The sequence below is a fragment of the Schistocerca nitens genome, chromosome 1 (assembly GCF_023898315.1).
Source record: "Schistocerca nitens isolate TAMUIC-IGC-003100 chromosome 1, iqSchNite1.1, whole genome shotgun sequence".
Classification (NCBI taxonomy): Eukaryota; Metazoa; Arthropoda; class Insecta; order Orthoptera; family Acrididae; genus Schistocerca; species Schistocerca nitens.
Genome location: NC_064614.1, coordinates 131,446,021 through 131,518,109, shown reverse-complemented (window position 1 = coordinate 131,518,109; position 72,089 = coordinate 131,446,021). Strand labels below are relative to the sequence as shown.

Below are 72,089 nucleotides of genomic sequence, written 5' to 3'. Positions count from 1 at the left end.
CGTGGTGGATTTTTTTTTTTTTTCACTATGGGACTCAACTTCTGAGGTCATTAGTCCCCTAGGACTTAGAACTAGTTAAACCTAACTAACCGAAGGACATCACAAACATCCATGCCCGAGGCAGGATTCGAACCTGCGACCGTAGCGGTCTTGCGGTTCCAGACTGCAGCGCCTTTAACCGCACAGCCACTTCGGCCGGCCCGTGGTGGATTCACTAGATGGCAAACGGAACTGGAGCACCTGCAGACTGTATTTCTGAAGAATGGGTATTCGTCCCAGCAAGTTGAGGGAGCGCTGCAGATCTGTAAACGACAGAACAAAGAAGAGGAAGAGGCCTTTAAACCGACTGCATATTTACCATATATTGGTAATATTTCAGCGCAAATAGGCAGAATACTAAGAAAAAATAAAGTGAAAGCAATATTTTGACCCCTGCAAAAATTTCGTCGCTGTTGGTATCTGTCAAAGACGACCTAGAGCTGCGCAAGGCAGGTGTTTTCAGGATTCCGTGTGAATGCGGCAAATCGTGTATAGGGCAAACGACACCTACTGCACAGGATCGCATTGTAGAACATCAGTGGCATACTCGCTTCTTCAGCCTTGTAAATCTGCCATCGTCGAACACTGTACGAGGTGCATTCAAGTTCTAAGGCCTCCAATTTTTTTTCTCCGGGCTGGAACGAGACAGAAATATGCGCATTGTTTTAAAATGAGGCCGCGTTCACTGTCAACACGTCCCAGAGATGGCAGCACCGTACGGCGGATGGAATTTTACTGCCAGCGGCGAGAATGCGAACTGTTTTAAATACTTAAAATGGCGACGCTTTCCTTACTTGAACAGCGTGCAATCATTCGTTTTCTGAATTTGCGTGGTGTGAAACCAATTGAAATTCATCGACAGTTGAAGGAGACATGTGGTGATGGAGTTATGGATGCGTCAAAAGTGCGTTCGTGGGTGCGACAGTTTAATGAAGGCAGAACATCGTGTGACAACAAACCGATACAACCTCGGGCTCGCACAAGCCGGTCTGACGACATGATCGAGAAAGTCGAGGGAATTGTTTTGGGGGATCGCCGAATGACTGTTGAACAGATCGCCTCCAGAGTTGGCATTTCTGTGGGTTCTGTGCACACAATCCTGCATGACGACCTGAAAAAGCGAAAAGTGTCATCCAGGTGGGTGCGACGAATGCTGACAGACGACCACATGGCTGCCCGTGTGGCATGTTGCCAAGCAATGTTGACGCGCAACGACAGCATGAATGGGAATTTCTTTTCGTCGGTTGTGACAATGGATGAGACGTGGATGCCATTTTTCAATCCAGAAACAAAGCAGCAGTCAGCTCAATGGAAGCACACAGATTCACCGCCACCAAAAAAATTTTGGGTAACCGCCAGTGCTGAAAAAATGATGGTGTCCATGTTCTGGGACAGCGAGGGCGTAATTCTTACCCATTGCGTTCCTAAGGGCACTACGGTAACAGGTGCATCATACGAAAATGTTTTGAAGAACAAATTCCTTCCTGCACTGCAACAAAAACGGTAGGGAAGGGCTGCGCATGTGCTGTTTCAACAACACAACGCACCTGTACATGGAGCTAACGTTACGCAACAGTTTCTTCGTGATAACAACTTTGAAGTTATTCCTCATGCTCCCCACTCCCCTGACCTGGCTCCTAGTGACTTTTGGCTTTTTCCAACAATGAAAGACGCTCTCCATGGCCGCACATTCACCAGCCGTGCTGCTATTGCCTCAGCGATTTTCCAGTGGTCAAAACAGACTCCTAAAGAAGCCTTCGCCGCTGCCCTGGAATCATGGCGTCAGCGTTGTGAAAATGTGTACGTCTGCAGGGCGATTACATCGAGAAGTAACGCCAGTTTCATCGATTTCGGGTGAGTAGTTAATTAGAAAAAAAATCGGAGGCCTTAGAACTTGAATGCACCTCGTATTTCCACTGGTCATGCCATGAATTGTAATGAGACAAAAATTGTGGTCCATAAGTTTAACTTTTGGAGATCTATTATTAATGAATCCGTGGAAATGCGTTTGTCTGACAGTGAGTCTCTTATTAATCGTGACGGCGGTTACCAACTGAATTCGGCATGGAATCCTCCGTAGCCGGTGTTGTTCTGTGATGGAACCGCGGGAAGACAATCGAATTGATATCGATGCGGCGAGTTTTCACCACGGAGAGCGCGCGGCGCAGCAGAATCGAAATCCATGTTTAACAGATTCAACTTAATTCCATCGTAGGTACGACGTCTGTTCAAAAAATTCTGGACATGGTGTGATGGACATCCCTGCACACGCGTATGTATCTGCCGGAAGTTTCATTGTTCTACGTCTGTTAGTTATTTTTCGATACTGTATTCGGCAGAACGTTTGCGAATTTTGAGATGGCAGAGATAGGGGAGCAACGCGTCTGTATTAGATTTTGTGTGAAACTCAAGAAAACTCTTACAGAGACACATCTGAGCCGTGGCGCAACCCTCGGGCGCAAGACGCTATCGATTACTCCTCTGGTTGAGGTTGGCACTATGTGCGATCGCGAGCGCCTCCTAACGAGGGAGTGAGTGCGAGTACGGGAGTCTGGGGCGGACAGCAGGGGAGAACGGACATTGCGGCCGCACTCTGAGGCGACAAGAGAAGAGTTGTTGTGTACGGCCGAGAAGGGAGCATTGAGAAAGGCGGCAGTCAGCATCGCTTTCCGGGGACAGAGAGTTGCGGCAGTCCAGCGAGCAGACACCATCTCCGGGAGCAGTGCTCCGGTTTGTGGACGTGACGTGGGTCGTATTTTGGCGGAGTATAGTTTGCTTGATACGCATCTGCTGCTCCCTTTATGCCCACTTGTGTTGTTCTGTCCGTATGTGCATTGAAAAGGTTACGCTCCGGCTGGAACAGTGGCTTGTGCTTTACGTTCATGCATCCTGACTCATTTGTGTTGCTGCAGGCAGCTGTAATTTTAGAGATTTTTTTTCGTCGCGATTGTCTTAGCCCGGTGGTGCCTGGTATCCGAGAACAAGACAGCTAACGTGTGACCTGTTGTTTTGGGTTTTGGAGTCCTGTTTGGGCAACCTAGTTATCACGCACACAAATGTATTGCTGCCGAGTGAGGTTAGTCCTAATCTTGTGGAACTGAGCTTTCAGTGACTGGCTCGTCTGCAAATTAATTAATCTAACCATTGTGGTGTGTTGTTTTTTTGCTTTCAATCGTGAATTTCTTGTCATTCATTTGTTTATGTTTCGCCGTTAATGATAACTGTGAGTAAGATAGTCTTGAAGGGCTTGCGTATCGTAACTGTATTTTTGGCAACTGTTTAATTTGATTTCTTGTTTATCGGTCTGGTGAAAACTTATGCCAAGTTTACTAATTTCCGCCTGTTGTCCGGAAGTTTGTTTGAAGGTAAATCCGTTGGTAAATCTTTATTGGACCTAACTGTTAACTTATCTTGAGTTGAACTAATGCCATTATTAAATCGTTTATTGTGTGCTATAAATTGTATTACCATAGACAAGGAGACAGGGCACATTCTGTGGTCGAGGGGTAGGCACGGTTGCTGCTTTGCGCGTGGCGTCTTGTCGCTCGCTATCATTTCCCGCGTTAATACGGGCGGCGTGAGATTTGTTTGCTCGCAGTTGTATGGCCGCTAGTCAGTTGTGCCTGCTCCCGCTTCAGGGTGTGCCGTGTTTCGTAAGGCGTACGCCGACTTTCAGTCACTGTTACTCCTGTGTTGCTGGCGGTCGCTTACCGAAACGTTAGTCTGTTTTAGCACGGTGGCCACTGGGCCGTGACGATGTCGGTTGATGACTAGCGTTGGGGCGGTCGTCCGCTCTGAGTGGCTTCGGTCGCTTGGACTTGGCAGTTACCTTCTGGTTAAACAGATCAAACTTGTTTACTTGCTGTTAATTCCTAAGTAGTTTGTGAGAAAAGTTGTAACCCAGCTTTTCATGATTTTGCACAATTCATTTTGGTAAGGCATTTTCCTATCTTATGTTTTATTTAAATGAGAATTCTTTATTGGGGTTATTCACCTGTTGAAGCTTAACATAAAATTTGTAACTTAGCTTTCATGATTTTACCTAATTTAAGTATTCTTGTAAAGCAGTCCTTTATCTACGTTTTATCGATTGGTAATTCTTTATTGGGGTTATTCACTGGTTGAAGGTTAACATATGTTTGTAACCAAGTTTATGTTCTTGCTTAATTGAGATTAGTTAAGAGCCTTTATTGCTGGAAGATCATTAAAGCTTGGTTGCTTGTAATTGTGAATACTGTTATCTGTCTATGTCGTGGGCTACCCTTCCACTTCCACAGCCAAGCTGTCCTATCTACCAGTACGACATCAAATGATGCACTCGGTGTTACGAAAGATTCACACGGTTTAAAAAGGGCTGGATAGATGTTAAAGATGACACTCGTAGAGGACGCCTTTCAACGTCTACAGGCGACGCTTATGTCAAGAACGTCAACGAAATTGTGCGTGCCAATCGAAGATTGACTGTCCGAGAGACTGCAGAAGAATGCAACATTTCAATTGGATCTGTGAAGAGCTTTTGGATCGTGCAAATGAGAATGAGTTGTTCCTTGAGAGAATCATAACGTCGTGAAACTTGGGCCTACGGTTACGATGCTGAGACCAAGATTCAGTCTTCACGATGGGCCGGGAAAGTTTCTTCAAGACGAAAAAAAGCTCGTCATGTGATGTCACGTGTCAAAGCCATGCTGCTAGTTTTCTTTGACGTTAAATGATTAATTCATCATGAATTCGTGCCACAGGCACAAACTGCTAATGTTTGGTACTGCCGGGACGTGTTCCGGCGCGTGCGAGAAAATGTGAGAAAGAAACGGCCTCAAATGATGGTGCTTGACTATCGTACAAAAAACGAATTCACTGTGCTGCCTCAACCTCCGTACTCTCCAGATCTGGCCACTGCAGACTTTTTTTATTTCCAAAGTTGGAAACCCCGTTGGAAGGACGAAGATTTCCCATGATAGACGAGATAAGAGAGAATTCAGAGATGGTGCTTCACGCGATCTCGCAAGAGGTGCACGAAGACTATTTTCGGAAGTGGAAACGGCGTTGGGAGCGGTGTATCAATTGTGGAGCAGAGTATTTCGAAAAAAACCACGCACAATAAGTAAAAGGTAAGTGCAGAGCAACTTTTTGAACAAAGTTTCGGAATTTTTTGAACAGACCTCGTATTAATGTTATAGGGGTGTCGGCAATCACAAGCACCACAATCGAAGTCGGTTTTGTGAAACAGCTACAAGGAAATTCCTGTCAAAATCGAAAGACATTTAAATACGGGAGAGTTGTGCCCTATCGGCCGGCTTACATTACTGAACACTAGTTTGATTTCCCTTACTGCCTCCAAATGACAGAAGTGTTCAGTAAACAGAAACAAGCTTGTGTATCCACTTGCACTGGGGTCGGATATCTTCTTCCTCTCTTCAGTGCTTTGTCTGCTCTGAGTGCTTGATGGTGTTTCTGTAACTGTTAGCGCACGTAAGATATTTTGAGGTATGTGGTACCCGTTTCTAAGGTAACTCATTTATTTCGTAGCTATATTTCGGTTATCTATGTTGTTTAAGGAATGGCGTCTGACAAAGATTTCATGATAATTTCTATAAAAGAAGATAAAATAAGACCGAAATCTCAGTGGACGTCCCAGGACATGACAGCAACTTAACAGGTGGGAGGAAGGTGCGGGCTGACTTTACGAAAAAGCCATTTGTTGCTTCAGAATCCATTACTTAACACTTAAAAACGAGCCGACGCGACACAGTGACTAGTTCTTAATGTGTGTTTGACTACAGTACCAGCATCTACATTTACACTACATCTTCATAGATACTCCACCAGCCACCGTAGAGGGTGCGTGACAGAAGGTACCCTATACCACTACTAGTCATTTCATTCCCGGTTCCACACGCAAGGAGAGCGAGGGAAAACGACCATCTATATGCCTGCTTATGATCCCTAACTTCTCTTACCTTCGTGATACTTATGCATGATATACACTCCTGGAAATGGAAAAAAGAACACATTGACACCGGTGTGTCAGACCCACCATACTTGCTCCGGACACTGCGAGAGGGCTGTACAAGCAATGATCACACGCACGGCACAGCGGACACACCAGGAACCGCGGTGTTGGCCGTCGAATGGCGCTAGCTGCGCAGCATTTGTGCACCGCCGCCGTCAGTGTCAGCCAGTTTGCCGTGGCATACGGAGCTCCATCGCAGTCTGTAACACTGGTAGCATGCCGCGACAGCGTGGACGTGAACCGTATGTGCAGTTGACGGACTTTGAGCGAGGGCGTATAGTGGGCATGCGGGAGGCCGGGTGGACGTACCGCCGAATTGCTCAACACGTGGGGCGTGAGGTCTCCACAGTACATCGATGTTGTCGCCAGTGGTCGGCGGAAGGTGCACGTGCGCGTCGACCTGGGACCGGACCGCAGCGACGCACGGATGCACGCCAAGACCGTAGGATCCTACGCAGTGCCGTAGGGGACCGCACCGCCACTCCCCAGCAAATTAGGGACACTGTTGCTCCTGGGGTATCGGCGAGGACCATTCGCAACCGTCTCCATGAAGCTGGGCTACGGTCCCGCACACCGTTAGGCCGTCTTCCGCTCACGCCCCAACATCGTGCAGCCCGCCTCCAGTGGTGTCGTGACAGGCGTGAATGGAGGGACGAATGGAGACGTGTCGTCTTCAGCGATGAGAGTCGCTTCTGCCTTGGTGCCAATGATGGTCGTATGCGTGTTTGGCGCCGTGCAGGTGAGCGCCACAATCAGGACTGCATACGACCGAGGCACACAGGGCCAACACCCGGCATCATGGTGTGGGGAGCGATCTCCTACACTGGCCGCACACCACTGGTGATCGTCGAGGGGACACTGAATAGTGCACGGTACATCCAAACCGTCATCGAACCCATCGTTCTACCATTCCTAGACCGGCAAGGGAACTTGCTGTTCCAACAGGACAATGCACGTCCGCATGTATCCCGTGCCACCCAACGTGCTCTAGAAGGTGTAAGTCAACTACCCTGGCCAGCAAGATCTCCGGATCTGTCCCCCATTGAGCATGTTTGGGACTGGATGAAGCGTCGTCTCACGCGGTCTGCACGTCCAGCACGAACGCTGGTCCAACTGAGGCTCCAGGTGGAAATGGCATGGCAAGCCGTTCCACAGGACTACATCCAGCATCTCTACGATCGTCTCCATGGGAGAATAGCAGCCTGCATTGCTGCGAAATGTGGATATACACTGTACTAGTGCCGACATTGTGCATGCTCTGTTGCCTGTGTCTATGTGCCTGTAGTTCTGTCAGTGTGATCATGTGATGTATCTGACCCCAGGAATGTGTCAATAAAGTTTCCCCTTCCTGGGACAATGAATTCACGGTGTTCTTATTTCAATTTCCGGGAGTGTATGTTTACTCCAATAGAATGGTTCGGCATCAGATTAAAATGGCGGATGTATAAATTTTTCCAATAGTTCTTCTCAAAAAGAATGTCGCCTTCCTTCCAGGGAGTCCCATTTGCCTTCCCAAAGCGTCTCCCTAACAATTAGGTGTTGTTCGAGTCTCGGTAACAAATCCAGGAGCTTGCCTCTGAAATTCTTCGATGTCGTCCTTCAATCTGAACTGGTAAGGATCCCAAATACTCGAGCAGTACTCAAGACTAGGTCGCACCTGCGTTCTATTTGCTGTCTCCTTCTCAGGGGAACCACTCTTTCCTAAAATTCTCCCAATAAACCGACGTCGACCACTCGCCTTCCCATACACAGTTCTCTCACGCTCGTTCCACGTCATATCGCTTTGCAACGTTACGCCCAGATATTGAAACGAAACTTCCTGACAGATTAAAACTGGAAGTTTCATATCAGCGCACACTCCGCTGTAGAGTGAAAATTTCATTCTAGAAACATCTCCCATGCTGTGGCTAAGCCTTGTCTCCGCAATATCCTTTCTTTCAGGAGTGCTAGTTCTGCAAGGTTCGCAGGAGAGCTTCTGTAAAGTTTGGAAGGCGGGAGACGCGGTACTGGCAGAAGTAAAGCTGTGAGGACGGGGCGTGAGTCGTGCTTGGGTAGCTCAGCTGGTAGAGCACTTGCCCGCGAAAGGCAAAGGTCCCGAGTTCGAGTCTCGGTCCGGCATACAGTTTTAATCTGCCAGGAAGTTTCATATCAGCGCACACTCCGCTGCAGAGTGAAAATCTCATTCTAGAAACATCTCCTAGGCTGTGGCTAAGCCTTGTCTCCGCAATATCCTTTCTTTCAGGAGTGCTAGTTCTGCAAGGTTCGCAGGAGAGCTTCTGTAAAGTTTGGAAGGCAGGAGACGCGGTACTGGCAGAAGTAAAGCTGTGAGGACAGGGCGTGAGTCGTGCTTGGGTAGCTCAGCTGGTAGAGCACTTGCCCGCGAAAGGCAAAGGTCCCGAGTTCGAGTCTCGGTCCGGCATACAGTTTTAATCTGCCAGGAAGTTTCATATCAGCGCACACTCCGCTGTAGAGTGAAAATTTCATTCTAGATATTGAAATGTCTTGACTGTGTCAAGCAGGACACTAATAATACTGTATCCAAACTATACAGGTTTGATCTTCCTATTCGTCCGCATTAACTTACATTTTTCAACATTTATGGCTAGCTCCCATTCATCAGAACAAATCGAAATTTTGTCTGTCTTCGAACTTCTTACAGTCTTTCAGCTTTGACGCCTTACAGTATAACATAGCATCGTCAGCAAACAACCGCAGACTGCCGTCTACCCTGTCCGCCAAATCATTTATGTATACAGAGAACAACAGCGGTCCTACCACACTTCCCTGAGGCACTCCTGACGATACCCCTGTCTCTGATGAACACTCACCGTCGAGAACAACATACTGGGTTCTATGGCTTAATAAGTCTTCGAGCCTCTCGCATACCTGTGAACTTATTCCATATGGTTATATCTTGATTAACACACTGAAATGGAACACCATATCGAATGCTTTCCGGAAATCTCGAAGTATGGAATTTGGCTGTTGCCCTTGGTACATTGTTCGCAGTTTATCATATGAGAGAAGGGTACACTGTGTCGCACGAGCGATGCTTTCAAAAACCATGCTAATTCGTTGACGTAAGCTTCTCAATCTCAAGAAAGTTTATTATACTCGAGAATATGTTCAAGGATTCCGCAGCAAACTTAGGAATGTTGGTATGTAGTTTTGTGGGTACGTTCTTTACCCTTCATATATAGTGTAGTCACCCGCGCTTTTTTCCAATTTCTTGGGACTTTGTGCTGGGCGACAGATTCACGATAAATGCAGGCGAGGTAAGGCGATTGTCCTGTGTGAACGTGTTGTGTCGATTCCCTAAGGTCTCGACACAATGAGTGGCTAGGTGCACGCGAAACTAACGCAGACGGGCGTAAATTCTGAAACAGGAGACTGGATGAAAACTATAAAGAAAAGAAGAGAGATTTTAATATACTTAACTTTAATGTAGTCTTGTTCTTGTTGAAATACATCTCTTGCATAGTAGTAAGCAATTAGCAATGATACACATGGCGCCTTGCTAGGTAGTAGCGATGGACTAGCTGAAGGCTATTTAATCTGTCTCTCGGCAAATGAGAGGAATACTTGGTAGGTCTAGTCGCAAGCTATGTCGTCCGTACAACTGGGGCGAGGTCATGTCCGTGTCTTGTGACCTGCCCTGTGGTGGCGCTACGTTTGCGAATACACAGTGGCGACACGCGGGTCCGACATGTACTACAGGACCGCGGCCGATTTAAGTTACCACCTAGCAAGTGTGGTGTCTAGCGGTGACACCACAGAACGATTTCTTGAACGAGACATTTTAAACTTCGGCTATCGTCTTGCTGTCTACACCTGCAGACTGGTCAACAACGGACTCATTGCAAGCCTTAGAGTCACTTAGCGATTTTACATATGACTAGACACACGAATCTCTGCAATCCTTCGCTTGTCGTCATTTATGCGAGCCTCTGCTTCCTCACCATTCTCCGAATTTCGTTATAAAACCATGGTGGGTCTTTTCCATTCTTTATTCATTTACTACTCACATAACTCTTCAGACTACGATTTACAACCTGCTTTAACTTTTCCCATAATTCTTCTACATCCATCTTACTGGAACTAACTGACGCCAGTTCACTAAGTGAGATGCTAGTAAGTGCCTATCTGCTCTCTCTCTCTCTCTCTCTCTCTCTCTCTCTAACAGACTCACAGACTTGACTGATCTATTAATTTTCGTGATAGTAGTTGCTATAATCACATAATGATCGCTAAACCCCGTTTCTATACTGACAGTGTCGGTAAGACCAGGCCTTCTTGTAGTTACAAAGTCCAAGATATTTCCATTGCGTGTAGGCTGCCGAGCTAGCAGCTAAAGTCAGTGTTCAGAAAACGTATTCAAAAGTATTTCATATGACTGTCTGTCCCCTCCGCAATGAATCCATAGACATATCAGTTTATACTCGGTAGGTTAAAGTCGCCTCCACCTAGTATTGCATGATCTGAGTATTTAGGCGCTACTGACCATAGACTTTCTTTGAATGACTCCAGAACAGTCAGAGCAGAATAGCGTGGCCACTGAAAACATGCAGCAGTTAACTTGGTTTCAACTAAAACTGTTATGCGCTAGCAGAGCAGATGCTAAATATCTCAAAGCTTTCCACTTCGGGTTTCTGCCCGCTGTCGGTCCCGAGAGTTATTTGAGAGCGAGAACCTTCCTCGAACGCAATAAATTCGAGACCTTTACTACAAATACTTTGACAGTTTAGTGATAAAATTATGACAGTCTAAGTGTGTTTATTCTGAACACCATTTGACTTACACTGCTGCATATCGACTGACGACTGTTCGTCAGAGCACCTCAGACTACCGGCTAGCCTAAAATACTCTCATGTGAACTCCACAAGTACTCTGCTACCCGATTACATGCTTTCTATGTGTAGTGTACCCCTGACCAATCAGGGGGAGTCCTACAAATGCCCACACGATAACGAAGGTCTAGAAATATGCAGACAAGACCGTCCCAGAGTCGGCGAAGTCTTTGGTTGAGACCGTCCACTCGGCTCCGAACTAAAGGACCCCGATCAACTCTGGGAACGATGGTTGAAATTGCGAGCTCTGCTTGCACCCTGCACGCGAGGTCAGCAGTCCTCACCACCTCCGCCAGCCACCTGTACGAAATGACGATCGCCTCTTAACCTATGCGACACGTGTCTCTGGTGCCGACTTTCTTTCCAGCCCTGAACGCTATCTGCCCAAGGAACCCCATAACGCGCCTAACATTGGAGCTCCCGATAATTCGTAAACCCCTCCCTTCGTGTGCCTGCTCTGAACCTGCTGAAGGAGCAGCCACCTGTCTACTCACAGGGTGAATGGGTGAGGGCAGGCGGCCAGTCTTCTCATAGGCCCTGCGCCTCGAGCTACGCGACCCTGCTGCTAGAGCGGATGTACTGTGTCGTGTGCATTAGGAGGTGCCTCGTAAGCAGAGAGCGTTGGCAAACCAAGTGACACCTGAGGTGTCCCACGGGAAGCGCCTGATTCTCCGCCACCGGTACACCCCGAGGCAGCGCATGAAGGTGACTGACCGTAGCCAAAAGAGCATTCGGCTGTTCGCGACCTGCGGCCAGCTCCTCCTGCATCCGCACACGTCATGCACACATACTAGTCATCCCGAATAAGTAAACTATAAGAGGAGACAGAATCATAGATATGCAACTTGCTCCCCTCCTGTCGGGTCACCAATGCACGCTGGTGCGTCGGTGAGCTATGAAGCTAGTTGTGCAGTGAGCAACTACTGCACTACAGACTCAATGAATTTACACTTATAAGAACGAGAAATTAAAACTCTTAAACATTCAAAATGAAATAAATATACTACGAGGAATACACAAAAGAAGATAAACACTTAACTTGCCGCTCTGTAGTTGTGTAACAGCGAAGACCTGGAGTCTGATAGACTGGCTTACTAACGAAAGGACGGTTGCTATCAAACCTAAGCAAATCAGCAACTACTGTGATACACACAGAATGAATTTACTCTTAAGAAACAGAAAAACACGCCCGAAATTGAATAAATATGCTACGAGGAAAACATAGAACAGATAAACACTTAACTTGCTGCTCTGTAGACGTGTATCAGCCGAGAGCTGGAGCCTGACTGTCTTTCAGTACCGGCTAGAAGAAATTTCAATTAGTAAATTAGATTTCTTCTTCTTACTTCTTTTCAACTGAAATGGTGGGAAATGTGAAAAATGGGAAAACAAAATGGAATGAAGGATGCTTGAGAATGGCTGTGAGCAAGGTTATGTCTAACAAACTGACTGTGAATTAGGCGTAAAGGTTTTCAACAAACAGGAAAGAGAAACATCGCCATCGAAGAGAAGAGAATGAAAGTAGAAAAAAGTAAATTTAGAAAGAGAGTTAATGAACGCTGAATTTAAGTCGGGCTTCCAAAATAAAATAAACACGCAAAGGGTGGCAGTGGGAGTTCAATTACAAAGCGTCGAAGGTGACTGAAATGTACTGGAAATAATGGACCAATAGAAGAGACTGAAACGTGCATTATGTGTTTGGAGTCATGAAGAGACTGAAACGTGCTTTATATGGCTGTAGTCATTTGATGAAGACTGAGTGCTGTATACCAATTGTAGACGCTGGGCACATAGTGGATTTCCTATTTAATTTGCGATCTCTGGAGAACAGTGAGGTAAACATTGGTTAACTGAACTGAAATAGTAATTTACGTGTTGTATTACTATTCAATATATATCAGCGCATTATACCATTAGCAACCGATGTTGCCACAGAAAACATAATGCCCAACACAGCAAGAGACTTTTCACTTTCCATGGAATTAAGTGCTGTAAATAAAAAATGAAAATCATTACACAGTGCTATCTGTAGAACATATCTTGAGGTACGAGACAGTAAGACACTTTCTACAAGCTTTGTAATTGTGGATCTTTTACTTTCGACGTAATTAAGTGCTATAAATAAAAAAATAAAAATCATTACACAGTGCTCTTTATACAACGTCTCTTCAGGGAGGACAACCGTATGTCAATATCTCGATTAACCACCACAGTTACACAGTAAATCAAAAAACCCAAGCCGACCGATACTGCATAAGTCTCCCCTATTGCACGAAAAGTTCTGTAATGGTAACCGGACAGCTCACCAGTCTCAGGAAATCGGCACCAAGAAACTGTTCAGGTGCGAACTCAGCAAGAATATCACGTAAAATCGACTGCTCCACATATTTTCTCTCTGCTGTCTATAGCGCAGAACCAATATCTTCTTGGGAAGAGCACTGAGAGAATAGAACAATTACTGTTGAGACAAGGAAAAGAGCGAGTTCAAGGAAGAACGATGGATTTATTCAAAAGACAGAGGCACACACACTGGAGGGCGAGATGAAATTGTTTGGATTACGGCTTTGCCATATGTACAGCCACAACAGTGCAGTCTTTTTTTAAAAGGGGAAGTGGTACGCCTGAGGCCTACTTATGTTTATGCATCCACTACATGTAGCGTACTGCCATTAAGCGCGTTTCGAATTGTGGTGGTGGTTGTTGGTGCAAGGGACGGCTACGTCGTTGTCATCACGGCAGAGAGGCTCTCGGTGTAATTAAACTGGCAGAGCCGCCTTAAGCACCAGGTGCCGGCTGGCTGTTAGCAGGGGCTTAGTCAGCATGGCCTGCGATTATCTCGCTGTTACTGCCGTAAAGAGAGGCAGGGTTCGTGCGCAAACGGAGAGCCCCCAACTTCAACCGTTCACTTCATTAATCTAATTAAAGGAACTCTTCAGCGTATCGTCTTCGGCCTATTACGTTTCTCTAGTCACGTACGGACCCTGTGCTTTCATTGTTGTAAGCAACCGATGGACTAAATAGAACTAATTTAGCAAATGAATTTACTTATTTATTCAAACAAATGTCTTTCCATCTCTTCGCAGAGATTGCTTCCCGTTTTCTGTCCACATTTGTTTTGGTTCAGTGGTACATTTAATTACAAATAAATAGCTATTTACTAGTGCTTAGAACACTAATTTTTTCCCAATCAACGTTCTTAAACTTGATTAATCAGGTTTCTGCCTTTTATTCACGTCTTTCCTGCACGATATTTCAAGTGCGTCAGTCGCAGTCTTCATCAGGTGCTGTCCGATACTGATTGCACTGTGGAACGAGTCCGGTGTTTATACCTATGTTGTGCTAGGCGTTCCCTCTGCGGTCCGCGCCGTGTCTGGAGCTCTGTCTGTGGTGTGCGCCGACCAATAGCAACGGCTGTAGTGTTTTCTTCTAGCCGCGGTTGTTCCTAACGCTGTGTACGAACTTTGTGGTTATTATCCGTTGTCAGTGTAGCTGAATTAAGTTGTGAATGGCGTCCAAGCTGTGCTAGACGTTTTATCTTCCGATTATCGTCATTTGAGTCCTTCCGTGAATTAAGACGTTCTGTTACCGTGCTGTGTCGTGTTAGGCGTTCCGTCCGGAGTTCTTGCCCGCCAGGTGCGGCTGCAGTGTTATTTTCAGCCCGATTGTGTTCATTGTCGCTGTAGACTCGGAAGAGGGTCCTCAGATACTTTATCTGTTGTATGAGGTCCTATTTCACGTACGTCCTTAGTTACATGTACTGGGCTGTTATCTCTAATTCCATCTTCATACTTGTGTTCCTTGGGGACTCGATGTTGCCTACGTTGCATCTTCAGGAGATCGAGTGCTAGGTTCCAAGCTGAACTCAGCTGGAAACCGATGTCCCGGTTAATGAGATTCTCCTCAACCTTAATCTCAATAGATTCTTTGATGACTCTGTCCCAGTACCTCGATGTTTGTGCTAAAATCTTGGCGTCATTATACTTCATAGAATGATTGAGTTGTGAAAAATGCTCGGCAATCGCTGACTTGGTTGCCTGTCTCAGTCTTGTGTGTCTTTGGTGCTCTTTTCACCTGATGTCAACTGTCCTGGTCGTCTGGTCGATGAATGCCATACCACATTCACGTGGTACGTAGTAAACGCCCGGTTTCTGTAGACGCAGGTCATTCTTCACACTCCCTAGCAGAGTCATAATCTTGGTGGCTGCATGGAACACGCTTTTAACGTTATGTTTGCGGAGAATTATGCTGATTTTGGCAGAAATCGGTCCAACGTATGGCAAATGTGCAACCTTTTGCGTTTCTTCTTGTATCTCTTCAGGAACCTCTCGTGGGGAAACAGGGCGCAGCGCCTTTTGTAGATCTCGAAACTCGTTACTCTTCTCGGCAGAAACTCGATTAATCAAGATGATAACGCCTCGCCGGGAAAGCTTGAAGAATTCTAACGCTCTTGACCTGCGTTCCGAGTGTATCAAGAAATACTGTGGTGCTGCTAAGACTGGTATGAAAGTTGCATTTCCGTAGTATCTTCTTGCAGGTGTAATTGTTCCACATTACTTACGCAATTAACGTTATTTTGTTTTATTTTACATCCCAGAGACTTTCATGTAGCTCAAGAGGATGAGAATTTCCATGTCTTATCATGCTCTGAGGCTGGATGGGACAGGACAAACTTTCGACTTTCATCATAAATGTGATTTATTTAATTAAGTGTAATCTTCAGAGTGACGATTACTACCAGTAAACACTGATGAGCCAGAACGGTATGACCACCGACCTACTATCCACACAAACACGTCTAGGCGATATCAGCGTCACGTGGCGAGGAATGACAGCTAGTCAGACAGCTAGTCAGACACACGTAGCATCAGTGAGCGTGCTGCCCGTGTGTTGCATGGGGAAGGTGGGCAATCTGTCCGAGTTTGACTGAGAGCACATGGTGATGGCTCGACGATTCCGGAAACTGCACAACTTCGCAAGAGTTCGAGGAGTGCTGTGCTGAGTGTCTTGGATACGCGGCGAAACCCAAGTGAATCCACTTCCAGACGTCGTGGGGTCGGGCGGTCACCCTTCATCGCAATGTCGGACGTCGTAGGCCGACAGATCGTTAAAACAGGACAGTCGGCGAACTGTGGCAGAACTAACATCAGACTTTAATGCTGAGCAGAGCACAAGTTTGTGAACACGGAGTGCATCCAACACTCCTAGCGATGGGCCTCCGCAGCCGATGACCCACGTTTTTGCTTATCTTATATATATATATATATATATATATATATATATATATATATATATATATATATATATATATATATAACAAACCACACATGTTTGTAGTATTTATGCGAAATGTTCCTCTCCAGGCTTAAACAAGCCCTAGCACTGTATTTACATATCTCAGGATGATGACTTCCGTTTCCCTGTGCGCTTTGTTTCATTTTAAAAAGAAATTTCCCCTTTCTGAATCTGCGCTATTTATATACACGGTGTAACAGGTGCAAACGTACACATTTATATTCCTGAATGAGGACGGTTTATTGGACAACACTACATAATTATCGCTAGTAAAAGTAGTTTGTGTTTAGGTTGGTTAATACGTCCAAGTATATGTGGTGAGTGCAAGATATTAATGTATTTTTTCCCTCTGGACAGCCGGTCGGGCGTGGAGCGTGGACTGGTCGACGCAAAGCGTAGTCCACTTACTGGTGGAGTTAAGACTGTGCAGGAAACAACAGGTCGTAAAGTTTGTGACGTGTTTGTGGGAATATTGTTCAGTGTGGAGAAAAAACAACCATCACACTTATATGTAAACACATTAAGATACCACCTACAAACATGTATCCACTTGCACGCATTACACCCTGCATGTATGTGGTGAACCAGAACTCATTGGCAAATTGCCAGAGGTCGTTTAGGGACAGTCTTACGTTTTGAGTATTTTCTTATGAGAGACAGATGGTCTGCTGTGGCTCGTTATGGTATAAATGTATGTACCAAAAAGAAAAAGATAATAAGAAGAAAGGTAGGATGCTATGAATACCCACTTGGGTATGCGTAGATTCGAGGATTGCCTAAGCACACACGTATCAGTGTGGGTGATGTAGAATAGTGTAGCAACAATATGTTTAGATGTAGATGCAGTTGTAGTTAGTCGGTAAACCAAGAGCTGTTCTGAGGCTGCCAGTGACATATCTCGTAATTTAATATGGATGTAATCACTTAGAACTTGAGTTAATTCCTTTTATTTTATATTGTTATTACTGCTTTGTCTGCCCCCGGTAGCTGAGTGGTCAGCGTGACAGAATGCGAGTCCTAAGGGCCTGGGTTCGATTTCCGGCTGTGTCTGAGATTTTCTCTGCTCAGAGACTAGGTGTTGTGTTGTCCTATTCATCATTACTTCAACTTCATCGACGCGCAAGTCGCCTAAGTGGAGTCAAATCGAAAGACTTGCACCCGGCGTACGGTCTGCCTGACGGGAGGCCCTAGTCACACGACATTCGCGTTACTTCTTTTCTGTGCGATCCATATTTTTCAACTGTTCTGTTTTATTTCCAGATTAATATTGCCAATGATTGCTGTTAACATGATTGACTACCACATACGTAATAAAAAACATTGTATGTCACCATGATAAACACGTATGTACGACCTGTTTAGAGTTTCCAGATAACAGGTCTAAAATTCGTAGAAGTAAATAAATTGAACTGAAGAAAAAAAGATAGGTTTACCAAATGTAACGGAATAGCGGTACAGCGGCGCTACGCTGAGATGTTCCCAGACCGACGGCACCCACAATACAGTGCTTCTACACCTGTACATGGGCGTCTGCGAGGAAATGGGTTCTTCACTGCTACAATGGAAGTTACTACCTATGTGGGATACGCCAAAACCTGATGTGGAAGAGAATGTGTTACACGAGATTGATGACAGCCGGCCGTGGTGGCCGAGCGGTTCTGGGCGCTTCAGTCAGGAACCGCGTGACTGCTACGGTCGCAGGTTCGAATCCTGCCTCGGGCATGGATGTGTGTGATGTCCTTAGGTTAGTTAGGTTTAAGTAGTTCTAAGTTCTAGGGGACTGATGACCTCCGATGTTAAGTCCCATACTGCCCAGAGCCATTTGAACCATTTTTTGATTGATGACAATACCGTGTCTCGTATTAGGAGGGTTGTGCGAACTCTGAACCCAACCCAGTCAGCTGTTTCGAGAGCCTTACATGAAATGAAATAACACCTGTATTATCCAAAGAAGGTGTAATCATTGCAGCCAGCGGACTTCCCATTTCTAGTGCCACCTGCAAAAGGTCCCTACAGCACTGTAAAGGAAACCCCCGTTTTCCTGCTTTCGTGTTGTTTATAGGAGAGTCCATGTTTAGAAGAGAGGGTAAGTTCAACCATAGGAATAGTCATGCACGATATGATGGAAATCCACACGCACTGCTGTGTCGATCCTATCAACAGATGTTTGCTGTGAATCTTTGGTCTATTATTATCAACGATTTAGTGATTGGATCTCGCCTACTTCCTGGTACAATGAACGGAGTCATGTGCAAAGCGTTCCTCCAGCAAATCCTCTGATATTTCGTAGACGATGTGACGCTGGGAATTCATCAGATTTCAGCATCACTGGGCGCAGGCACACTTTTCAATCCACGTTACATATAACAGTGAAGTACAGTTTGGATGACAATGGATAGGTCACGGTGTTCCATGACAATTTAAGTCACGAGACATGACAGCAATGGACGTGTTCTTCTCAGGGTATGTGAAGATCCTCCTGCTTTACGAGACCGAGGCTGATACTCAAACGGAAGGATCATCGCATCCGCGGAAGTAGCGAACGAGGCTTCTAGGATTATTGAGCTTGTAATACAGTCGAGGAAGCGTCGCAGTACACTCTGCCGTGATCATGGTGGTCGACATTTTGAACAAGATCTGTAAAGGAAAAGTTCTGCATTTGTTACTAGCGTTACTGAACAATGACAGAATAGACTGAACACGCTGTGATTAAAATGTACGTGTTTCGTCTGTGTGTTGTTGAATTACTCCGTGTTTTGGGTTGTAAGTTTTGATTATTGCATGTTATAGGCTTCTTCACTGTTCTACTGGTATTTTCACAGAAAAAAGGTGACTGCAGTCCAACAGCGAATGATTTATAATTACGATGTTGCAGTGCCTGTGTTATTCTGAAAGTGGCCGTGCGGTTAAAGGCGCTGCAGTCTGGAACCGCAAGACCGCTACGGTCGCAGGTTCGAATCCTGCCTCGGGCATGGATGTTTGTGATGTCCTTAGGTTAGTTCGGTTTAACTAGTTCTAAGTTCTAGGGGACTAATGACCTCAGCAGTTGAGTCCCATAGTGCTCAGAGCCATTTGAACCATTTTTTGTTATTCTGATTACGAAGCAAAGTTTTGATTACGATGCATGCATGTCCAAAGGAACTTTGCATCGTAAGCAGAATAAAAGAGTACCGGGCAAGCGACTTTCAAGTACAACATCTGACCTGTGCGGGAATTTGCGTAATGGATGTACGTGTACGGGTCGTAGACGCATGGTTGACGACATATGAAAGTTTGGGTCTGTCCGTCAGTCGTGCAAGGATAGCCAAACTCCAAGGCAACCGCTCGCGGTAAGGGGAAAATCCGGGTTTGAGTCCCGTTCCGGCACAAATTTTCACTGTCGTCAGTCCATTCTACAGCTGGTGGTTGTCCTTATTCACAACTGCGAATGCATTTAATGTAATTAATGTAAATCATAATTACTTTATTACTCTGTAATGAACCGACGGAGACTGTTGGTCCCATATACCAAATTAATGAGAAGGTGTCCATGAACCACCCTAAAAGTTGGTCAGCGAAGTTCTCGTTTAGATTGTACATGCGGTTAGTCGAATTCCACAGAAAACTACGACATGTTATAGGTGATGTTTTGAAAAAGAAATTGAAGATACATTGTACATGTGGTAAGTCGAATTCCACAGAAAACTTCGACGTGTTATAGGTGATGCTTTGAAAAAGTAATTGAAGATACGAACCCATATCCTGAATAAGTCACTCAGTGATGCAACAAACATTAATTCCTATACCTGCCGCGCTCTATAGCAATGGATGATATATCCGAACACGAGTTCTTATCCTCCGTTTTTTTCTCGATACACACTTTGTAAACCCCCGAAGTCTATCCGAAGACTTAGATATACAATCATGAAAAGTATTCGTAAATTGCGAAAACGGGACAGCCACAAGAATACAATGTCCCGGAGACAAATGAAAATTTGTGCTGGACCGGGACTCGAACTCAGATTTCCCACTTTATGTGAGCAGTCGGCTCCAAAAGTTCGGCTACCTGAGAACGCTTCACAGACAAACCCAAATTTCCATACGCGCCAGTGTCTGCTTCTCATAGTGCTCGCACAATGATGGGATTGCCGCCCAGGGGTAGACATATTTCGGTTTTCTCGTCAGGCTGCCTTGGCTTTGGGATGAAATACATTACTGGGATGTCTATATTTCATTCTGTAAAGTTCGATGTACATGCATATCTGAAGGAAAACAGCATCGAACCTTACAGGCACTGCCAAACTCTGCACTAATTTGTTACATAGATAAACCGTCAACAGTGAATTCTCATACATTTTGAAGGTATAAAACCATTTTCATAAGACTACCAATGCTGTTCGTGGAGAAGAATGAAACCGGAATATCCCTACATATGGTGCTAACCGTCAGTGCAGGACTCGTGAGAGCGCGTCTACAGCGCCACCTGCTTCCTGTAACGGCTGACGACGAATGTCAACACACAGTAACCTAACTTCCATACATCGGTATCTGTTACAAATCTGTAAGCATGTCGACTTTTGTGCCTAAGAACTACGATTTGCGAATAGCTTTGATTTTTTGTTATCATTTGAAGAAAATTACTGCAGAATCGCATCGAATGCTTGTCGAAGTTTTCGGCGATCATGCTTTCGGGTAAACAATATGTTCCGAGTGGTTCAAAAAAGTCAAAAGCGGTGATTTTGAGCTCTACGACCTGATTCCTTTCCCATATCTCCTCCTATTCCTCGAACTTATCCTCTTACTCTACACCTCCCGCTGCCTTGATCCCCCTCATCCTCTGGTTGCTCCTCTCCTCTCCAACCCCCGCCCTCTGCCGCGCCTTCACGTTTGTGTCCCCCCTACCCTTCATCTCTACACCCTTCATCTCCTTTCCCAAGGTGGCTTTCGACAACTCCCCCTCCCAGATGATGCCCTCTCTCCCTCCATTTATCCCTCCTATCAACTCTAATCCTCACCTCCCCCTCCTTTCCTCTGTCCTTTCACCCAGACTCCCTCTTCTTCCCTTCCAAACCTGTTTTTTCCCCGCCTCCCCCTCTCTGACTCCCTTCTCTCCCTTGAGTCCTTTCTGCTCTCCCCTCCACTGCCTTTCCCACTCCATCTCGCGGCCACCCAGCCCCCACTTTTTTAAGTCCCCTCCCTCCATCCACACCCCCTTTTTCTTTTCCTCTCCTCCCCCCTTTTCCCTGTCATAGGTCCGGGTCCTCTCCCCCCCCCCCCCCAATCCCACCGTGTCACCTGTATAGTGCTGTTCAAAATGGTTCAAATGGCTCTGAGCACTATGGGACTCAACTGCTGTGGTCATAAGTCCCCTAGAACTTAGAACTACTTAAACCTAACTAACCTAAGGACAGCACACAACACCCAGCCATCACGAGGCAGAGAAAATCCCTGACCCCGCCGGGAATCGAACCCGGGAACCCGGGCGTGGGAAGCGAGAACGCTACCGCACGACCACGAGATGCGGGCTATAGTGCTGTTATAAGTGAGTGTTCAGTGTTCCCTGCGAACAGCTGCCATACTGTCGCTAATTGTGTTTTTTATCTTGTGCGAACAGAAACCAGACTGTCGCTGTGTTTTTTAATTGTGCCTGTCTACTTCTTCATCCGCATCGTCACCACAGTGTTTTTATATTTTAAATTCCACAACTCATCGCCATTTTACAGTTGTTTACAATGTCATCGTATTATCGTCTGTTTTGCTTGTTTGTTTCTATTCTCATTATGTTTTTTAACTTTTCTGTAGGCTGTAAAGCAACATATTACGCTGCTGCCAGCCCGCCCGCCCCTCCCCCCCCCCCCCAATCGCTCTGGGGGGGGGGGGGAGGAATTGAAATCCAATAAACAAAAAGAAATGATTTAGAGGTGAGAAACGACGAGTGCGGAAAACCACCGAAAACCTCGAAGCAACGAATTGGAGGCCTTATTGGACCAAGATAATACCCAAACTCAACAGGAACTCGCGGAACAAGTAGTTTCTCTTCGGTTTAAAGCTATGGGAAAGTTGCAAAAAGTGGGAAAACGGGTTCCGCATGAACTGAACGAAAGACAGTAAGTAAATCGAAAGACCAATCGTGAAATGCTGCAAGCCAAATACAAAAAAAAGTGATTTCTCCATCGAATAGTGACAGATGATGAAAAATGGATATATTTTGAGAATCCTAAGCTTCGTAAATCATGGATGAATCCAACCAACCATCGACATTCGGTGCAAGACAAAATCACTTTGGAAAGAAGATAATTCTCTGTGTTTAGAGAGATGAGAAGAGTGTCATCCGTTATGAGCTGCTAAAATCTGATGGCTACCAACAGCATTACGTGAAAAACGACCGGAATTCGGATAAAGGCAAAACAAAGTCATATTTTTCCATGATAATGTTCCGTCAAACACAGCAAAACGGGTCTGGGAAAGGATCGAGGTGATCATTTGGGAAATATTAGGGCATGCGGTTATTCTCCGTCTGATTATCACCTATTTGCAACACAGGAACACGCTCTCGCGGACCAATGCTTCAGTTCGTATGAAAATGTATGAAAATGGCTTGCTGACTGGTTCGCTTCAAAAGCAGAACTGTTTTTTTTTTTTTTTTTTTTTTTTTTTTGGCGTGGCATTCATGTGTCGGAGAGGTTTGAGAACATAAACAGTAGTGGAGATAGTTTTGGATAAAAAATTGTTTATCTGTTTCAAACTCAATACGTGTGATTATTGGAACCAAATTCCGGTTTCATACTTGTGCACCTGGTATAGCGGCACATCATTCAAGTGTAGAGCGTCATTTTTCCAAAAGACTTGCACACTTTATATGGTATTTCAAACAATCGTATCCATTAAGTTACAATAAAGAATAATCACACTTTTACAACGGCTTTTCCCAAGTTTTCTCCCCTCAGCATGCCGATGAACGCTCGTGGGATGTTCTGGAAGCCGTCCGTGACGGTCTCCCGGTACTTGAGCTTTCCCTCCCTGATCCACTGCGCCATCTCCGTGAAGGCCTGGTCCCAGCGACCCCACCATCGACTGACCATGAAGCCCTCCATCCTAAGCTCCCTGCCAATCATGTGCATGTGGATGGCGGGCATCGTGGGGAGCTTGGACTCGTTGTAGTTGGAGATGAATCCACACAGGGAGATGCGACCGCCCTTCCTCATGTTGCTGATCACTACGTCGAACTGCTCCCCTCCCACGTTGTCGAAGAAGACGTCGACACCTCTAGGAGCCACCTCCTTCAAGGCCTTGTCCAAGTTTGCCGTCTTGTAGTTGATGGCGTGGTCGAAACCTAGTTCTTCCTTCAGCCACTTAACCTGTGAACATAGGAAAAGAGATTGCACGTGTTACTTACTAGCTACATAGCTATTCTGAAGTACTCTGGGGTTTTAGAGGATGACTGTATGAAATTTACGAGGAACACGGTAAAATTTCACGTATCGGTGGGCACAGCACCTCGCCAAGTTTTTAACTCACGTTGTATGCGCTCAATAAAGGATCCTTTTGTGACGCGGCGAACATCAAAACGTGTGTGCAGTTTATTCGAGGTGCTGTTGCAGGCCAACGACACCGGTTCTCCTGTTACCTGGGTTGCCAATATGCGGGAGCGAACTAATTCGCTGTGACAATACAAGGAGGACGATTTGTCTAGTTGAACATGTAACACATCAGCCTCAGTAGCAAGTAGAAACCAAACTTTATCCAGGTTTCATCTAAAAGAATTTGGCCTTCTTCAGAAGCGAGTGACACTAAACTACTGCATGTCATTCGCTTCTGTAGACGGCCAAATTATTTGAGCAGAAACCTGGGTAAAGTGTGGTTTCTATTTGAAACTGAGGCTGACGTGTCAATGTTCAGTTATCACAGTTGCTCACAGGGCTGCAAAATGTTAAAAATTCTTAAATTTGTCTAGTTTTTCCTACACGCATTTCCACTAGAGAAGCGCCACGTAACTACTTCAAAGCCCGTATTACGAGTCAAGATTTGGTGAGAAGCTCTATCAACCCATATGTCATTTTCCACAATACTTCAGAATTTCCACCTAGTTATCTTGTGAACTTATAAACAACTTCATATAGGGAAAATCAGATACATCAATGTCCTTTTTCTTTCAGAAAAGAAAGCAGCTTTAATGTATGTGTAAATATACTGTATTCGAACATTATAATGCACCTCGAAGAAAACGATTTATTGACACACAGTCAGCACCGATTCAGAAAATATCGTTCTTGTGAAATATAACTAGCTCTTTACATTCATGAAGTAATAAGTGCTATCGACAGGGGATGTCAAATTGATTCCAGAAGGCTTCCTCACAAGCGTCTTCTAACCAAACTGCGTGCCTTCGGAGTATCGCCTCAGTTGTGCGACTGGATTCGTGATTTCCTGTCAGAAAGATCGCAGTTCGTAGTAATAGACGGAAAGTCACCGAGTAAAACAGAAGTAATATCCGGCGTTCCCCAAGGAAGTATTGTAGGCCATCTGTTGTTCCTGATCTATATTAACTACATAGGAGACAATCTGAGTAGCCGTCTAAGATTGTTTAGAGATTATGCTGTCATTTACTGTCTTCTAAAGTCATCAGATGATCAAAACGACTTGAAAAATGAATTAGATAAGATATCTGTATGGTGCGAAAAGTTGCAATTGACCCTGAATAAGGAGAATTGTGAAGTTATTCACATGATTACTAAAAGAAATCAGCTAAATTTCGATTACGCGGTAAGTCACACAAATCTTAAGGCTGTAAATTCAACTAAATACTTAGGGATTATAATGGCAAATAACCTAAACTGGAACGATTACATAGATAATATTGTGGGTAGAGCAAATCGAAGACTACGATTCATTGGCAGAACACTTAGAAGATGCAACAGATCTATTAAAGAGATTGCTTACACCACGCTTGTCCGCCCCATTCTGGAGTATTGCTGTGCGGTGTGGGATCGGCATGAGATGGGACTGACGGATGACGTCGAAAAAGTACAAAGAAGGTCAGCTCGTTTTGTATTATCGCGAAATAGGGGAGATAGTGTCTCGGGCATGATACGTGAATTGGAGTTGCTATCATTAAAACAAAGGCGTTTTTCGTTGCGACAGGATCTTCTCATGAAATTTCACTCACCAGTTTTCGCCTCCGATTTCGGAAACATCCTGTTGGCTCCCACCTGCATAGGGAGAAATGATCATTACGATAAAATAAATCAGGGCTCGCACAGAAAAATTTAAGTGCTCGTTTTTCCCGCGTGCCGTTCGAGAGTGGAACGGTAGCGAGACAGCATGAAGGTGGTTCATTGAACCCTCTGCCAGGCACTTTATTGTGAATAGCAGAGTAATCACGTAGATGTAGATGTAGAAATACATTAGCACATTACTTTCTATCAGTCAACCGATATGTGGTATGTCAGAAATAATATACTCAAAGCAAAGGGGCCTGGTGGGGTGGTGGTAGGGGGGGGGGGGAGGACGCGCCATCGAGGAATTATCAGAATGGAATGGAAATCAGTAGATCTGATGTACATGCACATACAAACAAATGATTACGGTTTCAGCAAAGCTCAATGATTTAGTCAAGAAAAGGAGCTTCACAAATTGAGCAAGTCAATAACACGTTGGTCTACCTCTGCTTCTAAAATTCTGTGCAACTGGCGCATTAGATAGTAAAAATCTCGAGATGGTTGTAGGTCCCTGCCATTAACGCTCCGAATATTCTCAATTGTGCAGATATTCGGCAAATGTAGGGTTTGCCAAGCTCGAAAGACAAGTAGAAACTGTAGCCGTGCGCAGGCGGTCATTATCTTGCTGTAAGGTAAGCCCAGGTTGGCTTGTCATTTACGACAGCAAAACAGAGCGTAGAATGTCGTCGACGTACTGCTGTGCTCCAAGGTTGCCGCGGATGACCACGAAAGGGGTGCTGCTATAAAACGAAATGGTGGTCCGGACCAACACACCTGGCTGCCGACTTGTAAGGTGGGCGACAGTTACGTTACTAACCCACCGCTGTCTGGAGAGTCTCCACACACGTCTTTCCTCGTCGTCGATGCTGACATGGAAGTGGGACTCATTACAGAATACAATTCTAATCCAGTCACAGAAATTCCAAGCCTAAGACATATTTGCAGAGGTCCTGGAGGGTGATAGGAAACCAGAATGACTGTCGCCAGCTGTACCTCTAAACGAGCAGTGATGTTCTGAGACTCCACTTCTTTTCGTATCAGGGCCTCTGGTTGTCATCTGCGACACCATTACACCAAAGAAGTACACCTACAGTTTTGTATATCCTGTACTGTTGTAAAGCGATCGTCGGTTTAAATTTCAGCTAGATAATGCCCTGCCAGGTCAAGGCGAGAGTCTGTACTGCTTGTCTTTGAGCCTGCCAAACGCTACCATCACCAGCAAGGTCGCTGGATCCATCCCCAACTAAAAACGTATGGAGCATTGTGGGCAGGGCCCTCCATCCAGCTCCGGATTTTGACGATAGAACGTTCCAATTGAACATAATTTGGCACGATATCGCTAAGGAGGACATCCAACAACTCTGTCAATCAGTGCCAAGCCAAATAAGTGCTGGTGTAAGGGCCAGATTTATACCAACGAACTGTCTTGTTCCATTTTTGAAAACGTGTGCATGTTACCGTTATTTCATAGGCAACTGCTGCTAGTCTTCTACTAGTGATGAGTGTGGTGGTCAGACCTGGGCCGTCAGAACCTTAAGTAAACCTGCCCTTACATTCCCCTGCAGTCCACCATCAGGCCCTGACTGACAGTTCGACATGCCGTCCAAACAGAAACGCGCCATGAGGCGAATAAACTTGTGTCAGGTGCTGATAATGCTGACTTCATGCAATCTCTGTGTTCGTGACGCAGTTCACGACCCTTATATGCATACCTGTTAGCCATATCTGAATTTCAACGTTTCTCCTTTTCTGTTACTCTATAGATTAGGAAGTTTAGCTCATCTCGTGATTGCGCAATGCGATTAAAATCTGTGGGACCAATTACGTTTGAGGAGCTTTAGACGAGAATATTTGTGTGAATGGGACGGGGAGGAGACAGAGATGAGAGAAAAAACAATAAAGCCATTGACATTCGTTATTTGTGGCGAAGCTGACACAGATTTAATTGGCATTAGGTTATGGTCCTAGACATCTTTCTGTACCTACCGTTTCGCCTCCTTCTGCGAATCTCATCCTCAGAGACCATCAACATCTAGCCGGTTAATTTTCAGATGTTAACTTGTGTAGGTAGCTGCAACTTTCCATCACCTGACAGTGCGAACCTGAGACCATGAACACCTAGCCAATTAATTATCAAACGTTAACTTGTGTAAATCACTGCAACTTTCCACCACCCGACAGTGCGAGTTTGCTTTCCTTTGCGTTATTGCATGACGTGACAACTCGGTCTTTGTTACCAATAAACAGTGTCAATTTTGGGTAGTTCATTGAGTTTATGTTTGATAACTGACTTCGTCTTCGCAGTCTCTGACGATGTTTCGTGTTTAAGGGTACACCTTGGAAGATGGCCTAATTTCCATAGAAATGATTTCACTAAGGACAGACGAAGAGGAAGGCAGTGACTGAATGAAATATCTGACAGTGAAAAGGAGTTGATATTCGTTGGACGTGAGCCATCGTGATGCTAGGAGAATGAGTGGAGGAACAAGAATTAGGACAGAAGGACTGAGAAGCAGCGAAGGAATAGGTGGAATGGATGAGCACGCGTAATGTGATTACCTTTAGGTCAGAGCCCGCTATTCCGATGACCTTGCAGCCCTTGATGCGGGCTATCTGCCCCACTATGGAGCCCACAGCACCTGCTGCGCCATTCACGACCACCGTCTCCCCCGGCTTGGGATGGCAGATGTCAAGCAGTCCGAAGTAGGCGGTGGCTCCCGGCATTCCCAGCACCCCCAGCGAGAGCGACAGTGGCAGGTCACCGATGTCAGGCACCAGCATTGGCGGCAGGATGTCGTCAGCCGCCGGCTTTGGGTCCACCACCGTGCGGTCGCGGCAGCCCCAGTAACCGACCACGTGACGTCCCACTGGGTAGTCCAATGACCGGCTCTCTAAGATGCGCGCTACCTGCAATATAGTGCAAACGTTAACACATGTAGCAGTCTGTTTTATTGGTCTTGGCAGGATTAGGGCCTTCAGGCAACCTTTTACACTTAACTAGGTATTCTGGACATTTTACAAGACATTCATTACGATGTTGCGATCCTCTTTTCAAAAAGTTCAAAAACTGTGTACAGAACACTAAACTTCACGTCATTTCAATTGTTATGGTTTGTCTTGGGTCAAACTTAGCTATAAGCCCAAAATAAAAATTAAAGAAAAGAGATGGGGAAATGAATTTACTAGCTGAAAGGCGTCCATCACAAAAGTCTCCTACATCAATTACCTTTACACTAGCTATACAGGAGTTGGAAAAGAAAATATATTAACACTGTGAGAAATGTATGCTTGAATATATACACTACTGGCCATTCAAATTGCTACACCACGAAGATGACGTGCTACAGATGCAAAGTTTAACCGACAGGAAGAAGATGCCATGATATGCAAATTATTAGCTTTTCAGAGCATTCACACAGGGTTGGATTGGATTGTTTGGGGGAAGAGACCAAACAGCGAGGTCATCGGTCTCATCGGATTAGAGAAGAACAGGGAAGGAAGTCGGCCGTGCCCTTTCAAAGGAACCGTCCCGGAATTTTCCTGGAGCGATTTAGGGACATCACGGAAAACCTAAATCAGGATGACCGGACGCGGGACTGAACCGTCGTCCTCCGGAATGCGAGTCCAGTGTGCTAGCCACTGCGCCACCTCGCTCGGTCACACAGCGTTGGCGCCAGTGGCGACACCTACAACATGCTGACATGAGGAAAGTTTTCAACCGATTGCTTACACACAAAGAGCAGTCGACCGGCGTTGCCTGGTGAAACGTTGTTGTGATGCCTCGTGTAAGGAGGAGAAGTGCGTACCATCACGTTTCCGACTTTGATAAAGGTCGGATTGTAACCTATCGCGATTGCGGTTTATCGTATCGCGACACTGCTGCTCGCGTTGGTCGAGATCCAATGATTGTTAGCAGAATATGGAATCGGTGGGTTCAGGAGGGTAAAACGGAACGCCGTGCTGGATCCCAACGGCCTCGTATCGCTAGCAGTCGAGATGACAGGCGACTTATCTGCATGGTTGTAACGGATCGTGCAGCCAGGTCTCGATCCCTGAGTCAGCAGATGGGGACGTTTGCAAGACAACAACCATCTGCACGAACAGTTTGACGACGTTTGCAGCAGTATGGACTATCAGCTCGGAGACCATGGCTGTGGTTACCCTTGACGCTGCATCACAGACAGGAGCGCCTGCGATGGTGTACTCAACGACGAACCTGGGTGCACGAATGGCAAAACGTCATTTTTTCTGATGAATCCAGGTTCTCTTTACAGCATCATGATGCTCGCATCCGTGTTTGGCGACATCGCGGTGAACGCTCATTAGAATCGTGTATTCATCGTCGCCATACTGGCGTATCACCCGGCGTGAAGGTATGGCGTGCCATTGGTTACACGTCTTGGTCACCTCTTGTTTGCATTGACGGCACTTTGAACAGTGGACGTAACGTTTCAGATGTGTTACGACCCGTGGCTCTTCCTTTCATTCGATCCCTGCGAAACCCTACATTTCAGCAGGATAATGCACGATCACATGTTGCAAGTCTTGTATGGGCCTTTCTGGATACAGAAAATGTTCGACTGCTGCCCTGGCCAGCACATTCTCCATATCTCTTACCAATTGAAAGCGTCTGGTCAATGGTGGCCGTGCAACTCGGTCGTCACAATACGCCAGTCACTACTCTTGATGAACTGTGGTATCGTGTTGAAGCTGCAGCTGTACCTGTACACGCCATCCAAGCTCTGTTTGACTCAATGTCCAGGCGAATCAAGGCCGTTATTAGGGCCAGAGGTGGTTGTTCTGGGTACTGATTTCTCAGGATCTACGCACCCAAATTGCGTGAAAATATAATCAGATGTCAGTTCTAGTATAATATATTTGTCCAATGAATACCCGTTTATCATCTGCATTTCTTCTTGGTGTAGAAATTTGAATGGCCAGTAGTGTATGTAGATTGCATCCTGACCTGTTGTATGTGATCTCGGACAGCACCTGTGCAATGTTGTGAGTACGTTGGTAGTATCATATGGCGGAGCACTCAGTCTTTATATTATATTTGTTCTAGACTGACGTTTTTGTATACAGGGGTTGGACAAAAAGTGGAAACACTGCAGACGATAACCAAGCCTGCAACTTATGTTGTATTTGAAGACGACGAGGAGGAGATTACTGTTTAATGTCCCGCCGGCGATGAGGTCATTAAAGACGGAGCAGAAGCTCGGGTCAGGGAAGGTTAGAGAAGGAAATCAGCTGCGCCACTTCAAGGCAAACATCCCGGGATGTGCCTGAAGCGATTTAGAGAAATGACGGAAAACCTAAATGAGGGCGGCCGGACCCAGGTTTAAACCGTCGTCCTACCAAATGTGCTTCCAGTGTGCTAAGCACTGCGGCACTTCGCCCGTTTGTTGTATTTTACCATAAAAGGAACCTGCACAATGTCCGGAGCTTAAGAGTTTCATGGACCACGACCTTACATCCCGGAAGGTTTACCAGAAGATGTGTCCTCAAAAAGTTTCAAATGTAAATAGTGGTAAGATAAGTGTTCCGCGCAACAACGAGTGCATTAGGTCAGAGCTGAGCGATTTCGAACATAGAAAAATTGTTGGTGCTCGAATGGTAGGTACTCCTATAAAAAAGGTAGCCGAAATGTTTGGTATTTCAACAGACATCGTATAGAAGATATGTAAGCCTAGGTAAGTCAAAACAAGGACGAAAGTGTGTGTTGTGTGATAGTCACAAACGGTGAGAGGAGGATTGTGACGAAAATTATAAGAAGACGACAGCTACAGAACCGAATGTTATACTCGCAAAACCTGTCAGCACCTAAACACAAAGAAGGGAGCTCTATAATAAGAAAACTGTATAGCGAGTTGAAAATCCAAAACCGTTCACGGTGATACAGATGCTCATAAAAGTACAGCGTTGTATTAAAGCCGTAAAGCGTGTTCTGTGCATCAATGGAAGAAAGTCATTTTTTGCTTCCCAGGAATGAAACATTTCAGCCAAACCACGGTATTCAATGATCCCCATGACTACTCAACAAACTCGCATTACTCACTAGGGTTGTACGATGTTTATGCTGATCATGTCGATCTCATGCTACACTGTTTCTTCCCAAATGATCACGCTGTGATCCAAGACGACGTGGCCCATTTTGACCCAGTCCATTCCGCCCAGGAATAGTTTTGTGAGCTCGAAAATGAGCTGCCGCATCTTCCCTGGTACCACAGTCATCAAATCTGAATATTATTGAACCATTGTGGTCTCCTATGAAGAGAAGGGTCGCTATCCACCGCCATCATCGCCACAAGATTTTGTCGCAATTTGGAGAAAGAAAGGTAATAGATTTCTCTGCGAACCGTACAGAAACTATTTTTATCCATTCTACAACGAATGAAAGTTGTTTTCAGTGTCAACGGGTTTCCTATATCGTATTAGTCGTCGTAACGTGTTGCGTTTACCGTATTGCCAGATTTTTGTTGGTCTCCTGTGAAACGCAGCCGAGATGCAAAAATACTTAATGCATGGATTGCATCTACAAGCAATGCTACAGTACTTGGCTGCAAAGCGAAAGTACACTGACACGCCAATGAAACTGATAAAGGCATGAGTATTCAAATACAGAGATATGTAAATAGGCAGAATACGGCGATGTGGTCGGCAAGGCCTATATAAGACAACGAGTGTCTGGCGCAGTTGTTAGATCGGTTACTGCTCCTACAGTAGCAGGTTATCAAGACTGAGGTGAGTTTGAACGTCGTGTTATAGTCGGCTCACGAGCGATTCGACACAGCATCTCCGAAGTGGCGATGAGGTAGGAACTTTCCCGTATGACCATTTCACGAGTGTATCGTCAGTATCAGGAATCCGGGAAAACATCAAATCTCCGACATCGCTGCTGCCGGAGAAAAATCCTGCAACAACGGGACCAACGATAACTAAAGAGAATCGATCAACGTGACAGAAGGGCGACACTTCCACAAATTGCTGTAGATTTCAGTGCTGGGCCGTCAACAAGTCTCAGCGTGCGACACATTCAGCGAAACATCATCGATATAGACTTCCGAATCCGAAGGCCAACTCTTGTATCATTGATAACTGCACGACACAATACTTTACGCCCCTCATCGGCCCGTCAACACCGACATTGGAGTGTTGATGAAAGGAAACGTATTACCTCGTTGGACGAGTCTCATTCCAAATTGTATCGAGTGGATGGACAATTATGTGTATGAAGACAACCTCATGAATCCATGGACCCTGCATGTCAGCAGGGGAGTGTTCAAGGTGGTGGAGGCTCTGTAATGGTGTGGGGCGTTTGCAATTGGAGTGAGATGGGATCCCTGATACGTCTAGATACAGGTGACACATACGGAAACATCCTGTCTGATCACCTGCATCCATTCATGTCCATTGAGGACTCCGACGGACTTGGGAAATTCCAGCAGGACAGTGCGTCACCCCACACGTTCAGAATTGCTGCTGAATGGCTCCAGAAACACTCTTCCCAGTTTAAACTTTTCCGCTGAGCACCTAACACACCAGACATGAACAATATTCAGCATATCTTGGATGCCTTGGAATGTGGTGTTCTCCATCACCTCGTGCTCTTGCGGATTTATGGACAGCACTGCAAGATTCACTGTGACAGTTCCCTCCAGAACTACTTCAGACGTTAGTCGAGTCCATGCTACGTCGTGTTGCGGCACTTCATCACGCTCGCGGGGGGACCTACTCGATGTTTGGCAAGTGTACCAGTTTATTTGGATCTTCAGCGAATATTGGCAAAATCTTGTACGCTGTGTCTTCTAATATTGTAGCTCGGTAATCACTACATGTATTTCGTTTATCTTTCTTAAAGACTGATATAAATTCTGCAACTGTCCACAGTTTCGTGATTTATCATCTTCTCCAACACTTATTGTATGAATGAAGAACTGTAAGGTTCAAAAACAGTCCACCCCCGCCCCATATTCAAGTAACTCTGCGTTTATGCCGTAAGGTCTCGTTGTCTTCCGGCTTTTTGTTTCACTCAAGGCCTCGTTTAGCAAACCTTGATCAAAAATAAGTTGCAAGTTGTGAGGCCAAAAGGTGACCGTCCTACCACATGTCTAGCATGGCTGCGGGGTGGCATCCCGTGCGAAAGACTTCAATCTTTACTTTTATTCTTCTAAGAAAGCAGCCGGACGAATTATAATAGAAAGGAAAACATACTCTTACAAATAAATTTCTAAAAAGAAAAAATTGAGTCACCCCTAGTGCAAATGTCGTTCGAGCTGCCACGCGGTATCTCGTTACGGGAAACGGAGAACCCGGGAAATCAATGCGGATGCGTGGGAAAAGCGAGAAAACCACAACGGAATAACATGCAATAATTACTTCACCAGGGGATGTTTTCTAACTACAAATAAATGAAGATTTTACTGCAAAATATTCAGTCCTTGTTTTCCATTCATTTCCACTGACGTGTCCAAAATTTGCGCCAAACCACGAGTATTGCAGTTATTCCACACAGAGGTCTTTACGGTGGGCAACCGCAACTGTATGTGTCATTTTTTAGAACACGAAGAAACGGCTACAGTTATTGAACAAGTGTTATCTAATTGCTTACGGCTGCTTTTGGAATAATGTAACTCCAACTTCTGGATATACAGTAACGATGGAAACAATACATTACAGTTCTGGATAAGCAGGTATTCAACAAATGAAAATGTAACAAAAAACTGATGACTGGGAATCACTCACATAAAGCTTAAAAAAACTGAGGTTGTCTTCCACCCTATGCTCTTTGTGGGACAAGAGTTCCGAGTCCTACTTTATACACATATCACATAAAGATTTGTATCGCATCGGTTCCGAGAGTTCCGGAACCTCTACAGAAAATGGAACAGAGATCAACATAAACATCATTTCCACACTTTTTATTGCCCATTAAAACTACATATTGCACTTTGTACCACAATACAGCGAGAGATTCAGAGGTCGTGGTCCAGCTTGCTGTACACACCGGTACCTCTAATACCGAGTAGCACGCTCTCTTGCATTGATGCATGCCTGTATTTGTCGTGGCATACTATTCACAAGTTCATCAAGACACTGTTGGTCCACATTTACCCACTTCTCAACAGCAATTCGGCGTGGATACCTCACAGTGGTTGATGGGTCACGTCGTCCATAAACAGCCATTTCAATCTATTCCTGGCATGTTCGATGGGCTGGAGAACATACTGGCCACTCTACTCGAGCGATGTCGTTATCCTGATGGAAGTCATTCACAAGATGTGCACGATGGGAGCGCGAACTATCGTCCATGAAGAGGAATGAGTTGCCAATTTGCTGCCGATATGGTTGCACTATCGGTCGGAGGATAGCATTCACGTATCGTAAAGCCGTTACGGCGCCTTCCATGACCACCAGCGGCGTACATCGGCCCCATATAATGCCACTACAAAACAGTAGGGAAACTCCACCTTGCTCTACTCGTTGTACAGTGTGTCTAAGGCGTTCAGCCTGACCAGGTTGCCCCAAAACAAGACTCCGACGATTGTCTGGTTGAAGGGATATGCGACACTCATCGGTGAAGAGAATGCGATACCAATCTTGAGCAGTCCATTTGGCCCATCTGCACCGCGCTGCATGATGTGGTTGCAAAGATGGACTTCGCCATGGACGTCAGAGTGGAGTTGCGCATTATGCAGCCTATTGCGCACAGTTAGAGTCGTAACACGACGTCCTGTGGCTGCACGCAAAGCATTATTCAACGTGGTGGCGTTGCTGTCAGGGTTCTTCTGAGCCATAATCCGTAGGTAGCTGTTATCCACTGCAGTAGTAGCCCTTGCTCGGAATGAGAGAGTAATGTCATCGACAGTTCCTGTCCCTCTGTATCTCTTCCATGTCTGAACAACATCACTTTGGTTCACTCCGAGACGCCTGGACACTTCTCTTGAGAGCCCTTCCTGGTATAAAGTAACAATGCGGACGCGATCGAACTGCGGTGTTGACCATATAGGCATGATTGAATACAGACAACGCGAACCGTGTACCTCGTTTAGGGTGGAATGACTGGAACTGATCTGCTGTCGGACCCCTCCGTCTAATAAGCGCTGTTCATGCATGGTTGTTCACATATTTGGCGGGTTTAATGACATCTCCGAACAGTCAAAGGGACTGTATCTGTGATACAACATCCATAGTCAACGTATATCTTCAGGAGTTCTGGGAACCGGTGTGATGTATAACATTTTTTGATGTACTTGTTAAATAGGGAAATAAAGAACTTACAAAAATAGAAAAAAAATCTGTTACAAAAGCGCTATCCTCATAATCGCGGAACACATAAGATTACGGCCCATAGAATATTCGAAAGACAGTTGCACAGGATCCCGACACAACAACTTTTTTGTTTGTCTGGCTGTACCAACAGTAAAACAGTAAAGTCTCCACTCTCGCTCCCGCGAAACTATTGATGAACGTACAGATTTGTACCCAAAAATATTCTAGCTAATTACGAAATACTTTAGGTTGCCACTTAAATATGTTTCTTTAATGTTTACTCAGTGTAGTAGCGTTTCCTCTTTTAAAGGTAACTTTGTTAACTGCTGTGATTTTTTTTATATATAACTGGTTAATGTTGTAGTCACATGCCTTTGCATTTTATGTTTGGATGTACAAGTTCTCTTCCTCTCCGGCTTTTAGAGCATCCGCAATTTCTTGTTTGCTTCTCCCTCTCGCGGTTTTAATAACAATAGCTGCATACAACAAGGTTGTTTGAGTCATACGTGGCTAGCGATCAAACTGGTCTCTCATCGTAACCATTCGCGGCTTTTCCTGTTGGTGTCGCCAGACGATCAAGACGGTGGTTATGTCGGGAACCTATGCAAGTGTCTTTCTCGTATTGTGTGCTCTATTTCCTCTTTTGAATATTTCTTAGGTGTTTCACGGTTCCTCTGATAGTGGTTCAGCAACGCATTTTTGCTTTTCCTTTGGTAATTTATTAAATAGGTTCCCTATGTATAAACTGAGGTTTGTAACTTTTGTTTCACTGTTAACATAGGGTGGAAGACAACCTCAATTCTTTTACGCTTTATGTAATTCCCGGTCATCAATTTGCTGTTCCATTTTCATTTTTTGAATAACTCTTTATCCACAACTGTTATATATTGTTTCCATCGTTATAGCTCTAACACACTCTTTTTACAAGGTTCCAGCTAAAGATGTTCGATTAACATACTTGCAGGTTGTAAGTCTGTCGTTAGTTCAATGAAGTGCTTGGAGTGTATACTTATCTTTCTGGTTTCGACGACTTTGCTCCAGCACTGTAGTGTTGATTGGGGTGCATAATATTAATTTCTTCACTACAGAAATCCCGTGAGTCAACGTGAAAAGCTGGTGATTTTAAACAATTTACACCACCACATAGTTTGCATTTTGTGTTAATGTTTATATTGTTCCAGATCTTTCGTAGAATGAAAGCTCAAAGAAACTGACTTTACAGGTCAGGTACTCGAACTAACTGGAAACAACTGCCACTCTAATGCCACAACCCCGAGGTCTTGGGCTCTCCGCTTTCACAGTTTCTTAACAATATAAGTTCTTTGAAACTATTGTTCAACAAAGTCACATTAACTGAGTTACAAGTGAACAGCCCAGATACAAAAGCTGCTAAATGCATTTTTGTCGATTATAAGTTGAGCACATTGCTGCAGAGATTTTTTCTGCGCCTACATGATGGAACAGGTTTCAGGGTTAAAAACTCCACGCAAAACATTCAAAATGGCTGTAGAAAATACCGTTCGGTTGAAAAAGCCACAAACTGCACGTTGTCTTCGGATGCAAAGCCGACTAAATGTCCGTTGTTGTTGTTGTGGTCTTCAGTCCTGAGACTGGTTTGATGCAGCTCTCCATGCTACTCTATCCTGTGCAAGCTTCTTCATCTCCCAGTACCTACTGCAACCTACATCCTTCTGAATCTACTTAGTGTATTGATCTCTTGGTCTCCCTCTACGATTTTTACCCTCCACGCTGCCCTCCAATGCTAAATTTGTGATCCCTTGATGCCTCAAAACATGTCCTACCAACCGATCCCTTCTTCTAGTCAAGTTGTGCCACAAACTCCTCTTCTCCCCAATCCTATTCAATACCTCCTCATTAGTTACGTGATCTACCCACCTTATCTTCAGCATTCTTCTGTAGCACCACATTTCAAAAGCTTCTATTCTCTTCTTGTCCAAACTGGTTATTGTCCATGTTTCACTTCCATACATGGCTACACTCCATACAAATACTTTCAGAAACGACTTCCTCACACTTAAATCTATACTCGATGTTAACAAATTTCTCTTCTTCAGAAACGATTTCCTTGCCATTGCCAGTCTACGTTTTATATCCTCTCTACTTCGACCATCATCAGTTCTTTTGCTCCCCAAATAGCAAAACTCGTTCACTACTTTAAGTGTCTCATTTCCTAATCTAATCCCCTCAGCATCACCCGACTTAATTTCACTACATTCCATTATCCTCGTTTTGCTTTTGTTGATGTTCATCTTATATCCTCCTTTCAAGACACTGTCCATTCCGTTCAACTGCTCTTCCAAGTCCTTTGCTGTCTCTGACAGAATTACAATATCATCGGCGAACCTCAAAGTTTTTACTTCTTCTCCATGAATTTTAATACCTACTCCGAATTTTTCTTTTGTTTCCTTTACTGCTTGCTCAATATACAGATTGAATAACATCGGGGAGAGGCTACAACCCTGTGTCACTCCATTCCCAACCACTGCTTCCCTTTCATGCCCCTCGACTCTTATAACTGCAATCTGGTTTCTGTACAAATTGTAAATAGCCTTTCGCTCCTTGTATTTTACCCCTGCCACCTTCAGAACTTGAAAGAGAGTATTCCAGTTAACGTTGTCAAAAGCTTCTCTAAGTCTGCAAATGCTAGAAACGTAGGTTTTTGTCTTTTCTTAATCTTTCTTCTCAGATAAGTCGTAAGGTTAGTATTGCCTCACGTCTTGTAACATTTCTACGGAATCCAAACTGATCTTCCCCGAGGTCCGCTTCTACCAGTTTTTCCATTCGTCTGTAAAGAATTCGCGTTAATATTTTGCAGCTGTGACTTATTAAACTGATAGTTCGGTAATTTTCACATCTGTCAGCACCTGCTTTCTTTGGGATTGGAACTATTATATTCTTCTTGAAGTCTGTGGGTATTTCGCCTGTCTCATACATCTTGCTCACCAGATGGTAGAGTTTTCTCATGACTGGCTCTCCCAAGGCCATCAGTAGTACTAATGGAATGTTGTCTACTCCCGGGGTCTTGTTTCGACTCAGGTCTTTCAGTGCTCTGTCAAACTCTTCACGCAGTATCTTATCTCCCATTTCATCTTCATCTACATGCTCTTCCATTTCCATAATATTGTCCTCAAGTACATCGCCCTTGTATAAACCCTCTATATACTCCTTCCACCTTTCTGCCTTCCCTTCTTTGCTTAGAACTGGGCTGCCATCTGAGCTCTTGATATTCATTCAAGTGATTCTCTTCTCTCCAAAGGTCTCTTTAATTTTCCTGTAGGCAGTATCTATCTTACCCCTAGTGAGACAAGCCTCTACATGCTTACATTTGTCCTCTAGCCATCCCTGCTTAGCCATTTTGCACTTCCTGTCGATCTCATTTTTGAGACGTTTGTATTCCTTTTTGCCTGCTTCATTTACTGCATTTTTATATTTTCTCCTTTCATCAATTAATTTCAATATTTCTTCTGTTACCCAAGGATTTCTATTAGCCCTCGTCTTTTTACCTACTTGATCGTCTGCTACCTTCACTACTTCATCCCTCAGAGCTACCCATTCGTCTTCTACTGTATTTCTTTCCCCCATTCCTGTCAATTGTTCCCTTATGCTCTCCCTGAAACTCTCTACAACCTCTGGTTCTTTCAGTTTATCCAGATCCCATCTCCTTAAATTCCCACCTTTTTGCAGTTTCTTCAGTTTCAATCTGCAGTTCATAACCAATAGATTGTGGTCAGAATCCACATCTGCCCCTGGAAATGTCTTACAATTTAAAACCTGGTTCCTAAATCTCTGTCTTACCATTATATAATCTATCTGATACCTTTTAGTATCTCCAGGATTCTTCCAGGTATACAACCTTCTTTTATGATTCTTGAACCAAGTGTTAGCTATGATTAAGATTTGCTCTGTGCAAAATTCTACAAGGCGGCTTCCTCTTTCATTTCTTCCCCCCAATCCATATTCACCTACTATGTTTCCTTCTCTCCCTTTTCCTACTGACGAATTCCAGTCACCCATGACTATTAAATTTTCGTCTCCCTTCACTACCTGAATAATTTCTTTTATCTCGTCATACATTTCATCAATTTCTTCATCATCTGTAGAGCTAGTTGGCATATAAACTTGTACTACTGTAGTAGGCATGGGCTTTGTGTCTATCTTGGCCACAATAATGCGTTCACTATGCTGTTTGTAGTAGCTAACCCGCACTCCTACTGCCCCTCTTCAGGAACCACATGTTTGTCTGGCCTCTCAACAGATACCCCTCCGTTGTGGTTGCACCTACGGTACGGCCATCTGTATCGCCGAGGCACGCAAGCCTCCCCACCAACGGCAAGGTCCATGGTTCATGGGGGGACTAAATGTCCAACATTTGGAAAATCCGTCATGTTCAGCAGACATGGCATTCGCCGTGCCATGTCCGGGTGCAAAGCACGCCAACTGACATCAGACTTACCGATCTAGACATTCAAAGCTAACTTCCAGTTTGTTACATTTGAAGGGATATTTTTATTATTCAGATTTAGGTTGCCTGCGCTGTAGCGAATGCATACATAACAATAAAGCTCCCGCTGCCGATGAATTGCTGAAATATACGCCGGTAAACGCATTTCAGCAGAGGAAACAGCACAACATCCATCACAGCTGGTGCAGAACTTTCAAAGGCCAAGCTCGGAGACGTCAAAAATCTTTTGGAGCTCCACTTTGGTGGAGACTGGGCGACCAATGACAAAGTCAAATTCTACGCCGAAGTGTCAGATGAGCAGGGAGGCCTTCTAGGGACTCTCCTGCCAATGCCAACCTTCAGAACGAGGAAGAAGCCGGAAGAGATTTTGATTTGATGGACAGTGTTGAGGTCGATGCCACTTAAAAGCAATTTTCATCCAATTTCCATTTTTAGATTTTTTGTCACTGTTTTTACTAAGATGCAATTTTCCACCAATTTCATTTTTTTGTAAAATTTTGTCGAAATCTTACTAAGATGCAATTTGGAGCTTGTTTTATTTTCTACAATATCATGTGATGTCAAAAGCACTATGATGTATTTTTTTAAAGAAAACCTATTGTTGGAAATTAATTATTGTTCTCTTTTTAACGTTAAATAAGTCAGTTTTTCCTGGTAAAGTAATGTCACATTCGTACTTTTATATAATTTGTATAATTTTCAGACTGTTCTTTGTAATAAAATGCATTCTGTTTATATCACCAACTAACGTCGTAACCTAATGTTTGTTTCGTAATTGATTCGTTACATTTGCAAAGACTGCAAACTGAATAAATTGTGTGCAGAAACCGCTAAGTCAGAATTTCACCTAAGATTTTAACATATAACATATAATTGCAGATTTCAGCCATTAATACCGCGGAATTAACTAATTTTTACTTATTTTTAGAAAGGAAATGAGATTTTGACTTTAATATTTTTGATGCGACTGGTTTTTCGCCATTACCTCAATTTCGCTTACCAAGCAGTAAGCGGCTTACGCATCTGGGCTAATGAATTAAAATCGGTTGTTTCATAAGAAATTACAGTTGCAGTTTTGAAGTAATAGATGACTCATTAAAACAAATGTGATTTCTAAAATTGCTTTTAAAATTAACATGGAAATTCTGCTTGAGAAATGTGACTCCCAATACTTGACAAAAAATAATTAATTTCCATTAATTACTGTAGGAATTTTCATGCCAAATTATTTTTGGAATACTGTGCATGATGTGGACATAGCTTTTATATTCAAATTTTACATAATAATCTAGTTTTGACCAAATTATCGAAATAATAGTTCGCTTATGACAAAAAAGCTCTACAATTGATAATTACAGAATTAATAACAATGCATCTGATTTGCGTCTTTATAGGAACTAATCTCTTGAGAATGAATATAATTATCAGTCCACCAGCTGGCCAGAAATGTACCCAAAATATTAATTTTCACGTTTTGTGAAATAATTATATTTTGATAATTTTCCTTTTATTGTTTGAAGTGAGTTTAACAGTAACATTTATACATGATTATTGTTTGATAGTTACACAAATGGTATAGTTAATTTTTCAGTAAACTTGTCCTATCACACATTGTATGCGAGAGTATGGGATTATATTATTCGGAAACTAGTCGTAAACAATGAAGTATTATTGGTTCTATAGCTGTTGCCTTGGTCCTCATTTTGTAAAAACTGAAGTTATAGCTTATCAAAACAGAACAATTCGTTGTACAAGTTGCAGTGCGTGAAATATTATTGAAATGTTATATTGCTTTTGTTCCTCAGTAGTCAATAATTTCATTTACAAAATGATCTGACGGGCGCTTGTGCTCATCCCTAACATATAATGAGGTAAGGGGAGTTGGCGCTACAAATGGTTCAACTGGCTCTAAGCACTATGGGACTTACCATTTGAAATCATCAGACCCCCTGGCACTACAGACTAACGCTGTATATTACTTTGAAGCCGGCGCCGAAATCTTTGGTGTGCCAAAATCTTAGCAGACTTACGTTTATGATTGCTTCTCGTTCTTAATTTCTGTCGTGTGCAGGCAATATTTGTTGTAAATAGAGAATATTATAGTGGTCATGTGAGTAACACAATCTCAGGAGGACATCTTCAGGTGTTTTTCTGGTCTCAAATTCAAATTTGATGCAATAATACGACGCATTTAGCTTAATTACAGTTACTTTTCTGTTCTTGTAAGTTTCTAATAACCAATATGTGAATAATATTATGTGAAAAGACTGCTTTCCTAATGCAGTATTATGCTTAATACAGACTGACGAAACTGATGTTGAATCTGCATCCTCTTCCCGAAAATGCAACGAACATTATCGTATTGTGCTATGTTTGCCAAACTTCCCTTCTCACAGCGTTCACCCAGACGCCTTTTCGAGTTGGACTGATAGGAAATCTAAAGTGAAATGACAGAAATAAAAACCACAACAGTAAAAATAGAAAGGATAATGAAAATTCATGTACATGAAAGAATATACTAATATCAGAAGGAAAGATGCTGCTCACCCTATAATGGAGATGCTGAGTCGCAGATAGTCACAACAAAAAGACTTTCACAATTATAGCTTTCGGCCGTTAAAGCCTTCGTCAACAATAGACAGACATATGAGCACACACACAAACACACACACACACACACACACACAACTGTGGTCTCAGGCAAGTGAAACCAAATTGCGAGCAACAGCACCAGCGCATGATGGGAGTGGCGACTGGATGGGGGTGTGGAGGACGCTGGAGCGGGTAGAGGGAGAGGTAGTATGATGTGGGTGGAGGGCATTGAAGTGCTGGAGGTTAGACAGAGGGCAGGGAAGAGGTGGGGGGCGGGGGGGCGGTCGAGTTAGCGGAAAAGCAGAGAAATAAAAAGATTGGGTGTTTCGGTGGAATGACCGCTATGTAGTACTGGAATAGGATCAAGGAAGGGGCTGGATGGGTAAGGACAGCGACTAATGAAGGTTGAGGCCAGGAGGGTTATGGGAACGTAGATGTATTGCAGGGAAAGTTTCCAGCTGCACAATTCAGAGAAGTTCGTGCTGATGTGAAGTATTCTTAACACTGCTGCTCGCAGTGTGGTTTCAGTTGCCTAAGACTACAGTAATTTTTGTGAGTTGCATTTGCGTGTGTGTGCGTGTGTGTATGTGTGTGTGTGTGTGTGTGTGTGTGTGCGTATGTCTGTGTATTATTGGCGAAGGCCTTAACGGCCGAAAGCTGTAATTGTGAGAGTCTTTTCGTTGAGCATATCTGCGACTCAGCATCTCCGCTATATGGTGAGTAGCAACTTCCCTTCTGGTAAGATTGTTATATTCCATCCTGGATTTTCAATTGTTTAAAACAATATATTGCTTGAACAGGTCCACTTACGAGTGAAATGTGTTTCCTTTACACTTTGGACTACAATCAGAGTGGGTACTATAGCCATAAATGAGGCAAAGTGGTATTTTTAATCAAAACACTTGCATCAGAAGCTAATGTTTGGCAAACTACAGTGGTGAACGTCGGCTTCAACTTTGTGACGTCATGAAAATTCCCCTTAATACACTGCCATAAGGCCCACAACATTTTCAGTCTGCGGTTTTAAGTTCGTTGCGGAAAGCTACGATGGCATTATACATTTTTTGGTTCAACTGCTTAATAGAGCTACAGTGCGGAACGTTGTTGTTGGAATGAGATGCTAATCTAGAGTCCTAGTTAAGACTTTTATGCTGTTAACATAATTTTTCCCAGGAGAAATCAAGATATGCAACTTAATGTGGTTGTTATTCAGAGACTAATTATAATAACAGACTTACATTTTTGATGAACTTCAGTACTCGGAACTTTACATAAATTACCTTTACATAAATTAATCCTCCTTTAAAGAAAAGAGCCCACCACAACGCAGTGAAACATAATTAATGGAGAAATAACTCTATTTCCGAAAATGCAAACATTACTGTGATACGTAATCGAGAAACTTCACAACACTTTCAAATGAAAATAAAATGTTCTTAAAAAATTGTTAACACATTTTTTTTACACTGTCACCGAACTTAAATAAGACACAATATATACAATTATCCATTGCACAAGGTCAGATGTGTTCAAACAAACAAAATTTTTATAACTCTGTGATGTTTACGTTGACAGTAACAAGCATTTAAAATTCCATATTATAGAGTTAAAACGTACAAGCTCTGAGGTTGACACGTTGTGGGTGGTGGTGGTAGTTGTTAGTGTTTAACGTCCCGTCGACAACGAGGTCATTAGAGATGGAGCGCAAGCTCGGGGTAGGGAAGGACTGGGAAAGAAATCGGCCGTGCCCTTTCAAAGGAACCAACCCGGCATTTGCCTGAAACGATTTAGGGAAATCACGGAAAACCTAAATCAGGATGGCCGGAGACGGGATTGAACCGTCGTCCTCCCGAATGACACGTTGTGGGTAATAGCAGACTTTGTAGAGGAAATACCACACACTTGACATAGTTTTTGAATTGTCACTCTCTGCCTTACGTCATCATTTTATTTCGGGCGTATAAGCGACGTCAGCACAGAAACTATGGTGGCAGCTGGAACTAACGACGGTAAACAACATTTGTGCACTCTATCAGTCCTTATGAGTAGGCACTGTTAAGTAATTGACGTGTGACCATCGCGTGCCAATGTTGTTGTGTCAAAAACTGCAACGGAACAAGAGTTCTAAATCAAGTATTGAAGACATTTTCCAGAATGTTTTGATGAGAGAAAAGTGTCAGCAGCTCATGTCCCACTCACCTTGACTCCCGAGCAAAAGCAACGAGTGGACGTCTACCGCAAGCCGATTGAAATGCAAAACGCGGACAATTCTTTTCTGGAAAAAAATCATGATGTGGACGAAACTTCCTGTTATCAACCTACCAGAAAACGACCAAGTGCAGAAATTCACAAACAGGGTTAACGCTTTGACGTCATAACAGACACTGAAGCCAATGTGACCCGTCAGTTAATCATCACAAAGAGGGAACTACCCTCGTAGTTTCACTTGGTTGTATTAACGTTCTGTGCGTTACACTAAAGTGAGTTGGGGGGAGGGGTATGCAGAATAACCAAGGCATTGAAACCGCCATGTTAAGTTTCCAACATTTTTTATTAATCCACAATTGAAACTTTTTGAGCTTATCGTGTGTTCTGAGGCAGTTCTTCGTTGGGGAATAAAGTGTTCCTCTTACAGAAGAGAATAAAAATCAAATCGTAGTTTAATAAGTTTTAGCAGTGCACCCTACGATAATACTAGTGGTACCCGATGTAATTAAGTATGTAGTTCATATGTTTTATGGAGGTTTGTCTTTTCGGAAATCGTTTTATACTGTTAAAACATTATCACTGTGTTTTCTCATATATATTTTGCACTGGACGTGATGCACATACCTGCGCCCCAACCATGGTGCTGCCAATCTTGTGCTTATGAGTGCTGGACCGCTGAAACGGGTCCACGCTGATGTATTCGGCTTCACACAATATCTGGCCATTCTGAAGCGCTGGAAGCTCTTCGGTCTCGATCTTGAAGTCGGTGATTTCTGGCTCTCCCTTGAACAGGCTCGCGATGACGATCTTCCGCGCCTTTGGCATTGTTCTCGGTTTATGGCCGTAAGCTTGGTTTTCTAAGGAAGCCAACTGTTTGCTGGAAAAGACGCAGTGTTGCGTCTGTTGATGCAGCGACTTTGCACCTAGTAGCTCTCTGAGCCTTATCACTTTTTATTCTGGTGTCTTCTGTGATACGGCGAAGAGATAATGTTCCTAGCTGCAGATAAGTGCATAGTCACAAACAAACACTCGCGCAGAGTACGCCAGCCACGTCACCTCCGTACAGAAAAGCCATTCGGCAGTTTTATCATTCAAAATAAGCTAGTATTCTGTCTGTCGTTCGCTGTATTTATTTCAAATTTCTGATCAAGAGAAGTCTATTAGTATCAAAGGTAGGCCTCAATTTGAGAAAGAAACTTCTGATAACGTACGTTTGCAGCACTGCACCGTATGGCAGTGAAAAACCGGAATAGAAGACAGTCGAAGCGTTTGAGATGTGGTGCTACAGGAGAACATTGAAAATTAGGTGACCTAATTAGGTAAGGAACGGAGAGCTTCTCCGGAGAATTGGCGAGGAAGGCAATATATGGAAAACACTGACAAGAAGAAGGGACAAGATGGTAGTGTAATACCAAGATCGATTACAAATAATTTTATGTATGTAACTATGAAATGTTTGGTCTTTACTGATTAACGTCTTTGAATTTCCAGAGGGAAATGGGAGGTTGTGAGGGATATTTTGAAAAAACTTAAAGTGTATTTAAATAATGAAACTTTATACAATGTGCCTGTTTATAAAAGAGAAATTATGTGTAGAAAACTGGTTCATACTTAGGGGAGTTCTATTATAAGGAAGGAAAAGGTGTTGGGAACGCCCTCCGCTACAGAAGTGGTGTGGCTCGAGGGAAAAGGTGGAAATGTTGGTCAAGCTGGGCGGCAAAAGGGAGAGCACATTACGCAGTCAGTGGCGAGCAGTTGTACAGTCAACACAGCAGGTACCATGCGGGGCATTCAGGAACTGATTTATGATGGAATGGCCTCGGCTGTGGTTTCTGCTGTGAAATGGTGCTCCCGCATTTTGGAATGGCTCTAAAATGATTAATACGTCGCCAAGATGATTTGAATGGATCATTAAACCGCCAGAGGTGAGACCAGATAGCCGCCACGTGCTTGCTACCACTATTGCGCCACTGCTTCACCAACTTTGTAAATCAGATATGTATACCAGTATGAACCAACATGCTTGTGTGTGAGTGTTTTTCAGTAACAGTTTCAACGTTAAAAATTCGTGTTTGAACCTTGAAACTGTCCTGTTCATGAAACCAAGCAGGGTCCTATCATAAACGTTCTAAAGAACGAGTTTTCTGTTTATAAAGAACCACTAACATGTTTCTATTTGAATGTCCCTAAATAACACTGTTGAAGCATATAAATGTTGCTAATTAAATTACTTATTTCACAGGTAAAGAGAGAGGCACATAATTTGCCACTTACAAAAAAACTTTATTTTGTTTTGAATTGTTTCTACTTATAATTTGCCAAAGTTTTTGTGCTAAAGGACAGATATGTTATTAGTTAAAATCACTTGTTTCACAAGTAAAGAAAGAGGCACACAATTTTGAACCCACTTGAAACTTGACTTTACGTTGAACTTATTTCTGAAGTTAATTAAGAATATTGTTAGTGTAAATTGCTATAAAGCATTGAAAGATAAATAATCTGAAGTTGGGTTGGAAATCAGCATTAGTGTGATGCAAATTGTTTATGAAATGTGTGCATAGTTTGCTTATGAAGGAAGTGATTGTTTAACGGTCCCCACTTTAATCTTTTCTGGTATGAGAAAGTTGATTAAAGTAGTAGCTTTGCTAATGAAATATGAAACATTGCCACAGTAGAATGAATATAAAAAGTGTATGTACTAAAACTAACTCCGTCTACAGGCCGCAAGCGACCCATCGGGACCATCCGACCGCCGTATCATCCTCAGGTGAGGATGCGGATAGGAGGGGCATGGGGTCAGCACACCGCTCTCCCGGTCGTTATGACGGTTTTCTTTGACCGGAGCCGCTACTATTCGGTCGAGTAGCTCCTCAATTGGCATCACGAGGCTGAGTGCACCCCGAAAAATGGCAACAGCACGTGGCGGCGGGATGGTGACCCATCCAAGCGCCGGCCACGCCCGACAGCGCTTAACTGCGGTGATCTCACGGGAACCGGTGTATCCACTGTGGCAAGGCCGTTGCCAAAAAGTGTATGTACAGTGTCATTTAATTGCATTTGTGATGTTTATGTGTTAGTTAAATCAGGACTCTGTTCATACTCAAATTTGGTCTTGTGATGCCTTTGATAACATTTGGTACTGAATCGGTTAATGGTTGAGATTATAATTATTATTATTTATAGATGTATAGGGCTATATGTGATTGATAACTAGGCGAATGATAACTACCGCTATCTACTGTTCAGTTCGTCTGGTAGTTGTGTGTGTTCATTGCACTTTACAAAGAAAGAAGTCTCGAAAGTTTCCTTTCGTAAAATTATAGTTAACTTCTTTGAACTTAATATTCTAAATTATTATGCCTAATTAGGCTGGCGGCCGTATATTCATTCTTTTACGTGAATTTAATTACTTTCTTAACATAAAAAAATAATGTCTTTCAGTTTTTCTTCTAATTGCAAATTGTACGAAATCATGGTTCTATACCCTCTGTCCACTAAGTCAACACGGTGAAACTATGCAAAATTCCTTCCAGAGGGTAACGCTAGTTTCAGCGAAGCGTTATATTTAACGTGGAACTATACACGACATGCAATTGCTTTGTCGTAGGACATCTGTTACGACATCAGTGAATAACTTTCGTGGTACTAGAGGGAGCTACATTAGGGGAAGACAGAGATTGGAATATAGGCATCAAATAATTGAGGGCATAGGTTGAAAGTGCTACTCGAAGATGAAGAGGTACGGGAGGGGAATTCGTGGCGGACCGCATCAAATCAGTGAAAAGACCGATAGAAGATAAAGGCGATGTGAACGTAGCCGTTAAGAGCACATAAACTCCGACCACACACACACACACACACACACACACACACACACACACACAACATGACGGCATGGCAGAACACACCAGCACAACAGTGTGCCTTCACTAGCCGTCATTGTCCTCGCCAAGTTCAAAGGCGGCCAAATGAGACGGGTTGCGGCGGCAGCGCTGCGAAACAAGCGCCCTGGCAGGGGTCGCTAGGCGCCACCTGTGCTCTCTGGCGCTCAGGACAGGATGAGGTCGTTGGACATCGCGACACAAGGACGCTAGTATATATTATATGGGGCTTTTGGAACACACTGAGGACGTATACGTACCGTCCTTAGCACCGTACCGCCCCGTGACATCACTACTGCTCGCTGCTTGCTCTGGCAGCTCTCCAGTGCAGATGTTACGCACGTGCGCGCGCACACACACACACACACACACACACAACAATCAGCATGTACTATGCATTTTTTTTTCTTTCTCAAATTTATCCAGCTGTTGTGTGCATTGCTGAATCCAAGCCACTTTACCAAAGCTTTTCTTACTTTCTTGCGTATAATTTTCTCAACAATATATCATGATGGATATTTAGTTTTTTGTAACTCAACATAGAAAGGTCCAGCTATGGGCTGTGATTTGTAATCTTCAAGGAGATACGTTCTCGGATTGGTTTCTTGCACCTTACGTATTTTGAAAATTTCCGTGGACCAATTGGTGGTGTACCCTTTGTCAAAGACTGTTTTCTGTTTACTAATTCTGACGTAATCACCAACATAGAGTTTTGACTGCCGTGGATCAATCATTTGAATTTTGTTATACACAGTAGATAGAAGACTATTACCTTTTACATCCGCTGGTCGCATTTTAATCGTTCTGTGTGTCATGTGATTATACTGTTTGACCAGATCTTGTACAGTGTTAATCCATTTGTAGAAGCCCTGAGCAGTAAATTTGCGGAACATGAGACTCTTGAGAGTCCTGTTAAAGCGTTCAACTACGGAAGCTTTCATATTTGAAAAAGTGGAGTAGTGATTAATTCTGAGTTTCTGCATTAACTTTTTAAAACTAGTATTGTAGAATTCTTTTCCGAGATCAGTTTGTAAATTTAATGGGGCCCGCTTACTTTTTATATATATTTTTTAAGTGCGTTTGCAACTGCAATTCCAGTTTTAGTCTTTAGAGCAGCGACCCATGCATATTTTGAATAAACGTAAATTACTGTTATCAAATACTTATACCCAGAATTCCATTTAGAATATGCAATCATTTCGACTAAGTCTGCTTGATGGAGATCATCAAGTCCTTTCGTGATAACTGACCGCCTGGGGTACGTTTGGCGAGCAGGACGTTGAAGCTCATCAGCAATGGCAGCTTGCATCTTCTTTTTTATTCTAACTTGCTACTTACTGAAGGCAATATCCTTTTTGAAATGACAGAGTTGTGATAAAAATGTTTGCTTATATGGAGCTGGAAAGGGGGGGGGTGACACGAGGAGCAGAAAGAGGAGCAAGGGAAAAAAAAAGAAAGATAACACGTATTTTAGGAAGACATTTTATTTTCAAAATACCATCGCATAATTAATCGTACATTAGTCTTTGCTAAACATCGATCATTTTCTTCATCAGCAATATTGAAAGATTTTTTCAGCATTTTCAATGATGGACAGTCCAGAGATTGCATTTTAACTACTCTACCATGATCTGTGCCCAATAAAGTCGTCGTCCAATCTGCTTTTTCTAGACCCATTACCATAATGTAGTCACAAGATTTGCACAACTCCCACAGCGTATTTCTCGCAGTAAGTAGTGACACTCCATCCATTCCCCACTGCTGATGAAGGTGATTGCGTGTCACCCACGAGTTTATCTTCTGAGTTTTCTCTGATAAGGTGCTGAATGCTAAAACTTGTGCGATAGTGACAAACTGCTCTGCAATAACTTGATTGCCATCCACGAGGATAGCAGCAGCTTGTTTAGGCACAAAATTATTTGCATCGTCTTTGAATCCTTGCAGGTCTACGAAAGCTATCTTCATTCTGTCATGATGTGAGAAGGGAAAAAAAAATTGATGAAGGTATCGTCTAATTTCGTTTAATGTTCCTAGCATCATTGTAAATCCCCATCCATCACCGACTTCTCTTACCTGACAAACAGATAATGTCTCTCTCTCTACATATACGATAATGGCGATGATAAGAAGAGGAGGATAAAAGGAGCAGCCACCTCGGTGAAACGTAGACTGATAGCAGTTCTCTAAAAGCATCTCATTTTATTTGCTATTTTTCAAAGCAGAAGTTATTACGTAAAAGCAAAAATATGGATGTAGAGGATGCTGTATGACAATAATAGCAATGTTAGCAACAGCAGGAGGTTCGCAGCTGTCCAGGAGGGGCTTTAAACACCAGCTGTGTAGAAGGAAGAGAAGAAGAAGAAGTCGGCTGGCAAAAAAAAATTCATTGCGAAAGGTCATAGTGAACATCTGCGCATGTGATAGAGGCTGGCGAGACGTACCGTTTTTTCTTGTTCTCAACCATCTGGCGTAATCGTTGCATCATTGCCCTTGCTTTCGGGCTGGCGGTCATTGTCCTCGTCCAACAGCTGATGTTATGTGAACGCTTTAAGTGAATGCATGATACTGCAGGGTGGGAAAAGAAAAAAAGCCTCTCTCTGAGGATATGGAGGGACATTATGTGGTAGCATGACTAGCAAATAACACGGTAATATGATGCAGCACGCTGAGAGAAGAACCATACGAGTCTCTGCCAATAGCCTTTCGCTCTGCAAAGATTTGTCATATTTGTAAGGAAGCCTTTGAGGCAGGCGATGTGAAGCATCGTGACCATTGCCATTTTATAGGTGAGCACCGCGGTGCAGCGCATGCTAGCTGCAATGTAAACTACAGACCTCAGCTTACAGTGCCTGTCGTATTCCACAATCTGTGCAATTATGATAGTCATTTCGTAATTACAAATATTTGCGAGCAAATAGTGAATGAGAACGGCAGGAGGAAAACTAAATTAAATCCAGGCCGCGTTTCTATATTACCATCGAATATGGAGAAATACAAAACTTTCACGAAGAGCATTCAAGTAACACATAAAGACCGGCACTGCTAGCATTCAAGTAACACATAAAGACCGGCACTGCTACATAAATTTCCGATTTATAGATTCATTTAATTTTTCATCATGCTCGCTAGAAAAGTGTTCATCTTACCTAAAGCCAGAGGAACTCAGGATCATGAGGAAATACTTTCCTGATGATCGTGAATTTTATTTAGTCAATCAGAAGGGTATATTTCCATATGAGTACGTGAGTGACGAGAGTGTCTTATCAGAAGAACACTTACCTCCGATTCAGGAATTTAAAAGTTTGCTGACTGGTGGAAGAACTGTCTCAGAGTGTGATTATCAAAGGGCGTGCAGTGTATGGCATTTGTTCAAGTGCAAGACACTGGGGGAATACTCTGATCTTTATTTAAAAATTGATGTGTTATTTTTAAGCGATGTTTTTGAAAATTTTCGAAATCTCTGCATTAAAACCTATGAATTAGATCCCGCGCATTATGTTACTTCACCTGGATTGGCTTGGGATGCAGTATTGGAAACTACCAAAGCAGAATTAGAACTCATTACAGACATTGAGCAACTTCAATTCATCGAACGAGGTATTAGAGGTGGCATTGTTCACTGCTCGTGTAGACATGCTGTGGCAAACAACAGGTTCATGTCTAATTATGATGAAAATACTGATGAATCATATACTATTTACCTTGATGTTAAAAGTCTTTACAGTTGGGCAATGATGCAGTACATCCCAGTTCCACATTTTTCTTGGCTCAACCGTGAAATTGTTAAAACTTTTGATGTAAACTGTGGTGTCACCGCCAGACACCACACTTGCTAGGTGGTAGTTTAAATCGTCCGCGGTCCATTAGTACATGTCGGACCCGCGTGTCACCACTGTGTGATCGTAGACCGAGCGCCACCACACGGCAGGTCTAGAGAGACTGACTAGCACTCGCCCCAGTTGTACGACGACATTGCTAGCGACTACACGTACGAAGCCTTTCTCTCAATTGCCGAGAGACAGTTAGAATAGCCTTCAGCTAAGAATGGCTACGACCTAGCAAGGCGCCATTTGTACCATTGCATGTATCTCAAGATAGTCTCACTTGTATCATCAAGAATGCTGTATACCAAAGGACGATATAAAAGTTAAGTGTTCTAGTAGCTACGTTCTTTTCTTTATCACATTCATTACGAATCCTGTTCCAGACTTAACGCCAGACGGCGTGAGTTGACGCGTGCCCTTTCGGCTACTTCACTGTGGACTGGCTGCCTTAACAGTCCACTACATAAACAACATACCGGATGACTCTGATATAGGCTACATTCTGGAAGTAGATCTTGAATATCCTGATCTACCACTATGTCCTGAGAAAATGATACCACCATCTAGCTGTGTGGTAGGCAAGGCCAGTGCTCCCAAAAAATTAATTTCTACTTTGTATGATAAGAAAAATTATTTAATTCATTATAGAAATCTCAAACAGTGTTTGCAACATAATTGGATATTGAGAAAAATTCACAGAGTACTGTCATTCAGACAACTTTCATGGATGAAACCATACATCGATATTAACGCACAGAAACGTATGGCAGCAAATAACGATTTTGAAAAGGATTTTTTTAAGCTAATGAATAACAGCGTCTTTGGTAAGACAATGCAAAATGTACGAAAGATGAGGGACATAAAACTAGTAACTTCATGGGATGGCAAATATGGAGCATCTGCAATGACTGCAAATCTAAATTTCAAAAGGAGCGTTATATTTCAGGATAATTTAGTTGGTATTGAATTAGACAAACTCAATGTAGTGTTTGACAAGCCGATAACTGTAGGTATGGCGATTTTAGACATTTCAGAGACGCGTCTTGTTGACTTTCATTATGGGTATATACTGAACAAGTTCCCTGTAAAAGATGTAAAACTATGTTACACTGATACCGATAGTTTAATTTACCATATTAAAACTCAAAATATTTATGAGGATATCAAAAGTAATGTGCAAAAATGGTTTGATACTTCAGGTTTCCTTGTTAATAACAGGTATAACATTCCACTTGTGAATAAAAAGGAGGTTGGACTATTTGTGCACAACTACAGGAGAAGTGCAGAGAACAGCAAAAGCCTTTACTACTTGTATTCTACGATTTAGAAAAGGCATTTGATGCAGTTCCTAGAGAAGCCATGTAGATGGTCTTAAAATTCGTCTGCTACTGTGATCATTTTGTTGACTCGATTGAAGCTCTCCACGATGATATGACTGGACAGGTCCTCTGCCAGAATGAAACAACTGGTGAATTCCCAATAACAAGTTGGCTTAAACAAGGATGCGTTCTTGCACCAACATTATTTGCATTGTATCTGGCAGCTATGCTTTACGAGACATCCGTAAACAATGCAGAAATAGAACTAAAGTACAGGTTCGATGGAGGATTATTCAACCAGTCCAGACTCCATTCAAAAAGGTTCACCAGTACCACTCGTGTGACCGAGCTGCAGTATGCTGATGACAATGCTTCTGCAGCTCATTCACCTACAGAGTTGCAGCTGTCAGTTGATTCCTTCAGCAAGGCGTACGAACGACTTGGTCTCTCCAACAATATTGTGAAGACAAAGGTGATGGCGCAGCCAACTCCTGGCTCCTTCGTTCCTGATTTCAGCATATCCATTTATGATACACCCTTGGAACAAGTGGACCATTTCCTCTACCTAAGAAGCATACTGTCATCTAACTGCTCATCTGGAAAAGATGTGGAGAATAGATTACGTGCTGCCCATGTAGCATTTGGACGTCTTACAAAGCGTGTCTTCCTGAATAAAGACCTAACACTGTACACCAAACTGATGGTGTACAAAGCTGTAGTCATTTCCACCCTGCTATATGGTTGTGATATGGTTGCGAAATGGGATGACTTCATATCCAACACGGCGGTCCTTGAGAAAGCAAAAATGTATAGCACGGAAGCTCTTATCATTGGGCATCAATTCAGATGGGTCGGACACGTCCAGCGGATGAAAAATGACAGACTTCCACGCCAAATGCTGAAAAGCGGAGTGAGCACAGGTAAAAGGCCACGAGGTGCCCCTCTCAAACGTTATAAGGATGAGCACAAGAAAAATCTGAAAAACTTTAACATCGATCCGAGTTTCTTATGGCGAAGATGATGGTTAAGAAACTTATTGAAACGTTGCGAGAAGACGATGCCACCACTATGCTGATAACCCCAGAAGAATTCATCAATCCTTTTGCATACAATGAGTGTTGCTTACTGAATATTCGGTTGTCGATAGGTATTATTAAACAGGGTGCAAGTAGTCTGTGCCCTAAACCCGTGCACCTTCTTCCTCCAACTTGGCTCAGACTTCGCCTCCTTACAGGTTGCAGATAAAGGCGCTGAAAATTAACTTCTCGCCAGCCGCTGTGGTCGAGTGGTTCCAGGCGCTTCGGTCCGGAACCGGGCGGCTGCTACGGTCGCAGATTCGAATCCTGCCTCGGGTATGGGTGTGTGTGATGCCCTTAGGTTAGTTAGGTTTAAGTAGTTCTAATTCTAGGGGACTGATGACCTCAGATGTTAAGTCCCATAGTGCTTGGAGCCATTTGAACAAACGCAGATAACGAATTTCTAACACTGACTCTGGCACTGTGTTTAGAGAGGGAGAAAACGATATGCTGGTCCAGGAAATGGTTTAAAATGAAAGAGAAAAGTACACATGAAAACTTGTTGAGAGAATTGTTACACCTTATGATTACATCATCTTTTGGCGAGTTGACAGTAAAACAGACGAACAGAACAAGTTACTAAAGCTTTTTTTAAAGTTACTACACTCTCACATTGAGAAGAAGACAAAAATGAGAAAATTTATTCTATTCTACTTGGTCCGCTAAGCACAGTTCATTAAAATATCACAATGTGGGAACGTATAGCCCACATCGTCTATGAAAGAAGCAGAGAACATTGGTTTGCTTAAAAAAATTATTGCACTCCCTATTTATGTTGTGCATACAATACTAATTTTCTTCTTAACCTCTTCCTGCTTAGTATATAGTCGGGAAAGGTGCGACAGCGTCATTAATTTGCTAACTGTCAGTGCTGTTTTGTTTTTGTTCTTGATCTTACTTGCCGTAGTTGCGGATACTCACGATACAGTGACATAGACAGTAATAAAACTGTTTTTCACTAAATGTATGCGGCGTAACGTGGACATAAACATCTTCCGCCATCTCGCCAAACTTTCCGTCGGTCACAATTTCTCGTAAGCACGTCAAACATCACCGTACACGGTCAGGTGTTTGGCTAACATAGTAAAGTTTTACAACTTGTTTGATAGTGTACGTGGCGTTAAGGAGCCCTTAATCAGTCTTCATACACGTATTTCTCTCTCCTTTGAAACCATTGCCAGCATCTTTTTTTTCTTCTTCCGTTTCTTTGAACACAGAGCCAGAGTCAATGCAAAAAGTGCTTTACTTGCATTTCTAACCATTCCCATTGGGGCGAAAATAAAGCATACACGAACGGCGTCCTATTCATTCATTCATTCGTAAACAAAATTCTTTGTTCGGATGTCGCCGCTACAATGCATTCTTATTATATACATCGTTCGTCGGCTGATACTCGCATTCCAGTTTTCATTTATCTCCTAAGACTTCCTTTGTCACGGTTCAGGCGTGGAAGTGTCGTTGATGGCTTAGCAATGCAATTCTGGCGTGGAACAGGCGGCCACAGACATTACAGCTGATGGAAGGTGGAGGACGTGGATGAGCCTGGAGGAGTTTACGTCTCCGGCATATGTCATTCTCCATTCTTCGACGTTCCAGCTCAAAGATTTTGAAGAGCATTTGAGGTAACTGAGCGCCAACGACATCGATCTTCTGCTATTGTGGACCAGTTACTCGGATCGATGTTAAAGTTTTTCAGATTTTTCTTGTGCAGATCCTTATAACGTTTCAGAGGGGCACCTCGTGGGCAGCACGTAATCTATTCTCCACATCTTTTCCAGATGAGCAGTTAGATGACAGTATGCTTCCTAGGTAGAGGAAATGGTCCACTTGTTCCAAGGGTGTATCATAAATGGATATGCTGAAATCAGGAACGGAGGAGCCAGGAGTTGGCTGCGCCATCACCTTTGTCTTCACAATATTGTTGGAGAGAACAAGTCGTTCGTACGCCCTGCTGAAGCAATCAACTGACAGCTGCAACTCTGTAGGTGAATGAGCTGCAGAAGCATTGTCATCAGCATACTGCAGCTCTGTCACACGAGTGGTACTGGTGAACCTTTTTGAATGGAGTCTGGACTGGTTGAATAATCCTCCATCGAACCTGTACTTTAGTTCTATTCCTGCATTGTTTACGGATGTCTCGTAACGCATAACTGCCAGATACAATGCAAATCATGTTGGTGCAAGAACGCATCCTTGTTTTAGCCAACTTGTTATTGGGAATTCGCCAGTTGTTTCATTCTGGCAGAGGACCTGTTCAGTCATGAGAGCTTCAATCGAGTCAACAAAATGATCACGGTAGTAGACGAATTTTAAGACCATCTACATGGCTTCTCTAGGAACTGCATCAAATTCCTTTTCTAGATCGTAGAAAACAAGTAGTAAAGGCTTTTGCTGTTCTCTGCACTTCTCCTGTAGTTGTGCACAAATAGTCCAACCTCCTTTTTATTCACAAGTGGAATGTTATACCTGTTATTAACAGGAAAACCTGAAGTATCAAACCATTTTTGCACATTACTTTTGATATCCTCATAAATATTTTGAGTTTTAATATGGTAAATTAAACTATCGGTATCAGTGTAACACAGTTTTACATCTTTTACAGGGAACTTGTTCAGTATATACCCATAATGAAAGTCAACAAGACGCGTCTCTGAAATGTCTAAAATCGCCATACCTACAGTTATCGGCTTGTCAAACACTACATTGAGTTTGTCTAATTCAATACCAACTAAATTATCCTGAAATATAACGCTCCTTTCGAAATATGGTTTTGCAATCATTGCAGATGCTCCATATTTACCAGATATTTATATCTGCATATAAATGCAGATGCTCCATTTATATGGATATAAATCCATATTTACCAGATGCTCCATATTTTCCATATATGCTTCATATGCACCCATGAAGTTACTAGTTTTCTGTCCCTCATCATTCGTACATTTTGCATTGTCTTACCAAAGACGCTGTAATTCATTAGCTTAAAAAAATTCTTTTCAAAATCGTTATTTGCTGCCATACGTTTCTGTGCGTTAATATCGATGTATGGTTTCATGCATGAAAGTTGTCTGAATGACAGTACTCTGTGAATCTTTCTCAATATCCAATTATGTTACAAACACTGTTTGAGATTTCTATAATGAATTAAATAATTTTTCTTATCATACAAAGTAGAAATTAATTTTTTGGGAGCACTAGCCTTGCCTACCACACAGCTAGATGGTGGTATCATTTTCTCAGGACATAGTGGTAGATCAGGATATTCAAGATCTACTTCCAGAATGTAGCCTATATCAGAGTCATCCGGTATGTTGTTTACATCAAAAGTTTTAACAATTCCAAGGTTGAGCCAAGAAAAATGTGGAACTGGGATGTACTGCATCATTGCCCAACTGTAAAGACTATTAACATCAAGGTAAATAGTATATGATTCATCAGTATTTTCATCATAATTAGACATGAACCTGTTGTTTGCCACAGCATGTCTACACGAGCAGTGAACAATGCCACCTCTAATACCTCGTTCGATGAATTGAAGTTGCTCACAATGTCTGTAATGAGTTCTAATTCTGCTTTGGTAGTTTCCAATACTGCATCCCAAGCCAATCCAGGTGAAGTAACATAATGCGCGGGATCTAATTCATAGGTTTTAATGCAGAGATTTCGAAAATTTTCAAAAACATCGCTTAAAAATAACACATCAATTTTTAAATAAAGATCAGAGTATTCCACATGTGTCTTGCACTTGAACAAATGCCATACATTGCACGCCATTTGATAATCACACTCTGAGACAGTTCTTCCACCAGTCAGCAAACTTTTAAATTCCTGAATCGGAGGTAAGTGTTCTTCTGATAAGACACTCTCGTCATTCACATACTCATATGGAAATATACCCTTCTGATTGACTAAATAAAATTCACGATCATCAGGAAAGTATTTCCTCATTATCCTGAGTTCCTCTGGCTTTAGGTAAGATGCACACTTTTCTAGCAAGCATGATAAAAAATTAAAAGAATCTATAAATCGGAAATTTATGTAGCAGTGCCGGTCTTTATGTGTTACTTGAATGCTAGCAGTGCCGGTCTTTATGTGTTACTTGAATGCTCTTCGTGAAAGTTTTGTATTTCTCCATATTCGATGGTAATATAGAAACGCGGCCTGGATTTAATTTAGTTTTCCTCCTGCCGTTCTCATTCACTATTTGCTCGCAAATATTTGTAATTACGAAATGACTATCATAATTGCACAGATTGTGGAATACGACAGGCACTGTAAGCTGAGGTCTGTAGTTTACATTACAGCTAGCATTCGCTGCACCGCGGTGCTCAACTGTAAAATGGCAATGGTCACGATGCTTCACATCGCCTGCCTCAAAGGCTTCCTTACAAATATGACAAATCTTTGCAGAGCGAAAGGCTATTGGCAGAGACTCGTATGGTTCTTCTCTCAGCGTGCTGCATCATATTACCGTGTTATTTGCTAGTCATGCTATCACATAATGTCCCTCCATATCCTCAGAGAGAGGCTTTTTTTCTTTTCCCACCCTGCAGTATCATGCATTCACTTTATGCGTTCACAAAACATCAGCTGTTGGACGAGGACAATGACCGCCAGCCCGAAAGCAAGGGCAATGATGCAACTGATTACGCCAGATGGTTGAGAACAAGAAAAAACGGTACGTCCCGCCAGCCTCTATCACATGCGCAGATGTTCACTGTGACCTTTCGCAATGATTTTTTTTTTTTTTTTTTTTTGCCAGCCGACTTCTTCTCTTCCTTTTACACAGCTGATGTTTAAAGCCCCTCCTGGACAGCTGCGAACCTCCTGCTGTTGCTAACATTGCTATTATTGTCATACAGCATCCTCTACATCCATATTTTTGCTTTTACGTAATAACTTCTGCTTTGAAAAATAGCAAATAAAATGAGATGCTTTTAGAGAACTGCTATCAGTCTACGTTTCACCGAGGTGGCTGCTCCTTTTATCCTCCTCTTCTTATCATCGCCATTATCGTATATGTAGAGAGAGAGACATTATCTGTTTGTCAGGTAAGAGAAGTCGGTGATGGATGGGGATTTACAATGATGCTAGCAGCATTAAACGAAATTAGAAGTTACCTGTATCAATTTTTTTTCCTTCTCCCTTCATGACAGAATGAATTTAGCATTCGTAGACCTGCAAGGATTCAAAGACGATGCAAATAATTTTGTGCCTAAACAAGCTGCTGCTATCCTCGTGGACGGCAATCAAGTTATTGCAGAGCAGTTTGTCACTATCGCACAAGTTTTAGCATTCAGCACCTTATCAGAAAAAACTCAGAGGATAAACTCGTGGGTGGCACGCAATCACCTTCATCAGCAGTGGGGAATGGATGAAGTGTCACTACTTACTGCGATAAATACGCTGTGGGAGTTGTGCAAATCTTGTGACTACATATTGCCTTCAGTAAGTAGCAAGTTAGAATAAAAAAAGAAGATGCAAGCTTCCATTGCTGATGAGCTTCATCGTCCTGCTCGCCGAACGTACCCCAGGGGGTCAGTTATCACGAAAGAACTTGATGATCTCCATCAAGCAGACTTAGTCGATATGATTGCATATTCTAAATGGAATTCTTGGTATAAGTATTTGATAACAGTAATTGACGTTTATTCACAATATGCATGGGTCGCTGCTCTAAAGACTAAAACTGGATTTGCAGTTGCAAAAAAAAAAAAATATGGTTCAAATGGCCCTGAGCACTATGGGACTTAACATCCATGGTCATCAGTCCCCTAGAACTTAGAACTACTTAAACCTAACTAACCTAAGGACATCACACAACACCCAGTCATCACCAGGCAGAGAAAATCCCTGACCCCGCCGGGAATCGAACCCGGGAACTCGGGCGTGGGAAGCGAGAACGCTACCGCACAACCACGAGCTGCGGACAATTGCAGTTGCAAACGCACTTAAAAATATATATATAAAAAGTAAGAGGGCCCCAGTAAATTTACAAACTGATCTAGGAAAAGAATTCTACAATACTAGTTTTAAAAAGTTAATGCAGAAACTCAGAATTAATCACTACTCCACTTTTTCAAATATGAAAGCTTCCGTAGTTGAACGCTTTAACAGGACTCTCAAGAGTCTTTATGTTCCGAAAATGTACTGCTCAGGGCTCCTACAAATTGATTGACACTGTACAAGATCTGGTCAAACAGTATAATCACATGACACACAGAACGATTACAATGCGACCAGTGGATGTAAAAGATAATAGTCTTCTACCTACTGTGTATAACAAAATTAAAATGATTGATCCACGCCAGTCAAAACTCTATGTTGGTGATTACGTCAGAATTAGTAAACAGAAAACAGTCTTTGACAAAGGGTATACCGCCAGTTGGTCCACGGAAATTTTCAAAATACGTAAAGTGCAAGAAACCAATCCGAGAACGTATCTCCTTGAAGATTACAAATCACAGCCCATAGCTGGAGCTTTCTATGTTGAAGAGTTACAAAAAACTAAATATCCCTCATCATATATTGTTGAGAAAATTATACGTAAGAAAGGAAGAAAAGCTAAGGTAAAGTGGCTTGGATTCAGCAATGCACACAACAGCTGGATACATTTGAGAAAGAAAAAAAAATTCATAGTTCATGCTGATTGTGTGTGTGTGAATGTGTGTGTGTACGCGAGCACGTGTATAACATCTGCACTGGAGAGCTGCCAGAGCAAGCAGCGAGCATTAGTGATGTCACGGGGCGGTACGGTGCTAAGGACGGTACGTATACGTCCTCAATGTGTTCCAAAAGCCCCATATAATATCTACTGACGCTGCAGGCACCGCAGAACGAGTGGACTGGGTGGACGTGAGCGTAAGCCTGGGCTGCTATGGTTGAGTCGGAAGCCGATGTGAAAAGCGTGCTGGCCGTTGAGTAGCAGTTCGGTGCGCCCGGTAGAGCTAGCTGTAGGCCTGCCTGCCTGCCTGTCTTTCCTGCCTTGTAAAGGCATAGGAGAACTTCGAGCACCGCAGAAGACTGCTCATTGAAATGTGTCTTACCCGTATTATTGTTGTTTACAACTTTCGGCGTAATACTCGCATCATTCCGCTTCTTGGCACAGACCGTGAGGAAACTTAGCAGTGAGTCAGGCTTCTCTGGTGATACATTAACAGAACGAAACACACATAATGTGTTCTGCATCTCTCTCTAACGTATTTATACGAGGGTAGCCCACGAAGTAATGCACTGCATTTTTTTTCTCGCAGCTGAAAATAATTCTACGAATACGAAACGTTACGTATGTACACTCCTGGAAATTGAAATAAGAACACCGTGAATTCATTGTCCCAGGAAGGGGAAACTTTATTGACACATTCCTGGGGTCAGATACATGATCACACTGACAGAACCACAGGCACATAGACACAGGCAACAGAGCATGCACAATGTCGGCACTAGTACAGTGTATATCCACCTTTCGCAGCAATGCAGGCTGCTATTCTCCCATGGAGACGATCGTAGAGATGCTGGATGTAGTCCTGTGGAACGGCTTGCCATGCCATTTCCACCTGGCGCCTCAGTTGGACCAGCGTTCGTGCCGGACGTGCAGACCGCGTGAGACGACGCTTCATCCAGTCCCAAACATGCTCAATGGGGGACAGATCCGGAGATCTTGCTGGCCAGGGTAGTTGACTTACACCTTCTAGAGCACGTTGGGTGGCACGGGATACATGAGGACGTGCATTGTTCTGTTGGAACAGCAAGTTCCCTTGCCGGTCTAGGAATGGTAGAACGATGGGTTCGATGACGGTTTGGATGTACCGTGCACTATTCAGTGTCCCCTCGACGATCACCAGTGGTGTACGGCCAGTGTAGGAGATCGCTCCCCACACCATGATGCCGGGTGTTGGCCCTGTGTGCCTCGGTCGTATGCAGTCCTGATTGTGGCGCTCACCTGCACGGCGCCAAACACGCATACGACCATCATTGGCACCAAGGCAGAAGCAACTCTCATCGCTGAAGACGACACGTCTCCATTCGTCCCTCCATTCACGCCTGTCGCGACACCACTGGAGGCGGGCTGCACGATGTTGGGGCGTGAGCGGAAGACGGCCTAACGGTGTGCGGGACCGTAGCCCAGCTTCATGGAGACGGTTGCGAATGGTCCTCGCCGATACCCCAGGAGCAACAGTGTCCCTAATTTGCTGGGAAGTGGCGGTGCGGTCCCCTACGGCACTGCGTAGGATCCTACGGTCTTGGCGTGCATCCGTGCGTCGCTGCGGTCCGGTCCCAGGTCGACGGGCACGTGCACCTTCCGCCGACCACTGGCGACAACATCGATGTACTGTGGAGACCTCACGCCCCACGTGTTGAGCAATTCGGCGGTACGTCCACCCGGCCTCCCGCATGCCCACTATACGCCCTCGCTCAAAGTCCGTCAACTGCACATACGGTTCACGTCCACGCTGTCGCGGCATGCTACCAGTGTTAAAGACTGCGATGGAGCTCCGTATGCCACGGCAAACTGGCTGACACTGACGGTGGCGGTGCACAAATGCTGCGCAGCTAGCGCCATTCGACGGCCAACACCGCGGTTCCTGGTGTGTCCGCTGTGCCGTGCGTGTGATCATTGCTTGTGCAGCCCTCTCGCAGTGTCCGGAGCAAGTATGGTGGGTCTGACACGCCGGTGTCAATGTGTTCTTTTTTCCATTTCCAGGAGTGTATTATTTGAAGTCCCCTGAGTGAGCGCCCCAAGTTTGTGTCGCTTCCGGCAGATAGTGCAGCTACAGGACAGATTCCAAGTGGCGTCTCCAGGTGTTGTACGGTACAAGCAACGCGCCATCATTGAATTTTTCACTGCAGAGAAAGAAACTGTGCAACGTCTATGCAGCATCTGCTGTCGACAGAAGTACAGTTAGTCGCTGGCCACAGAGGGTGACGTCATCAGAAAGCGGTTCGGTGGGGCTCCACGATTTGCAGCAGTCTGGAAGACCATCCACAGCTGTCACACCTGACAGCCCTAGCGTCCCCGGACTTCCACTTGTTTAGGCCATTAAAGGATACCATTCGTGGAAGACATTTTGAGCACGCTGAGGAGGTGATTCACACAGTGAAGCACTGGCTGCGCCACCAGGACAAGGATTGATACCGACAGGGCATTGACGCCCATCTTTCGCGCTGGAGGAAGGCCATAGTTTGGGATGGAGATTACGTGGAAAAATAGGGTGTGTAGATAAAACACTATTCTTTCATGTGTCTAATGTGTCTAATTGTTGAAGAAACAAATGCGATGCATTAATTTCTGGCGCCCCTCGTGTATGTAACTACAGTTCATGAAACCCACAGTGTCATTGTATCATTTATATTGTGGTTTTACACATTTCCCTTTACCTTCTGTGTGAAAGAGTGCGTGATTGTGCATGTCTGTTTCGTATTTCAATAGCAGTTATCACTGCAGTACCTTGCTGCATTTAAATGGCGGTTTGTTATTCTTGGAGGGTGCTAAAGCACTTGGCGCCGGGCAGTTTTTAAATATACATCGTAACTTTAAGAGTGAGACCAGGGACTTCTTCTTTGATTGTGTTAGTCTTCATACTATCGGAAGTGCTCTAATTCAGTTTGTTTCACAGTGTTAACCTCAGAACGATATTTAATAGCTTATTGAGGGAAGATTTTCTTAATTTTTTTCTGAGATTATGTTGTCTTACCAGAACATACGGTATGGTGATGCTTTAAGCTACGATATACGGAGGATTAGAGAGAATTATTTCTATTAAGGGATAAATTGAGTGTGGATCTACTATCGTATAAATTTAGTTTAATTTTTTGTAGTAAATTCATTTTCGTTTCTGTTTTGTGAGTGACTTCGCAACTTTCTTTTTCATGGTAAAACACACGGTCATAAATTGTTTCTGTGTGCCCTCAGAGCCATTCAGTCGTATTTTGTGTAGTGATCTCGTTTGATAGTAAGTATTCGGTGTAGGTGAATGTTTTCGTGTGATTTTATTGTGTTAAACTCTGATGCTCGAGTACTGGCTTTGTTCATACAGTTAACGTGCAGAGATATGTCCGTTGAGCCCTCGGCTCATCATACTTATCGTTTCCTAGCTTTCTTCACAGACCATCTGGATTACTCTTATCGTGGCACTTAATTATCTCACAAATATTCAGGTAATTTGCGAGCTTTCCATTTTTTTACACGTTGCACTGTTATGGTTCTTTAGCGCAAAGAGTTGCTTTGTGTGTGAAGACCATTCCATTTCTGCTGCGGCCTGAAGGCACTGAAAGGCATGACGTTCGTGGTCTCCTGCCATGTGGTGAAGGGCTGACATCCTTTCCTGTGATCTTAGTGTGCGTGTAAATTTATCCTGTTCTTCTGCAATTTTGTGGGAATTATGTACATGAAATGCGTCAGTATCGAAGATACTGCTCGTTGGAACGATATCACTACCTAAATGCGGGCAATGGTAACTTTAAGTTAATTTCTTGCATGGTGTCTCAAATTGTTTCTTTGTATGAAAATGAATAGTTAAAAGTTGATGACTTTCTCAAGCGACCCTTTCCTTGTTAGAATAAGCATAGTATATCCAACTTGGCGTTGTCCTACGTGCCACAGTTCTCGCAGTCCCGCTCTTCTCACAATTCTCAGTGAGAATTTAGTATACTGTCCCTACACTTAACCTCTTGTTACCTTTCGCCCGGAAGGAATGTACTTCATGAATGATTTGACTTTAACTAATTAACTGAAGAAAGCAATTTAGAACAAATCTTTGCGGCTCAAAGCAGTGAATAATTCGCTGTTTTATAACGAATTTCCCCATGATAGTTAGAGACGACCCTAAATAATTAATTAATGTGCAACGAGCTGAGCAATCCTCAGAGTTCCCAATATACATTTTCATCCTGAGTATATTCCTGATTATACAACAGATACCGTTCAACAACAGGGGGAACCAGAAAGCACTTTCGAGTAGGATGGATTTTAGTGAACACCTGTACTTTTACTTATTTTTTATTTAGTTATCTATATTTTTGAGTCATCAGTTTTCTGACTAGTTTGATGCGGCCCGCCACAAATTCCTCTCCTGTGCCAGCCTCTTCACCTCAGAGTAGCGCTTGCAACCTATGTCTCCAATTAATTTCTGGTTGTATTCCAGTGCCTGTCTTCCTCTACAGTTTTTACCCTCTACAGCTCTCTCTAGTCCCATGGAAGTTATTCCCTCGCGTCCTATCATCGTGTCCCTTCATCGTGTCAGCGTTTTCCATATATCCCTATCCTCACCGATTCTGTGGAGAACCTCCGCACCTTACCAGTCCAACTAATGTTCATCTTTCGTCTGTAGCACCGCAATTGCTTCGAGTCTCTTCTTTTTCGGTTTTCCCACAGTCCATGTTTCACTACCATACAAAGCTGAGCTCCAAAAGTACATTTTCAGAAATTTCTTACTCAAATTAAGGTCTATATTCGGTGCTAGCAGACTTCCCTCGCCCAGGAATGCCGTTTCTTTCCAGTGCTAAGTCTCTTTTTACGTCTTCCTTTCTCCGTCCGTCATTGGTTGTTTTACTGCCTAGGTAGCTGAATACCTTACCTTCATCTACTTCGTGACAGTCCGTGCTGATATCAAGTTTCTCGCTGTTCTCATTTCTGCTGTTTCTCAAGACATTCGTCGTTCTTCGTTTCATTTTCAATCCATATTTGTACCCATTGTACCGTTCACTCTATTCACCACATCCTGTAATTCTTCTTCATTTTCCCTGAGGATTGCATTGTCATCAGCGAATCTTATCATTGACGTCCTTTCACTCTTGAATCTTTCTCCCTTTTATCGTTACTTCTTCACTGTATAGATTGAACAGTAGGGCCGAAAGACTACATCCGTGTCTTACATCCTTTTCAATTCGAGCACTTCGTTCTTGGTCTCCCGCTCCTATTTTTCCTTCTTGATACTTGTACATACTGTGCAGTGTGATTCGCCTAAAACTTTCACAGCAAATATTACAGAAACGGAAAGTTCTATTGATGTTCGGTTTTCTCGGATTACTAGTCAGGGGCTCGTATTGTAAACCAATACAAAGATTTTAACAATACATTTCTTTCAAATGCGTATTTTTTTTTCAAACCAATAATTGTTTAAATGGAACAAAGCCTATTGATATTAACAAACTAAAAGTAGGATAAATTAGAATTTCAGTGTTGTCTGATGCAGGATTTTAGTACGAGTCTTTTACAAGATGTCGTATTTTGATAAGTTCCCACACCGACACTTGTAAAATACCTGTGGCAGCAGACACTAAACAACAACACAAGTTCGTGCACTAGTTATGTGGTTTCTGAGGAGTAACGAGACAATTGGCCATCACAGGTTGTGTTCAAAATGTTCACCGGAATGACAGTACACCCTTTCCGTGCGGTATGAAACGACCGTTGCACACGTGCTACCATTCAGCGGAGGTTTTCGAGCAGGCTGCAGTAATAGCTCGCTGCAAATCATCGGGCGTAGTTGGTATATCCTCGTACACTGCATCTTTCAGCTTTCCTCACAGAAAAAGTCTACAAGCGCCAAGGCCGTGGAACGGGCTGGACAGGTTACAAGTCCTCTCCGTTCAGTCCAACGATTTGGAAACAATTCTGGAAAAGTTGCTGCAGTACATCGTGCACTATGGGCTGGACAGTCGTCATGGTGGTGCCACAGCTTCCTCCTACTCCTAGTCCGACGGAGCAATGTCTTCTAACATCCGTGGAGGATGGTCTGTTAGGATGGTGGGTTATTTGTGGGTGTTCAGTGTTCCGTCTAGGAAAAACGGGCCAGTGAGCTGGCGATTCACTATCCCACACCACACGTTTACACTCCGTGAAATTCCATCTGACGAAAGCAACACGGATTGTCAACAGACCAATAGTGTTTGTTTCCCCTGTTTACCTGTCCATGATAGGTAAATGTGGTTTCATCACTAAACAAGATACATGATACACCTGAAGCATCTTGTCCCAATGCCCATATACTGAAGTTAACACGAGACTCATCATCGTTTCCGCGCAGAACTTGACGGAGAGAGATGTGACGGAGATGGAAGTTACGTCGATGGAGAATGCTGCGTGGAACACTTGCTTAACTCATGCTATTTCCTCGCGCGATTGCAACGGCAGCAACAAGATTTATTTACCCCTCTTCTGTCGTTATTTGTTGCCTTGTCTAGGTTTTACACTGCCACTTTCACGTAATTGGCTGAAGAGGTTAACAAATAATTGCCGAGATGGTTGACGTTTACCTGGATGTGTTGCTGCATACACCGTACAAGAACTAACTCCTCCATACACCATGAGCATGTCGGCTTTTTCTGCATTGGTATATCCTATCGTTCACTCATGGCCTACTACGTGGACTGTAAACACGCTAATTGACTAGCAAGTAGCATTGCACTCAGTGAACACGATGGCAAACTGTACGAAACATAACAACATCGTACTTAGCTACCGTGCAGACTGAATGGGGAGCGGTTCTAGGCGCTTCCGTCCGGAACCGGGCTGCTGCTACGGTCGCAGTTTCGAATCCTGCCTCGGGCATGGGTATGAGTAATGTCCTTAGGTTAGTTAGGTTTAAGTATTCTACGTCTAGGGGCCTGATGATCTCAGATGATAACTCCCATAATGCTTAAGACATTTGAACCATTTTTTAGACTGAATGGCACGTGTCGGTCTGAGAACTTTTCAAAATACGATACCTCGTAAACGGCTTGTACTAGAGTCCTACAACAAATAAATACCACTTACATTCTGATGTATCCTAATTTTAGTCTGTTAATGTCAATAGTTATTGCTCCATTTCAAAAAGAGTATGTCTGCACAAAAAATACGCTTTCAAACTATTATTGCAATCTCTCTATTGGCCAACAGTACGAGTCCCTGTCTACCAACCCATTCTGTGTAAACTTCACGTCAATAGCACCTTCTATTTCCACAATATTTAAGTTGCAAGTTTTAGGTGATTCACCCTGCTTATTACCCGATTTTCCCCATAGCTTATCCCCACTTTTCTTATAATTTTTAACATCTTGCACTATTTTGCATTGTCGAACGCTTTTTCTAGGTCGACATATCCTATGAGTGTGTCTTGATTTTCCTTCACTCTTGCTCCCATTATCCACCCTAGCCCCAGAACTGTCTCTCGAAGTGTTATCTTCTCTAAAGCGAAACTAATCGTCATTTAACAGACCTTCATTTTCCATTCTTCTGTGTATTATTCTTGTCAACAGCTTGGAGAAAGAGCCGTAAAGCTGCCTGGACGATAATTCTCATAGTTGCTGGCTCTTGCTATCTTCTGAATTGTGTGGACGATGTTTTTCCCAAAGTCTGATGGTGTATCGCCAGTTTCATGCATTCTACACACGAAAGCGAAAGTCGTTTTGTTGACACTTCCCCCAATGATTTTATAAATTCCGTTGGAATGTTATCTATCACTTCTTCCTTATTTTGGCAGTCTTCCATAGCTGTTTTAAATTCTAATTTTAATGCTGGATCCCCTACCTCTTCCGGATAGACTTCTGTTCCGATGTTCAAATGTGTATGAATTCCTAGGGGACCAAACTGCTGAGATCATCGGTCTCTAGACTTACACACTACTTAAACTAACTTACGCTAAGAACAACACACACACCCAGGCCCGAGGCAGGACTGGAACCTCCGGCGGGAGGGGCCGCGCAATCCGTGATATGGCGCCTCAAACCACGCTGCCACTCCGCGCGGCTATATCGACTTCTGTTTCTTCTTCTTCTGCCACGTCATCAGAAAAGTCCTCGCTCCTCATAGAAACATTCGATGAGCTCTTTCCACTTATTCGCTCTCTCCTCTGCATTTAAAAGTCGAATTCTCATTTCAGTCTGAATGTTACCGCCATTGTTTTAATTTCACCCAACGTTAGACTTCCCTATATTATTAGTCAGTCCTTCTGACAGTCAAATCTTTTTATTTTATTTCCTCACTTCTTTCACGTAGCTATTTCGACGTAGCTTCCCTGCAATTTCTATTTCTTTGATTCCTTAGTGGCTCCTTTGTTCCATTGTTTCTCTTTCCATCTTCTGTGATGACCATCTCTAGAGATATTCATTTCTCTTCAGCTGAAGAGCTTTCTGAGCTATTCATTATAGCTATTCATCATATCCTCTGTTCAGTCCTTAGTATTTCCGTATCCCACCTCTCTGCGGAATGGTTATTCCTGAAATTTTGCCTACCATCATCATTACTAAATTGTGATTTGAGTTTGTCTTTCCTGGGCACGTCTGGCAATCAACATCTGATTTCGGAATCTCAGCCTGAACATGACTAACTGAAATCTTACGGCATCTCTCTGCCTTTTCCAAGATTGCCTTCTCCACCTGTAAAGAGAATATTCGCTATTACTAGCTGAAATTTATTGCAGAACTCAGTATTTCTCCTCTCTCATTCCTACTACCAACCCCACATTCTCCCGTAGGCCTTCCTTCTACTTCTTTCCCTAGAACTGCGTTCCAATCCCCTATGACCATAAAGTTTTCATCTCCCTTTACTTTTTTACGCGTTGAGTATCCTCATACAGTTTCTCTATCTCTTCATCTTCTGCTTGCGACGTCGGCATTTATACTTGACCTATTGTTGCCGGTGATGGTTCGATGTCGATTCTGATGAGAACAATCGTATCACCGAACTGTTCGCGGTACCTCACACACTGCGCTATCTTACTGTTTATAACGAATACTGCTCCCTTTTATACGATTTTCTGCTGCTGTTCATATTACTCTACATTCATCTTATCAGGAATCCTAGTCTCTTTTCCATTTCACTTTATTGACAACTACTATATTTAGGTTGAGACTTTGCACGTCCCTTTTCAGATTTTCTAGCTTCCATACCACTTCTAACATTCCACGCACCAACTCCAAGGACATTATCCTTTCGTTGGTTATTCGAGTTTTTTCTCATAGTCACCTCAGCCTTGACAATCCCTTTCCAGAGATTCGAATGAGAGCTATCCCGGAATCTTATGCCAGTGGAGAGAGCATCACGACACTTGAATTACAGGCCACATGTCCTGTGGATACACATCACGTGTCTGTAATGAAGTGGTTTCCACTGCCTGGGTAGCCGCTTTATACTAGACAGCCGGTAAGGAAAGTTAGCTAGCCGAGGCGTAGAATTACATCACCCCGGACCCTGTTTGCTATAGAGCTCTCCGTCCCGTCTACTCCAGGAAGGCACAACTTACGGCGGGATATTCAGCTGTTATACAGTGCTTCCATAAACTCACGGTGAAAATTGTCAAATATATCTGTGTTGTGATCGGTGGCGTGGTCAGAGGACAGCGCATGTGTACTCTGATGAGGCGAAAACATTATGACCACTGCCCATCGCGACGTTGGATTCCGCCTGGTGGCGATGTGGGTACTTCACGCGGTAACAAAAGTATGTAAGCGGAGCAGACACGGACAGGGGGTTACCCCAGTTAAGATATGGCCTGATAAAGGGGAAATCCAATGAGATAAGCGATTTTGACAATGGACTGATAATTATTTCACGGAGTCTGCGAACGAGTATCTCTAAAACGGCGAAGTTGGTAGATTGTTCACGTGCCACTGTCGCAAGCATCTACGAACTATGGAAGGAGGTAGAAGGACAGTGAAACTACCACTAGCCGCTAAATGGTTGGACGTCCACGACTCTTCACAGAACGTGGGGTTCGGAGGTTTGTCTGATCTGTAAAGAAGGATAGATGGCGATTTGTGGCATCTCTGCCGAAAGAGCACAATGATGATGCAAGCACAAGTATTTCGGAGCACACCGTTCGGCGTACGTGTTGAACATGGAGCTCCGCAGCAGATCACCTCTACGTGTTCACATGTTGACCCAAAACATCAATTACGATTGCAGTGGCCAAGGGACCATCGGGATTCGACCTCCGATCAATGGAACCGTGTCGGCTCTTCGTGTGGATCAATTTTTGTTACGCTAGGTCGATGTACGCCTCCACAAACGCCGTCATCGAGGTGAATGACGGCTCGAAACGTGCAACTCGCCACGGACGTAGATTT

The 72,089-nt window shown here is 43.5% G+C and overlaps 1 protein-coding gene across 1 annotated transcript; it reads right to left on the bottom strand.

The window, feature by feature from the left end:
- Positions 1-22,877: 22,877 nt before the first annotated feature.
- Positions 22,878-45,862, bottom strand: LOC126243018 (prostaglandin reductase 1-like). Its single transcript, XM_049948132.1, has 3 exons — positions 45,565-45,862; positions 27,945-28,292; positions 22,878-23,525 (listed from the first exon to the last, which is right to left on the bottom strand). Exons 1-3 carry the CDS (start codon positions 45,763-45,765, stop codon positions 23,073-23,075), a joined length of 1,002 nt encoding a protein of 333 aa, XP_049804089.1. The 5' UTR covers positions 45,766-45,862; the 3' UTR covers positions 22,878-23,072.
- Positions 45,863-72,089: the final 26,227 nt, after the last annotated feature.

Coding starts and splice junctions, on each gene's coding strand:
- LOC126243018 (XM_049948132.1), bottom strand. CDS start 45,765: ATGCCAAAGGCGCGGAAGATCGTCATCGCGAGCCTGTTCAAGGGAGAG. Junction 28,293..45,564: donor GCACCATGGTTGGGGCGCAG/GTATGTGCATCA, acceptor ACTATATTGCAG/GTAGCGCGCATCTTAGAGAG. Junction 23,526..27,944: donor TAGCGGGCTCTGACCTAAAG/GTAATCACATTA, acceptor CTATGTTCACAG/GTTAAGTGGCTGAAGGAAGA.